The 56,109-nt window shown below is 32.3% G+C and overlaps 2 protein-coding genes across 2 annotated transcripts; one reads left to right on the forward strand and one right to left on the reverse strand.

Moving 5' to 3' along the window:
- Window positions 1-379: 379 nt before the first annotated feature.
- On the reverse strand, window positions 380-18,629 carry LOC143082225 (tRNA wybutosine-synthesizing protein 2 homolog). Its single transcript, XM_076257809.1, has 6 exons — window positions 18,491-18,629; window positions 12,551-12,963; window positions 11,575-11,725; window positions 10,984-11,093; window positions 5,040-5,197; window positions 380-834 (listed from the first exon to the last, which is right to left on the reverse strand). The coding sequence occupies exons 1-6, from the start codon at window positions 18,550-18,552 to the stop codon at window positions 415-417; spliced, it is 1,314 nt and encodes a 437-aa protein (XP_076113924.1). The 5' UTR covers window positions 18,553-18,629; the 3' UTR covers window positions 380-414.
- On the forward strand, window positions 18,617-29,110 carry LOC143082224 (guanine nucleotide-binding protein G(I)/G(S)/G(O) subunit gamma-12-like). The gene is made up of 3 exons (XM_076257808.1): window positions 18,617-18,782; window positions 27,779-27,906; window positions 28,604-29,110. Exons 1-2 carry the CDS (start codon window positions 18,688-18,690, stop codon window positions 27,882-27,884), a joined length of 201 nt encoding a protein of 66 aa, XP_076113923.1. The 5' UTR covers window positions 18,617-18,687; the 3' UTR covers window positions 27,885-27,906; window positions 28,604-29,110.
- The last annotated feature ends 26,999 nt before the right edge of the window (window positions 29,111-56,109 follow it).

A 56,109-nucleotide genomic window follows, 5' to 3' on the forward strand; every position in this document is an offset into this window, starting at 1 on the left:
TTTAACTGTATGCTTTTTTGTATTACCAAAGATTTCCTCCCACCAAAGACGATTTGTATCAAAAAGTATTTTTAGCCAAAAAAGTAAAATACAACATTTTGGAAGATCAGGGACGATATGTGATATATAGCAAGATTTTTCCAAATTAGGTTGTGATGAAGCAGAGACACCAATGGCCATTGGAAAACCCTAATATTAGTTAGTTCAAAAACTCCTCGACATGCCCAACTGAATGTGATCTCAGGTTCACTAGAATGTAATGCCGATCCTGCTCGGAATGCGTCATCCGTGATATGTAGGCACCTTTCCATTGGATTATAATTATTATTACTGAAAATGGACAGGTAATCAATTTAAAACTGCAGATTGCTATCAAAGATTCATGATTAGATAATCTTTAATTAAAACTGATATTTATATTGGACAACATTTAAAGTCAACAACGACATGATCAACATGGGGTGCGTATGATTTGACATGTTCTATATGTAAAACTGATATAGTCCACTTTCTTGCAGAATGAGCTATACACATCAGTTTATGTAATGTTTCACAAGTTTTTTCAGCCCATTCTGTCCAAACTTTCATCCTGTCTATATGTTTTGATACACTGTCACTCGTCCTAATGATTTCGTTTTCACATCCAGATCCCCTTCCTTCAAAGGAATTATTTATGTCACTGACTTCAGTCTGTTTACTCTTAGATTCTATATTGTAATGTACATGGAAAATTCCACCAGTTGTCTTCAGAGCAGCACATGCCACAGGCCACCCATCTTCTGAACTTGGTATCAAGCCTAGATTTACTCTATCAGCAACATTTTTTGGACAAATCTGAAAAAAAATTAAGTGTATGTTAATAGTAATTTTAACTATAACTGATTGATTCCCATGAAGATGATTAGATTGAAAGAAGACTTGTTTGTTTGTGGCCATCGTGGATGATGAGCATTATCACTAGTAATTTTTAAATGGATCATCGTATTTCCTTCTTCAGAGTTCTGTATTTTTATTATTTTACTTTTCTCAGTGTTATTTATAAACAATAGTATACGATTGCACCTGCCTATATAGTTTTTTTTTAAATACAGTTATCATTATATTTCTATTACTTTCTTTTAGAGGTCCTGTTAGTGCATTAAATACATATTTAGGGATTTTTAATAGAAAATTATATGAATTATTTATAATGAATCAATGTTTTCCAAAAACAGAAAACTATTTATTTTCCTATCAAGTCCATTTTGTCTTACTGTGGAAATTTCAGAGATTCAGAATGAAGTATTTGATATAATTATAAAAACAGATGTTTGAACTATATATCTCTAGTTTCCAATGTTGTGGGTTTTTTTACTGTGTTGTTTTACAATTGGGTCTTATTCTCTTTTTTGTCAATGACATTGTCAGTTTATTTTAGACTTATAAGTTGTCCCTTTGGTATCTTTTGCTTCTCTTTTATACTAGACACCATCTATGTATCCATCCATACTAGACACGGTCTATGTATCCATCTATACTAGACATCGTCTATGAACCCATCCTTACTAGACATCGTCTATGTACCCATCCAGACTAGACATCGTCTATGTACCCATCCAGAGTTGACACTGTCTATGTACCCATCCAGAGTAGACACCGTCTATGTACCCATCCAGACTAGACACCGTCTATGTACCCATCCAGAGTTGACATCGTCTATGTACCCATCCAGAGTAGACACCGTCTATGTACCCATCCAGAGTTGACACTGTCTATGTACCCATCCAGACTAGACACCGTCTATGTACCCATCCAGACTAGACACCGTCTATGTACCCATCCAGAGTTGACACTGTCTATGTACCCATCCAGAGTAGACACCGTCTATGTACCCATCCAGACTAGACACCGTCTATGTACCCATCCAGACTAGACACCGTCTATGTACCCATCCAGACTAGACACCGTCTATGTACCCATCCAGACTAGACACCGTCTATGTACCCATCCAGACTAGACACCGTCTATGTACCCATCCAGACTAGACACCGTCTATGTACCCATCCAGACTAGGCACCGTCTATGTACCCATCCAGACTAGGCACCTTCTATGTACCCATCCAGACTAGGCACCGTCTATGTACCCATCCAGACTAGGCACCGTCTATGTACCCATCCAGACTAGACACCTTCTATGTACCCATCCATACTAGACACCGTCTATGTACCCATCCAGAGTAGACACCGTCTATGTACCCATCCAGACTAGACACCGTCTATGTACCCATCCATACTAGACACCGTCTATGTACCCATCCAGAGTAGACACCGTCTATGTACCCATCCAGACTAGACACCGTCTATGTACCCATCCAGACTAGACACCGTCTATGTACCCATCCAGAGTAGACACCTTCTATGTACCCATCCAGACTAGACACCGTCTATGTACCCATCCAGACTAGACACCGTCTATGTACCCATCCAGAGTAGACACCGTCTATGTACCCATCCTTACTAGACATCGTCTATGTACCCATCCAGACTAGGCACCGTCTATGTACCCATCCAGACTAGGCACCGTCTATGTACCCATCCAGACTAGACACCGTCTATGTACCCATCCAGACTAGACACCGTCTATGTACCCATCCAGACTAGACACCGTCTATGTACCCATCCAGACTAGGCACCGTCTATGTACCCATCCAGACTAGGCACCGTCTATGTACCCATCCAGACTAGGCACCGTCTATGTACCCATCCAGACTAGATACCGTCTATGTACCCATCCAGACTAGATACCGTCTATGTACCCATCCAGAGTAGACACCGTCTATGTACCCATCCAGACTAGACACCGTCTATGTATCCATCCAGACTAGACACCGTCTATGTACCCATCCAGACTAGACACCGTCTATGTACCCATCCAGACTAGACACCGTCTATGTACCCATCCAGACTAGACACCGTCTATGTACCCATCCAGACTAGGCACCGTCTATGTATCCATCCAGACTAGATACCGTCTATGTACCCATCCATACTAGACACCATCTATGTATCCATCCAGAGATGACATTTAAAGGCTGTTAACCTTCATAAACATTTGATTACACCCACCTTTCTGTTGTCTCCATGGTGCACAGTACATCTATCATCAACTCCATTCAAATGCAAGTTTTTCTTTAAAGCTTCCACTGCATCAGGATTCCATTCACAAGCATGAAGATGTCTAGCCTTTGCATGAACTAAGTATGGGAGAGTGAAGTATCCAATACCTAAAATAGTCACATACAGGTCAGCTATGATAATAAAATAGTCATACATCAGTCACCTATACATCAGTCATCAATTAATTTCAATAATGCAATAGTCACTCATCAGTCATCCATACAATCAGAAATAGTCACATTTAACAAATGATCACATATAAGCCATCTATAATGATATACATGTACTCATTGATCAGTCTTCTATTATGATATAGTCACAAAACAGTCATCTATACTGATATATAGTCAAATATCAGTCATCTTTAAGAACATAGTCACATATCAGTCACCAATAATGATAAAGTCACATATATCAGTCTCAAAATTTAAAGTGGTTAGACTCACGCTAATGAAAAAATGGACTTTGAATACACAAAATCAAAGTCACCCCCACCGGAACCCTTTCCACTTGATTATAAGCAAGAGCCAATAACTATTTCAAACATATTGATTTTTTTTTAAATACAGTTATCATTATATTTCTATTACTTTCTTTTAGAGGTCCTGTTAGTGCATTAAATACATATTTAGGGATTTTTAATAGAAAATTATATGAATTATTTATAATGAATCAATGTTTTCCAAAAACAGAAAACTATTTATTTTCCTATCAAGTCCATTTTGTCTTACTGTGGAAATTTCAGAGATTCAGAATGAAGTATTTGATATAATTATAAAAACAGATGTTTGAACTATATATCTCTAGTTTCCAATGTTGTGGGTTTTTTTACTGTGTTGTTTTACAATTGGGTCTTATTCTCTTTTTTGTCAATGACATTGTCAGTTTATTTTAGACTTATAAGTTGTCCCTTTGGTATCTTTTGCTTCTCTTTTATACTAGACACCATCTATGTATCCATCCATACTAGACACGGTCTATGTATCCATCTATACTAGACATCGTCTATGAACCCATCCTTACTAGACATCGTCTATGTACCCATCCAGACTAGACATCGTCTATGTACCCATCCAGAGTTGACACTGTCTATGTACCCATCCAGAGTAGACACCGTCTATGTACCCATCCAGACTAGACACCGTCTATATACCCATCCAGAGTTGACATCGTCTATGTACCCATCCAGACTAGACACCGTCTATGTACCCATCCAGAGTTGACATCGTCTATGTACCCATCCAGACTAGACACCGTCTATGTACCCATCCAGAGTTGACACTGTCTATGTACCCATCCAGAGTAGACACCGTCTATGTACCCATCCAGACTAGACACCGTCTATGTACCCATCCAGACTAGACACCGTCTATGTACCCATCCAGAGTAGACACCGTCTATGTACCCATCCAGACTAGACACCGTCTATGTATCCATCCAGACTAGACACCGTCTATGTATCCATCCAGACTAGACACCGTCTATGTACCCATCCATACTAGACACGGTCTATGTATCCATCCATACTAGACATCGTCTATGTACCCATCCAGACTAGACACCGTCTATGTACCCATCCAGACTAGACACCGTCTATGTACCCATCCAGACTAGGCACCGTCTATGTACCCATCCAGACTAGACACCGTCTATGTACCCATCCAGACTAGACACCGTCTATGTACCCATCCAGACTAGACACCGTCTATGTACCCATCCAGACTAGGCACCGTCTATGTACCCATCCAGACTAGACACCGTCTATGTATCCATCCAGACTAGACACCGTCTATGTACCCATCCATACTAGACACCATCTATGTATCCATCCAGAGATGACATTTAAAGGCTGTTAACCTTCATAAACATTTGATTACACCCACCTTTCTGTTGTCTCCATGGTGCACAGTACATCTATCATCAACTCCATTCAAATGCAAGTTTTTCTTTAAAGCTTCCACTGCATCAGGATTCCATTCACAAGCATGAAGATGTCTAGCCTTTGCATGAACTAAGTATGGGAGAGTGAAGTATCCAATACCTAAAATAGTCACATACAGGTCAGCTATGATAATAAAATAGTCATACATCAGTCACCTATACATCAGTCATCAATTAATTTCAATAATGCAATAGTCACTCATCAGTCATCCATACAATCAGAAATAGTCACATTTAACAAATGATCACATATAAGCCATCTATAATGATATACATGTACTCATTGATCAGTCTTCTATTATGATATAGTCACAAAACAGTCATCTATACTGATATATAGTCAAATATCAGTCATCTTTAAGAACATAGTCACATATCAGTCACCAATAATGATAAAGTCACATATATCAGTCTCAAAATTTAAAGTGGTTAGACTCACGCTAATGAAAAAATGGACTTTGAATACACAAAATCAAAGTCACCCCCACCGGAACCCTTTCCACTTGATTATAAGCAAGAGCCAATAACTATTTCAAACATATTGATTTTTTTTTAAATCATGTTTTCTGGTATAATTAGCATTGTGAATATTTAATTTTCATAACATTTTGTCAAAGTAAATTTGAAAGGGCTTAAGATCCTCCCTGTTTTTCTTCGTGTTTGTGTTAGTCAATCTAGTTTTCTCAGAAGTATTTGTGGATTGTAGTTTGCTGTCATTGTTTTTTTCATCCTTGTGCAATCATATTTCCTTCACTTATAATTTATTTTGATTGTCACTTTAATATCTCCCACCCCCTTTTTATAAGTGTAAAAAACAACATTGCTCTCTCTGCACCCATGTGAAAAAATATTAATGTTGTGCTATTATGGTCTGAATTTTGTCTTTTAGGTATTCAAATTCAAATTCTTTATTAACTTTGGCATATTACAAACAATATAAATGTTACGGACCATATGAGTATTTGGACCATACGCGTATGGTCATGACCATATGAGTATAATACTCCTTTGGTTATTAACGGGCCAGACCATAGGAGTATTTGGACCATACGCGTATGGTCATGACCATATGAGTATAATACTTCTTTGGTTATTAACGGGCCGGACCATATGAGTATTTGACCATATAGGTATTTTTTTTAAATTACATTATGAAAGTTTTAATAATACAAAAACTTTATCTAAAAAAAAAAAAAACGATAAAAAACAATGATGGTTACATGACAATGTATTATTTTATACTTCAAATACTACCTAAAAATTAAATATTAATGCCATAGTTAGTTTTCATCGCTAATTACATTCTTGCATGTAGGCTTGGGGTGACACTTACTTCCACACGGTAGTATAGCTTTTTTTGCATTTGCAAGTCTTGGTTGTGCATGACCCTTTTCATTTACACCTTTTGTTTGCGAGTGAAAAGTGATACCGAGGTCTTGGGCCATTCTGATATGTCTACGGTGTTTTAAGAAGCTCTAGACATCAAATATCGTAACATGACTGCAATACACCATATTCACGAGACATCTTGAATAAACTTTAACAGTTACTTTCCAGTGACTTCTGTAATAGTTTATAAAGAAATTTTGGGAATTTTTTTTTTAAGTCAACATATTGCCATTCAAGCGTAAAAACAAATTGGTAATGACCATCGGTTTAAAATATGTTTATTATAGTTTTGACAAGTAAGTTAAATTAACTATGTGAAACTTCTATATTTTATTTAGCTTATCCTTATAATAATATAATAATAAAATTACCTATATGATTGCATCTTTTTAAAGAACAGTCATACCATATGAGGAGTTTAGAATTATTAAAAGTAAACTGTAACAGAGTGTTAATTACCCCGACCATACGCGTAGAGTCGGACCATATGAGTATATACCCATATGGTCATGACCATACTTGTATGGTCCAAATACTCATATGGTCCAGAACATAAACAAAATGCATAATAAACAATAGGTGACATCAGAAGTTTCATCAATACAAAATATCATTTATTACAATAAACTGTTTCTTAATTTTATTTAAGAGAAATGTACATACTTTCCTACATTACAAAGTTGTTTTGTGTTTTCACCAGACAATAATAATTTAAAAGTTGATGGCCTAGACCAGTTATATTTTTTTACATATTTTTTTCGCAAATCAGTATATCTACTACATTGAAGATTTATCCTCTATTACTCCTAAATAAAAAAAATCCAACATAGATCTTTTACTAAATATATACAAGATAAATAATTCAAGACAATCATTAGTCTTGGCGACATTTCTAAAATAGTTCTTAGATTGATGGAGAGATTTATTAGAAATACCAAGGCTTGCATATAATTGCTCAATTAATCAATGTGTCAAAAGCAGTCATATTCTGAAGTGTATCATATTTCTTGCAATAAATATTTGATGTCTTGAGTTGCCATGCAATATTTGCACTATTCCAGTAAGAACTAAATCCTGAAGATTTTATATTAGGAAAGATTAATATGTAATGATTATTTAGAAAAGAACGAGTCACTTAGATTTTTATAACATTAGTTCAATCAGGCCATCTCAGAGGAGACAAATTTCTGTCATTTTTCTATATTTTCTATATTTTCTCCTTTCAAAAATCAATTTTGAATTGGAATTCTTGAGGATGACTTTTTAATTTGATTTTGTAAATTGCAGGTTATGATAGAAATCTAATTATTGGAAGCAGAGGATGTAATTCACCAGGATAATGGGCTTTCTATGAAAGGAACAGGGTTGAGTGACATTTGTGTTTAAACTAATGGAAAGATTTCTTCTTTATAGAGATAAGAATGGAATTGGTGTAATAAAACTTCTCTTTCTTTAATTAGCTTTCTGACAAGAAAGCCACCATGATCGGTGCTTTATATTTGGTTTGTAAATAATGATATAGATAATTGAATCAAGAAGCCTATTAGTCTACCAATGTTATTGCATTAACTAATCAATTCTGAGACATTTCTTAATTAAGTACATGTAATAACCATTAAAGGATAATAAGGTTGGCGTGTGTTTTAGTCATATGACATAAAATGTTTAATTGAGGTCTGACTGAATTCTCAGCTTTTATTTACTTGTTTACATTTTGTGATTGATTGGTTGACAAACTTTCAATCCATATAAAGTAAGAACATGGGCAAGATAGACTTAGGCTTGTACTGAGGAATGCACAGCCACTATCTGACAACAGAACATTCTGTATATGCCTGTCGCAAGTCAGGAGCCTAAATCTTTATTGCATAGTTCATAAATCACACTATTAGTTTTCACATTTAAATTTCTTTTTTAAATTGTCATTTTGGACCTTTTATAGCTTACTTTGTAGTACATGTTTTGTTCATTGTTAAAGGCTGTACTGTTACACTTGAAATAAATCAGAAAAAAGTTTCTGTGACTTTTTGGTCTCTTGTGGAGAGTTGTTTTATTGGCAATCATACCACATATTCTTTTTTATATTAAAAAAACAAATTATTTCCAATAATTCAACTGAAAGAGACTGTTCTGGCAAACTTTATTAATGGTCATTATCATAGACTTTACAATTATATATATAATAAAAAGTTTCACAAAATTGTGTACAGGATTATAAATAAAATAACTGCTTGTAAGATCTCTTTAACTGTACATATTACTTTGACGGTAGTATATAATAAATTATCACCTATGGTAGATTAATCAATTCCTTTTTAGCTCACCTGGCCCAAAGGGTCAAGAGAGCTTTTCTCATCACTTGGCATCCGTCGTCTGTCGTCGTCGTTAACATTTTACATTTTGAACTTCTTCTAGAGAACCACTGAATGGAATGAAACCAAACATGGCATGAGTGTTCCTTATGAGGTGCTGACCAAATGTTATTACTTTGTAGCCGATCCATCATCCAAGATAGCCACTAGCGGGGAATTTAGTTTAACATAGGACCCTATGGATAATGCATACAAATGACTTCTTTTAGAGAACCACGGAATGGAATGAAACCAAACATAGTATGAATGTTCCCTATGAGGTGATGACCAAGTGTGGTTACTTTGTAGCCGATCCTTCATCCAAGATGGCAGCCAGTGGGGGACTTAGTTTAACATAGGACCCAATGGGAAATATATACAAATGTCTTCTTTTAGAGAACCACTGAATGGAATGAAACCAAACATAGCATGAATGTTCCTTATGAGGTGCTAACCAAGTGTTGTTAATTTGTAGCCGATCCATCATCCAAGATGGCCACCAGCGGGAGACTAAGTTTAACATAGGACCCATGGGAAATTCATACAAATGACTTCTTTGAGAGAACCACTAAATGGAATGAAACCAAACACAGTATGAATGTTCCTTATGAGGCGATGACCAAGTGTTGTTACTTTGTAGCCGATCCATCATCCAATATGGCTGCCAGTGGAGGACTAAGTTTAACATAGGACCCTTTTGGAAATGCATAGAAATGACTTCTTTTAGAGAAACACTGAATGGAATGAAACCAAACATAGTATGAATGTTACTTATGAGGTGCTGACCAAGAGTTGTTACATTGAAGCAAATCCAATATCCAAGATGGCCACCAGTGGGTTGACTTTGTTTAACATAGGATCCTAATGAGGTGGTGGCCAAGTGTTGTTATTTTGTAGCCAAATTTTATCTTTTTTTATATGATTTCAAAAACCCAAGTAGAGTCAGGTGAGCGATACAGGATCTTGAGAGCCTCTAGTTACAATTACTTTAAAAACGTTTATAAGACATTTTACAATTAATTTTTCTGTGAACTCATATTTTGCAATTTGTTTTTTTAGAATTTGATCAGTTATCACAAAACTTAATTGCCAAATTTATTTACACAGTTTCCTTTAAATAATTTCTGACAAAAAGAACCTATTATATATATTAAGTTTATCTACTTTAAACAACTATTTTATCATTGGTCAAAAAGGCTTCCCTTCTTCAGTTTCAAATGGAATATTATTAGCTCATCTTTTTGAATGAAGTTCCTTTTAAGTTTCAGTTTCAAATAGGACATTGCTTTAATTTTCAAGCTAATCTCAATCTTGATTTCAATCGCAGATACAATTTCACTTTGTCATAAAAGATCTACAAACTAGAATACACTTTATCAAAGTAAAACCTTCCTTGATTACTAACTAATGATTTCATTTGTCTTCCACTTATTCATAGTCAGACAAACTTACTTATACATTTCCTGCCACTTGACTTATTAATAAAAATATCTATCTGTGTCACACTGATCTGGATCGGTTAAAAATTATTACAGTATTCCTATATATATTTTAAATTATAACAATACTTACAATGAAAGCAAAATCAGGATGTTAATAAAACTACATTTGTATTTTAAAATCTATCTCATGTTTGGGCCAAAAAAAAAATACATGTGTTTCCGCTAACCCTACCTGCCCTTATTTTTAGTGACTACCCTAACACTTGCCATTTTGGAACAAGTACTGTTAAAGTCAGACTGATTCCATAGCAGTAACCACCTAAAAAAATTGTTTGCAAAATAAAATGATATTGCCTACCTACCTACCCTATTTTTTTCAGCACGTTAGCAGAAACACATATATTTTTAATTTTTTTTTGCCTTAGCAAAAAAGGTCTCCAAGACTAATTTCTACTATAAAAATTACTTGATCTGAGTAGAACTTAGGCCAAATAGGGTTAAGTTACATAATGATTATTTTATATAGTGATATTTGTTGAACCTGTTATACAAATACGGTAGATACACATGAAAATATCAAAGATGCAGTCAAACATTGGATAAGGAGGAATATGGATTGGATAGAGTTTTTTCTTATATTTTTTATCTTTTGGTGACAACCATTTTACTTTCATATGCATAAATTTAATGTTACATTGTCTTACCTGCATATAAATCAACAACAGTTTCATTGGAACAATCAATCGTTGCTATTCTTAGTTTCTCCGTAACATTCCCAGCACTGAACATACACTTTGTAATGTCATAGGTGTACCTGTTTCAATAAAATAAAATATTCAATCAGAATTTCCCAAAGCACTATTAATTTATAAAAGATATATATGTATCGAGAGGTTATCAATCAAGCATGTCTTATAAAAAAAATAGTTGTTTTACAATAACAGAGTGTGAAGTTTAACATGATTAAAGCTATCTCAGGGAAACAAATCACACCTGAAATACTGTAATTCACAAATTTTGGCTTTAATGTTTTTATCATTGTAAAATAGTTTTATTATTGTGAAAGTGGGGACAGAATTGGAATCACAAAATAAAATCTCACAATCTAAATTTTGATACATTTTAAGATTTAATATTTTCTAAAATCCCAATAACCAATCTCGCATTCTTCAAAAATAATAAATGAGAGCAAAACTTTGTGAATATAACAATATTCATGGCAACCAGGAGAGAATCTGTCATCTTGATTCTTTTGATTTACCCAAATTTGTATGAAACAAAGGGAGACAACTTACCTAACTCTGTTATCTTTATGTTCTACCCATCCTGTATCTCCATACAAAAGTCTGACCTGTGGTGTTCTGAAACCATCTGCTGAGATCACATCCTTTCTGGCCACTCTTAAACAATGTAAACATTTACAGACTACAGACCACAACTCTTCACCTATCAAAAAAAAAAGAGTTATCAAAGTTCTGCAATGGATAATATCATAACTGTCAGTTTACACTGATGTAAACTTTAACATATCATGACTACATATATGCAACATGTTCAAAGGGAGCTAACTCTTGATTTATTGTATGTTGAAGGTTTTCTGTGTAATTTTTACCACTAATTGTTGTTATCCCGTAGTCTCCAATCATTCCTTTATCCTATAAAAAAAGGTTTTCAAGAATTAGTAGTATAAATTGCAGGCTAAACACTCCCATTTATTGAGGAAATAAATGGGAGTCATCTTAAGCCACTAATATATACACTTCATCTTCAATGATTGTTATTTTGCCTGAAATTTGCACTTCAAACATACCATCAAGAATTATTATTAGATATTTCATTTTGAATTTGGCATGTAGGGTAAAAACACAAAATTTCATATTTCAATTTTTCAGGAAAAAATACCACTGCAAACAGAACAAACCATTTCATCTGTTGTTTTTTTTGTTCAGTATTGAGGTTGAATCTAATAAGAGAACACATGCTTTATAAGAGCTGAAAACAGAAAAGCAGTTTTTAAAGGTTATTAATCCTGTTCACCATTTTTTGATAAATGAATTAAATGTTGATGTGTCATGCACTATCTGCTTCTGATAATGTATCAATTTATGCCCAGCTCTTAAAATAAAATCATAATCATCTCAGGTCTGACATATTTAGGATGTGTACTGTGAGTAAACCACATAAACAATAATACTTAAAATAAGTTGACAAAAAGTTGTTTTAACAGGAACAATATATAATTATAGTATTTTATTTAATCCTATGTGTTACCTGCTTTTGTCCAATTATCATTACAGAAGCAGTTTGGTGGTAGTAGGACAAGATCTCCATGTTTTTCCCAGTGGTGTGGAATGTCTCTCTGTAACTCTTCAGTCATACATATATCATATTTATGAGCCAGATCAGTCAGACTCAACACAAGTTCTTCATATGGTGTTTTGGGTTTAGGTCTTTTAGTTTTAAACATCACCTGAGCTATCTGATGACCAGACATTGGTAAAGTCTTGAGTGTTACAAAGTTAATACTGTCAGTATTAATACAGTTACAAATCATATTGCTTTTCACTAATAAACTATCAACTTTATCAGATGTTCCATTGCCCAGTGGTATAGCTATTTTACCAACCCCAAAATCTTTCAGGTTACACGATATATCTGTTAGTTTACTGTCTTCTAGGATTTTTCTGAAATACAAAATGTAAACAATTAATTTGGTGGATTGATATTTTGCATATATATATATATATATATATATATATATATATATATATATATATATATATATATATATATATATATATATATTTATCTTTTTTTCACTTATTGTGTTGTATGTTGCCACCATAAATTTTATGGTTGACATCCTTAAGACAATGTCATGGGTAGTACTGTACTTCTTACATTCATATATATATCATTTTTTATAGGCATACTATATTATCTTTTCATATACGTTCTGTTAGTTCTATTACCTAGACTAATTTGAATGCATTCTTTAAATATTTTACTGCTTCTCTAAGGATGTTTGCATACATGAGGAGCATGCAACTGAGGTTAAAACATATATACATATATAAATAAACTGTGTAATGTATTACAGTGGATAGTTGTACTAAAATGTATTGAGATCTATAGAACTTTGACCTATAGTCAATGTCCAGACAATTAATTGAAAATTTATTTTTTGATGAACATAAAAAAAAAAATAGCTTGAATTTTGCTTGTTCTCCAATTTGTGCGAAACAGTCAACACAGAAAATAATAGTATTATATTGATGTCTAATAGAAAACAAAATATATATTTCCTTGAATATCTTTTGATAATTCTAACATAAAACCATGTATACTTTGTTGAAAAAGACACAAATTTGGGAAAATGAAGGACATAGATTAATGTAACTTCTGTGACACAATAAATATCAAAGAACAGAGTTCTAATGTCCCCTGTGTTGCACTTATTAGTCTATTAAAATTAGATATTTCATAGGGATTATTCTTTTTTTTTTTTAAAGTGGATCGTCCACCATTATAGAACTTGTCTGATATATTACTGTTATTAAACTATAGTAAAAATTTGGTAAGAATTGTACATGTGAGAATGCTAACTACTTAAGCCATTTTCCATTAATTTAATATTTCCAAGGTACATAACTCTTTTTAAAAAGTCGATCGTCCACCATTTTAGAACCTGTTTGAGGTATTGATGATATTTTAAAAGTAATAGTATAAGTTTTATAAAAATCTGGCAAGAATTGTACTCATGAGGGCATTAACAAGACCAGATGGACGTACAGACAGACACTCATATGTACACAATGATGATCTTCCATTATTTCCATATCCCCTGCGACATGCTACCCAGGGGACAAAAAGTGCACATGAAGGTAACAATAATTTTTTTTTTTGTTACCTGCCGTTATTGTATTCTGCAAAGTATGCAATAAAAAATGAATGATTAATGTGAGAAATCTCTTAAATAAATTCAAACTATCAAATTTTTATGTTAAATTATTCACATGATTTAACTCCCAGATATATATATATTGACATTAATCTTTGCCTTTGGTGGTTAATACACATTATTGCTATTCCCGGCTGACCTGGCCGCTTGAACTTTTAACGTCATACAACAATTACTTTTCCATTGTGGTGTCAGATATTTTGTTTTTTTTTATGCCAAAATTTATGGGGAACCTGTGTGATAAGGGGACAAAGTCCCCTATTATGGTAGAAAAATCAATAAAAAAAAAATAAAAATCGGGCAAAAATTACCGAAATTTTCAGTACTAATCATGCTAATGAACTCGAAATCATCAACTTTTTTATTTTCAGACTTTTTTATATTCCTGCATTTGCGCAGCAATCTACTTCTTTTTCCGGTCGTTTGCATGAGACTTTGAGTAAAATATATATTTATCAGTCTAGTAAAATATAGGAATGAACTCAATACTTATTAATTTCATTTTTGATAATTCCTTGATATGAAAAAAACATTACCTGATGATAGCGTTTCTTTGTTTTCATTGAATATGATGTCATAACATAAATAAGGTCACAACTAAAATCCCTAACAACAGAACCAACCAGATGCTCCTCAGGGCACAGCTTTATACAACTGCAGAGGTCGAACCCTGAACAGTTGGGGCAAGTATGGACACAACATTTAAGCTTGATACAGCTCTGAATTTGGATTGTGATTAAATAGTTGACACAACATAGGTTTCTGACACAGAATGAATGTGGTCTAAGAACTTAAACTTAAAAACTTAAAAGTTTTAAATTGGACATTTACCTATTATGGTCCAATATCCCAAATCTAAATACATGGTTAGATTCAGCATATCATAGAACCCCATGAATTCAATTTTTGATGAAATCAAATAATATTCAATTTTAGACCCTTTTTAATTAGACCTCAATGTGGACCAATTTGATAACCGGGCCCAAATATTAAAAATATAAATACATGGTTAGATTAAGCATATTGAAGAACCGCATATATTCATTTTTTGTTGAAATCAAACAAAGTTTAATTTTTGACCCTTTGGACCTTAATGTACAAAAAATGATGTAGATCAATTTAAAAACGAGACAATACTCTGCAATTGAATATTTTTTGCTATTGCGCAAAACTGTGCAATTGAAAATTTCTTGCTATTGTGAAATATTGTGCAATTAGATATTTCTTGCTATTGTGCAATACTGTGCAATTAAAGATTTCTTGCTATTGCACAATACTGTGCAATTGAAGATTTCTTGCTATTGCGCAATACTGTGCAATTGAAAATTTCTTGCTATTGCACAATACTGTGTAATTAAAAATTTCTTGCTATTGAGAAATACTGTGCAATTGAAAATTTCTTGCTATTGCACAATACTTAATATAATAATTTTGGAACCCAATTTGGACCAACTTGAAAACTTGGCCCATTATCAAAAATCTAAGTACATGTTTAGATTCAGCATATCAAAGAACCCAAGAATTCAATTTTTGTTAAAATCAAGCTAAGGTTAATAATTTTTGGCCCCTTTGGACCTTAATGGAGACCAATTTGAAAACAGTACCAAAAATTAAGAATCTGAAAACACGGTAAGATTTGGCATATATCAAAGATCCCCAATAATTCATTTTTTGATGAAATCAAACAAAGTTTAATTTTGGACCCTTTAGGCCCCTCATTCGTTGGGACCAAAACTCCCAAAATCAATCCAAACCTTTCTTTTGTGGTCATAAACCTTGTGTTAAAATTTCATAGATTTCTATTAACTTATACTAAAGTTATTGTGCAAAAACTAAGAAAAATGCTTATTTGGGACCTGTTTTTGGTCCCTAATTCCTAAACTGTTGTAACTTAAAACTTCCAAAATCAATCCCAACTTTCCTTTTGTGGTCATAGACCTTATGTTAAAATTTCATAGAATTCTGTTCACTTATACTAAAGAATTATACGAAAACCAAGAAAAATGCTTATGGACCCTTTTTGGCCCCTAATTGCTAAACTGTTGGAACCAAAACACCCAAAATCAATCCCAACCTTTCTTTTATGGTGATAAACCTTGTGTTTAACTTTCATAGATTTCTATTAGCTTTTACTAAAGTTAGAGTGCAAAAACCAAATCTCTTCGGAATATGAAGACAATGACAACGTGATACCAATATACGACCAAAAAATTTTCAATTTTTGCGGTCGTATAAAAATTTGAAACATTACGGTATTTTCATTTCTTTTTAACAGATTTTGAAGTTAAAATATGTTTGAATTAAAAACAAATGAAAAAGAAAAATTCATACAGACTTTGTCCCCTTTCACAGGTATAATGCCTGCCTCATATTATCCAGTAATAGCAGAAAAATAGCAATAAGGTGTATTAAAACAACTCACTATTCTTAAATATGAATACAAATGAGAGGGTGGTAAAGGGAGGTGCTTGCACAGAAAAAAAGTGACATGACTTAATTTCGGGTTGAACATGAAATAATTTCTGTCATGAATGTTGCACTAAAAAATAAAGACTTTGATGTAAACCTTTTGTGACTGAGTCACTGCCCTCTAGAATATATGTACTCTTTGTTTTACTTAATATTCCCGATAAAGTATACACATTTATGATATGAATGGGTTACAGCTTTTATAAAAAGTATATAACTATCTTAGCTTTTAAAATGCAAAGAAAGGAACAACATCATAGACCTTTCCGCTTTATCAAAAAAACAAAATACAATCATTGTCTTTGAAATTTATTTCTAATACAAAGCATTTGAAAATCACAATGCACGTAAAATTAAATAAGCAGAACACTTTAAACGAGGCACCTGTCTTGCATGACTGAACGTCAAATAAAAAAGTAGAAACACGTTGAACGTGAAATAAAAAACGGTGATCATGTTGCACGAAAATAACCCTTTGCCACCCTCAAATGAACAAGATGTCCATTTAATGATAGGTGAAAGCATGTTTTTAGATACAGTCAAAATAATTATGAGGTCTTAGGCTATTTTAAATTTTTGCTTTGACGCCTTCCTGCAACTTAAGGCATCAAAGAAAATAAATAATTTTTAATATGGGGACGAAGTCCCTATTTATGGTAGAAAAATCAATGGAAAAAAAAAAAATCTGGAAAATTTCCCAAATTTTTCATTATACATTGTACATGTTGTACTAATGAACTAAAAATCGTGAACTTTTTTTTCAGATCTACTTCCTATTCCGGTCTTGTTTGAATGAGACTTTAAATTAGATGTATATTAATTTATCAACATATCAACAAATATAGGACGGAATTCAACACCCAATCATTTTTAATAATTGTTTGATATGAAAAAAACGTTTCCTGACAACAGCGTTTCTTTGTTTACATTGAATATGGCGTCATAACTTAAATAATGTCACAACTAAATCCCTAACAACATAACCAATATCCGAAACGTTACGGTATTTCCGTTTCTTTTATCAACATGTTTGAATTTAAAAAAAATAATACAGACTTCGTCCCCATTTACAGGTAATGACTGCCTCATATTACACCTTATCGCTATTTGTCAGCCATGACTGGATATCACACAGGTTCCCGTAAAATTTTGACGTCATACATGGAAAGTGATTGTTGGATGCGTCAAAAGTTCAAGAGGAGGGGGCAGCGGGCATTAATGATAATGTGTATCACCTTTCAAGATTTCATAATTATTTGGACTATTCTTCTTCTCTAAGTAAATTCCTCCGCAACGGAGCACCCGTGTCACACGGTATAAAAAAATCCCTTATTTTTATTTATTGCTGTTTTAAAAACATGGAGCAGACTAGATTAGAATATATACAATCCTTAAAAGATTATTGTTGTCATAAAACCGTTTATTAATGTAAAAAAAAACACTAAAATAAAAATATTTACACCTACTATTTTATGTACATTAAGCATATAATAATGTTAGTCAAAATATCTTAAAACGCACAGATTAAAAAGGAGTGAAATAGATTTACTGTTAAAAGGTAAAAGGACATAGTTTATTTATTCATTTATTTCTTGACAGAAAAAAAAATAAAAGGATTAATAAAAATATAGATTATTTAATGGTCTGGGATTTATCATTACTATTTTTTAGGGCGAACGAACCTGACACCTTTAGGCTTTACCAATCTCCTCACCAGAGATGGTTCATGTAAACTGTATTTAAATAAAGTCATTTGTATATATTATTAAAGTTAAATTAACCTTATTGGCTGACAAAGAGTATTTGGTACTATCAATGCTTGTTTAACCATTGAAGATGTCATCGTTAAAATTTGTTTGTTTTCGCTTTTTAAAACAAGGGCGCAGACATCTTGAATCACGCGAAATCACGTTCACTGCGAGAAGAGTTAATTGATTCAGATTGAACAATCGTTTGAAGAAGCTGCAAAACAAAAATCATGTCTAGTGCAGTACAAAGATTACAAAAACAGCTAACACAGCTGAGAGAAGAAGCTAAAGTTGAAAGAATACCAGTCTCACAAGCAATTGAAGTGTAAGATAGAAAGATTTGCGATGTCAAACTGTTTATAAAAAAGGGGGAGAATGTTGTCTCAAAAATCCTGAAGCTTATGTTTCACACTTGTTAAGTATGTGTGTCCAAGGACAAGTTAATATCACATGGCATATTATACAGGAATGCATGTGTGTAAATGCTTTAACTGCTGACTCAGTCCCTACTAAAAAAAATATTGGGTTTATGATACAACTCAGAACAAAGACATAGACCTTTTTTTGGGAAATACATGTAAAGACAACACAGGTCACTTTTAAAGACAACTCTGACCACTTTAAAACATGTTTAAGTAAACTTGAACCTCAATGGAGGGGGACTAATTCTTTGACTTAATATGATCAATCTGTAGAAATCAACATACATTTTGTACATGCTATAAGGGCATTTTTGGTCATTCTAATGTTTAGGAACTTATATCTGTATCTGTTTGTTACACAGTGCAGGATCCAATTGTGGATATATGTGCACTGGAAGGAGAGCTAGTTGGTTAGTCCAACCGTTTGAGGGCAGCTGTGAAACTCTCCACTGTCTTTTGTCATGCAATATATTCTCTTCCAGATGGTTCAAATGCACTGTTGTTTTTGAAAATAAAAAAGTTCTTTCGATTATATCTGCTTTGTAGTCAATCAATTTGTATATATATGATGATAATTGAGGAGAAACTGATAAGAGTACTAGAAAAAGAAGACTCATTCAACTTAGGCCACACCAATTACTTTAATTCCTTGTTTGACAGACCCGCCCGCACATTTTTTTCAAAACAGAATTTTTTAATTTTTTTTATATTCCCGCTTCCCGCATCTGGAAATGTAATCATGTCCATTTCCCACACATTTTTTTTGGTAAATGATATACTGTTATACCACTGTCCCAGGTTGGGGGAAGGTTGGGATCCCGCTAACATGCTTAACCCCACCTCATTATTTATGTATGTGCCTGTCCCAAGTCAGGAGCCTGTAATTCAGTGGTTGTCGTTTGTTTATGTGTTACATATTTGTTTTCGTTCATATTTTTACTTAAATAAGGCAGTTAATTTTCTCGTTTGAAAATTTGTTTTACATTGTCTTATCTGGGCCTTTTATAGCTCACTATGCGGTATGGGCTTTGCTGATTGTTGAAGGCCGTACGGTGACCTATAGTTGTTAATGTCTGTGTCATTTTGGTCTTTTGTGGATAGTTGTCTCATTGGCAATCATACCACATCTTCTTTTTTATATAAAAAGATATCAACATTTGTTTAATCAGATTTTATTACCTATAAGCACCCCACCACACTGTGTAAATATCTGTGAGAATATTTGTTTCAGTATGAAACCAATTTATCCTAAGTGGGAGTGCTCCGATATAAATATATAACAGCAGTTGAATACCTGTAAAGAACAAAACATTGGTTTCTTTCCCCCTTACTCATATTCCCTATCAACAGTCAGGGGACTTACTGAAATAAGTGATTTTTAAATCACTTATTTGAGTAGCAAATTAGAAGTTTTTTTCACAAATTGTGATTTTGTAGTTTTACCAAAATTTAAAACACATAAATAAAAGTTTAAATAATATCTTTTCATTAGTAAAATTGAAAAAAAATGTAATTTTTGCCTCTTTTAAGTAGCAAGGTTTATGCCTTTGATGCTATCATTTAGCTGCAAATTCTATTTTAGTTGAAAAAATGCTGTAATAATGGCTTTACATAATGAACTAATACTTTCTTAACAGATTTTTCCCAGCAGTGGGAGTATTTTTCCTGTAAAGTTCAAGGTTTCATCTTTCAGATTATGTAATAAAATTCTACTGTTCACAATAAAAATTTTACTGTTCGGGGGGTGTTGAAAATAGTGGGGTTATTAAAATAATGATACTTAAAGAAGTGATTTTTGAGAAGGAAATTGAGGTATGATACTTAAACAAGTGATTTTATGTCATTATCCTAGATTCAGTACAAGGTCATCACCTGAAATGACCTGGTCATCCTAGACAACACAGATGTTGGTTCTGATAAGTTTAGAAACATAATTTAAATTAGTCCCTGGATCATTAGTATTCTATATTTAAAGCTACAGTAAAATTAAATCACTTCTTCTAGTGATTATTTTGTACTACTTAAATAGGTGATTATTAAAGAAAGACAACTTTTACTTCCAACCTGTATAGAAATAATGTTACTTGAATCAGTGACATCAGACTTGGACTTCTGTTGGACTGAATTTTAATGTGCGTATTGTTATGCGTTTACTTTTCTACATTGGCTAGAGGTATAGGGGGAGGGTTGAGATCTCACAAACATGTTTAACCCCGCCGCATTTTTGCGTCTGTCCCAAGTCAGGAGCCTCTGGCCTTTGTTAGTCTTGTATTATTTTAATTTTAGTTTCTTGTGTACAATTTGGAAATTAGTATGGCGTTCATTATCACTGAACTAGTATATAATTGTTAAGGGGCCAGCTGAAGGACGCCTCCGGGTGCGGGAATTTCTCGCTACATTGAAGACCTGTTGGTGACCTTCTGCTGTTGTTTTTTTTCTTTCTATGGTCGGGTTGTTGTCTCTTTGGCACATTCCCCATTTCCATTCTCAATTTTATTTAGAAAATCACTCATTTAAGTAAGTCCCCTGACTGAGCAAAAAATGTTCGTTGTGAGAATAAAGTAAAAAGAAGTTCTGAAGGATTTGCCTTCAACTGTAATTATATTGTATGCTGGCGAAACAAAACTATCCATAACTGCTGCATGTTTATGCACCTGTCCTGATTGATTCAGGGGCCTGTCGTTCAGAAGTTGTCGTTTGTTGATGCGGTTCATTGGTATTTTCCTGTTGGCCTGTTTAGATATATATAAATTAGATCGTTGGTTCTCCTGTTTGAATTATGTACACTCATAATTTTAGGGTCCTTTATAGCTTGCTGTTTGATGATGGTCTGGATCAAAGCCCTGTGTAAAAGGCCGTACTTTGACCTGTGTTTGTCATTATCAGGTTGGGAGCAACCCTCCCTCAGACAAGGGGTCATTTTACTGATGTAGAAATTAAAATAGAAATACCAAGAATGTGTATAGTGCTACTAAAAAACCTTTGAAAACTTAGAATGTTTTACTCAAAAAGAGGAGAAATACATCATATTTTAAACCACTTTTCTAAAAGAGGGTTCCACTTATTTTGAATAATATTGAACTGTTAAAGTAAATATGTTAACATGGTAAAAGTCCAGGAATTTTACAAAATTCTTGGACATGTTTTGACCATTTAATACCAGATAGATATATAGTTCTTTTGCAAAATATGAGCCCTTTTGTACTAAAAAGTGTTTTTTTTTTTACAAAAAAATATATTATAACTTATGTCAGGGACTTTCTATACTTATTTACTTAGTATAGAAAGACCCTGCTAATATTGACCCCTCATAAAAGGGATATTTATAAAATTAAGGGGTTGTTCCCAAACTGATTATGGCTTGGATGGAGAATTGTCTCATTGTCAGTCACACATACATAGACCAGATTTAATAATTCAGTTATTTCTTGGTGAACGGGAAAATTACTTCATAAAGTAAAGAAATGTCAAAGTACAAGTGATAAATCAAGTTTGTATAAATGTCAAAACCTATTATTTTATGTTTACAAAAAAAAAAATCACTCGCCTGAACTTTTCAAGCTTCGCCTCAAAAATTTGCAAATTAAATCTGTTTTTATTAAAATTTTCAAATCGCTCGCTCGCCCCAAATTTTGGAGTCCAAAAATCCGTAGAACAAGAAATTTAATTGGTGTGGCCTTATGATACAGAATTTCTGTGGAAAAGAAAAATAATGGAAATGAATAAAAATTCAAGATTCTTGAATTGTTTTGACCAGTGTTTTTAACTGGTAAATTTATTCAAACAGGTCAAACTTGTCATTCAAACTGGTCTGTAGTTGTCTACATAAAAAGAAGTTCAATTTGTGTTTAAATTGGTCAGAATTGTCGTTGTTCCAAGTCTTGTTATATATATAAATCCTCATTCCACATGAACAGTCCATTAGTACTCAACAAGTGAGATGTGAGAAATAGACCATTTATACATGAAGCTTACTATGTGGCATAGGATTTGCTCATTGTTGAAGGCCTATTCACACTTCAAAAATTTAATATTTTGAAAATTTTATTTTTCATCTTTACTTGCTACAAGTTTTCTTGTTGTCATTGGATATTTCTTCTTGTGTTGTGGCTCCTTGAATGAATTATGAAGTCATATTCAGTAAATTATTTATTACTGAATGACTATCATGAATATGCTTGACCTTAAACTCCCATATACAAATTTTAAAAAATCAATAAAAGTTATTTAGTACAAATGTATGATAATTTTGTTAATGATATTTACCACAAACATGACAAATAGAATAATGTCATATATGTCAAATGAGTTTCACAATAGACTGTAGACTGTGTATTCATGATAGAATTTAATAATATTTAAACAATGATATTTTCTGTTGGTAAATTGTATGTTATAAATGTACATAAACTAGTATACATGTACATGTATGTGCTCACAAGTCAAGCACTTATTAGTGTTTGAGTTTAAAGAGTAACACCAAAGAGAATTCCAATTACTGTTACCTTGTTATTTTATTTTAGTGTAAAGAGTAACTTCAAATTTACATATTAAAGAGCATTCAAAGAAGATGCTTAAGTTTTCTGCTTACTGTTAAATTGCTATTTTTGGTGGAAGAAGACTTCAAGTCTTCTGAAGGCCAATGGTGCCGACTTTAAAATCATTGAATTCTCCGTATGCCGCATTCGTTTCTGTGTATTACAATTTCATAACAACTTCTGATTCCTGACACCGATTTTTACACATGATTAAGCATCTGAATCATTTAATTTGTAAATTAGGATTGAAAAACAATCACTATCGTAAATATGTACCCTTTTATTTATGTAAATTATTAGATTTCATCTCATCTACATGAACATTATTTGTTTACTTGTAACCGGATGTTTTTACTTTAGATATTTGAAGTACGCATGCATGAATTTGGTATCGGGACAACTCGCCCTGTTTACATGTTCGCCCTTGAAGTTACGAATTTGCAGACAAGAAGATTTTGTTTTTAATAAATAGAAAGGATCTATTTCTTATAAAATTGTTTTCTTTATTCATTGTTTTCCTTTGTCATGTGAATAAGATGCCCTTCTACTTCAAATGGCTTGAATCTATTTATAAAATTATTCAAGACTCAGTTGACAAGAGCAGTACGTTACTGTTGGGAGAATTTTGATTAAACTCTAAATGCTCATAGAATAAGACATATAATCTAAACTGAATGTACCTCCTTCTGAATAATTATAGCAATATAAATATAAATCCCTTTTGACAAGAGAAATCTGACTTTTGTCAGAAATATTTGTTTCACATGTGCAAAGGTAATTGTAAAGCAAAATTATATCCGGGTGAAAGTTGATCCGGAGGAAAAAATGTCACAGTAGTTGTTATTTTTTTCTCTGGAGGAAAATATTTCCCTGGGATATTTTTTCCTTTGCCGTGAAATTCTATCTGGATAGTTAACTTATTGAATAGTTATTAGAAAAAACTTTTCCTTTGAAAATACTATGAAATAATCATAGTGTATTTGAAATAAAGCAAAATTGTTAAAAAAAATGTATTATAGTGGGAAATAATTTCACAAATTATCCTTGAAAAAATTTCCTGAAATATTCAATAAAATTGAGAATGGAAATGGGGAATGTGCCAAAGAGACAACAACCTCACCATAGAAAAAAACAACAGCAGAAGGTCACTAACAGGTCTTCAATGTAGCGAGAAATTCCTGCACCCGGAGGCGTCCTTCAGCTGGCCCCTAAACAATTATATACTAGTTCAGTGATAATGAACGCCATACTAATTTCCAAATTGTACACAAGAAACTAAAATTAAAATAATACAAGACTAACAAAGGCCAGAGGTTCCTGACTTGGGACAGGCGCAAAAATGTGGCGGGGTTAAACATGTTTGTGAGATCTCAACCCTCCCCCTATACCTCTAGCCAATGTAGAAAAGTAAACGCATAACAATACGCTCATTAAAATTCAGTCCAAGAGAAGTCCGAGTCTGATGTCAGAAGATGTAACCAAAGAAAATAAACAAAATGACAATAATACATAAATAACAACAGACTACTAGCAGTTAACTGACATGCCAGCTCCAAACTTCAATTAAACTGACTGAAAGATTATGATTTCATCATATGAACATCAGGCACAATCCTTCCCGTTAGGGGTTTAGTATCATACCATCATAACATATATGAGAAGAACATAACCCGTGTCATGCCAACAACTGGTTTTTTAATAAATGTGTTTAGTTCCGATGCAAAGACCCTATAAGTGAATCAATATTAACGCCAAAATATGCAATCTTTAATGACCTGACAACAGTATCGTAACTATATCCCTTCTTAATAAGTCTATTCAAAGGTTTTGTTAGTTTTTGAGGTGAATACTGACACCTTTGTGCTTTATAAAGAATATTTCCATAAAATATTGGACTTGAAATACCTGAACGTATAAGAAGTCTGCATGTTGAGCTATATTTACGAATGATGTCCTTATACCGATGATAAAATTTAGTAAATGTTTTGACTAGTTTGTGATATCGAAAACCCTGGTGTAATAATTTTTCAGTAATACATAAATTTCTCTCGTTAAAATCTAAAACATTGTTACATACACGAGTAAATCGTACAAGTTGAGATATATAAACGCCGTAAGATGGTGACAAGGGAATTCGAACATCACCATCTAAAAATGGATAATTAACGATAGGAAATGAAAAATCATCTCTTTTATCATAAATTTTAGTATTCAGCTTTCCGTTAGTGATATAGATATCAAGATCGAGGAAAGGACAGTGGTCATTGTTAGTATTAGCTTTATTTAAAGTAAGTTCAGCAGGATAAATTTCTTTAATATACATACTGAAGTTGTCATTATTGAGAGCCAAAATATCATCCAAATATCTAAAAGTATTATTAAATTTGTTTATCAGATGTTGTTTTGATGAGTCTTTGCTTACTTTTGTCAAAAATTGTAACTCATAGCAATACAAAAACAGGTACGCAATAAGTGGTGCACAGTTAGTCCCCATTGGAATTCCGATAATCTGACGATATACGGAATTCCCAAAGCGAACAAAAATGTTATCTAGTAAAAAGAAAATTATCATGAAACATAGGGAAGAAAATACATGTAAAAGTGAGTTGTTTTCAGATCTCAGTACAAATATAAATTTAAAGTAAGGTAGAAATATAGTTGCATTACCACTGTTAACAGTAATAGAAGAATTTGATTATGATGGTATTTTTAAGTATATAAATAGTTTTGTCTGGGGTCACAGATGTGGTTGTTGATTATATGGAAATCAGATAATTCATAGCATAACAATATATTGGAACAAAAGCATGTTTAACAGCTGGATAGTTTTTACCTGTAAAATGTTATCTGTCTTATTAAATCAAGTTGTAAGTCATCTTTTTATATAAATGAATATATAAAAAATAAGATTCAAGGAAAAATTTCACTATAAAATAGATTCAGAAATATATTATATTAATATTATGACTTTAAAATATAAATTGTTCATAATTACCTCCCTTTGATAAATTATGCAAATTTGGTCTACCTTTGTGAAACATTTTATAATTATAGTCAGGTATATATTGATTGTGAGTAACGAACATAGTAGTTAATGGGACTCTATTTCACACAGTTCTGTGAAATATAGTACGGCAAATATATACCGGTACATACTATCCGCATAACACAGATAGATTTTCACTCCTCTGGAAAAAATAAATCTGTGCAATACCATGCCTGGAAAAAAATTACCGGGACAAATTATCCTCAGGATAAAATATCACAGAGGAAGAAATAAACCGTTACATAATCACGTGTGGCGGCCATATTGGTTTGTTTACAAATATGTGAAGAAGCCTCTAGAACCATGACCTAAACATAAATAGTCTTCCGAAAACGTAAACTTTATGCAATACTATTTTGTCAATCATGATTATGTTCATAAATTTAAATTTGATTATTTAAAGAAATAAAATTATAACAATTACGATTTTAGATTCTACACAGACATCTATTTATAGCCAAATTAGTTTACCTGTGTGAAAATGTAAATAGTGGTCTAAATGGATGTTAATTTGTTACTAAACAAGTAAAGACAAACTATGGATGGAAGATAATAATTCACATAAATATTTCAGGACATTTGATTTATTTTAATAAATATTATGATTTAAAAAATGCAAGTGCAAACATATTAACTTCTTCTTCTCCTTCTAATTTTACACAAAATTTTGAATCATCACCAAAAAGTATACAGACGTTTAGATTAATATAACAAAGAAGTCTTCTTTGTTATATTAATCTAAACATCTGTATACTTTTTGGTGATGATTCAAAATTTTATTTTTCAGTTATTTAGTATTTTGTATAAAAGGGGGAGGGTTTTTTACATGTCGCGCCGTATCTCAAAAACAATTTATGATTACTGCTTAAAACTTTACACACTTCTTTGTTATATTAATCTTAAAATCTGTATACTTTTTGGTTTTTATTCAAAATTTTATTTTAGTGATATTTAGTTTTTTTTAAGAAAAAAAGAGGGGGGGGTTCACATGTCCCTCCGTATCTCAAAAACAATAAATGGAACAAAGCAGCCTGATTAAGTGGGGCTGCTTTTATTGTAATCCAAATTACCTTTTATTCACCTTCTTCCACCTCAGAGCTATCAGCTCTTTGATTATTTCAGTATAAATAGCTACATGAATGAGCATCCCCAAAGGTGATGCGTTAATTATCCAGTGAACCAGTCTGGTTACTGTTACCTAGCTATTTTTATTTCAGTTTGTAGAGTTACACCAAAAAAGTATTCCCATTTATCATTGTTCATGTTGTTTATAGTAGTGAACCAGTCTGGTTACTGTTACTTTATTTGATTTCAGGATGAAGAGTTACATCACAGAGCATTCCCAAGGAGATGCTTTAGTAATAGGTGTGAACCAGTCAGATAACCCATTTAGAGACCAGAAATCCTGTGCCATTTTATAATTTTATACAGTTAATAGTCTTGGTGAGTATTATGGTAATTGTATTTCTATTGTCATATTGGTGTAAAGTAAAGTAAAATCAAAAAAATACTGAACTCCTTATATAGTTGGTCCTATGAAAATTCAAAAACGGAAAGTCCCTAATCAAAAGACAAAATCAAAAGCTCAAACAAACAAATGAAAAACAACTGTCATATTCCTGACTTGGTACAGGCATTTTCTTATGAAGAAAATGGTGGATTGAACTTGGTTTTATAGCTAGCTAAACCTCTCACTTGTATGACACTCACATCAAATTCCATTATATTGACAACAATGCATGAACAAAACAAACATACATATTAGGTAAAACTGTGAAAAATACAGCAGTAAGTAATGTGTTATAACCTTAATCACTAAAAAATAAATACAAATATGTAACAAAAAAGCACAAAATGGCATATAGACCCAGCTTATTCGCAAAAATTAAAGACAAGAATACACAAATTTACCATAGTACAATAACTCAATGATGATATGTATAAGTGCAGAGTTGCATCACATATGTAACAAATAAACATAAAAAGGCAAAACTCATAGCAAAAATGAAAGAAAAGCAACAATATATCCGATACATTGCTCTTTTATATAAGGGTGTAAGTTTATTGTTACAAAAAAATGTATATTTTGCACCCTAATATTTCATATGGTTTTATTAGTAATGTTTTTTTTACTTTTCAGGGAACCGTCTTATATGGAAAGGTTTTCTGTTTTATTTCCAAAATGACAGTAGAAAGGGCACAGTGCAAATTTTTTTTTTTAGATTTTTTTTAGAATTTTATTTTGTTAAAGCGCAGCTACATTTTTTCTATGGAGTAAAATGATGTTTTTGATTGAAATCCTCTCCATTATTCGACTTGACACTCTACAACAGAAATGTGGCCAGTATGTCGCATCTAGAATTATCATATTCACAGTTGATCTCCATCGTTGTGTCAGTACCAGAATTAACATATATATGCAAATTATTGGTGTCGTTTAAATTTGATGTTTTCTTGTGCAGTTGTGATTTATAACAATTTGGCAAAAAGTAATTTTTATTAAATATCTGTGTTTGAAAAAAAATTTTGATGTACTTGTTGAAAAAACTTGCTACAAGAAAACTTTAAATTACAAGAATATGAGAAAAGCACAGAAACGATGAATGGGAAGACATTGTTATGTATTTACTACTGCTTACTGGAAAAACAGCAGGTTATTTCTTCATGGAAATTAGATTTCAATAAGACAAACAATCATAAAAAGTGCTCGGCAGACACATACAAAATGAGAAAAATTGAAGAAAACGAGCACCACAAACAGATATATTTGTGGGAAGCCTTAAGAGAACTTTCAGTGAAAATTATTTCAGTATACAAGATATTGTATTTTTCCTTTGTAATGCAAGCATTAATTGTTTAATGGATTTTTCCTGTTAGATCAATTCTAAGCATGTAATTATACAGTTACTTCAAACCTAATTAAAACCTTTCTTTACATACCATACAGCATTGTGGGAAACTTTTGTTCAATAGACTAAAATTTCTACAGACTATAATAAATACTTAATTTACACTGCCAGAACTTATTGTATTGCCGTTACAGATGGAAATTAGCAATCATTAAACTCATTATACATGTTATACAGATAAATAATTGCAATTATTGGTGTAGAGGATGTTCTAAGAATGCCAAGAACATGTTTCAAAAAATATAAATATTAGCCCTGAGAAATGTTTTGAAATATAATTTGCATTTATTTATTTAGCACCAAAACATTTATGTTTTTTTCAATAATTAGATTAAATTTTATGTATGTGTAAGTAGTCAAGTACCTATTTATTTACATAGAAACAGAATACTATTTCCTTTTAAAATTTTATTTTTTTGTGAAGTTAGTTATCAGAGCAGGAAATAAATGTAACTATTTATGATTAGAGGGAAGTTAAATGATAAGTAGTAACTTTCAAGGTAACTATTTATGATTAGAGGGAAGTTAAATAATAAGAAGTAACTTTCAAGGTACATATAACATATATATTTACGTATTCACTACTGTTCAGACAGACATTTATCAAACTTTAAAAAGTTTTCTGTTATTTTTTTTAATCCACTTTGAATTTTATTGAGTAATGAAATCAAGATTTTGGGTCAACATCAACTAAACATCAACCTAACAACGCAATAAAACAATGACAGATTTTTTTCAAAGCTACATGAGTCTTGTACTTTACACATTTTTTTTATTGAATAACAATTTGCACATGTTAAAAATTATTTTTAATTCAAATTACATAAATCATATAAAAACCATTATAGTAATTCATGTGCCTTTTTTCGTGAATTTTGTGCTTTTGTTGCATGGAATAGCTTTTATTATATATAGGTTAATCACATATGTACAGACTTATTTATTTTTAAAATGATGTTGATTATTTTAACATTAGTTTTCATAATATAATGTATTATACACTCCAGCAACTTTTGTTTGCATGTTTTACTCAAATCCTTGTCAATATTTGCTAACTGTGCACTGACTGATATTGAAAGATAACAGTTTTTTGGAAAGTATACATGTATAGTCTGATAAAAAAGAATTGTTTACATTTTCCTAACAAAAATTAAAATCAGTTTAATTAAAAAAATATTAAACTTTGTGATGGACTATTTTCATTAAGTATGATTTAAAAATCTAAACTCTCTACATTATGAAATTGTTTTAAATTACCTGATGGTTTTTAAAGGCAAAGATATAATGCTACTTTCATTCAAAATTTCCTTCAAATTTTAAACAATGAAAACTTGCAGTTCCATTGTTGACATGCAGCACAATCTAACACACTATCAGTATGTAGGCAGGGTAGATAACTGATGTTTGTATAGTATATAGAATCTCAACTTCTATTTATGTTTGTATGTATAGATATCTTAAATGCTTTTTGTAAATCTTTCATAATAAAGTATTGATGTTAATATATTTTTGTCTTCATTTTGTTGTAGCTGAACAAAAAGGCCAACTTATATAGATTACAGTTGTTCTTTCTTTAGATTTGTAAGCTCCCCTTTTGGTCATTTTCAATGTACCTGAAAAGTAGGTATAACACAACTTGAAAATTACTTTTGTACAATTACTGATTATATTTATGAAGTGCCAACTATGCAGCACAAATGGTAAGTGAATGTACCTTTAATGCAGAAATGTAACATCACTTTCTGTTACCTTGATTGTATGTTTGTGTTCAGTTATAGAGAATCATCCATACAGGGGAAATTAACCCTAACAGACCTGACATTATATTCATTTAATACAAACAGTAGTAATTGTCCTGTTCTTGATTTGCAGTTCGGATGAAACCAGCCCCAACTTTGGTGGGGTTCGTGTTGTTTATTCTTCAGTTTTCTATGTTGTGTTATGTGTACTATTGTTTGTCTGTTTGTCCTTTTCATTTTTAGCCATGGCGTTGTCAGTTTATTGTCGAGTTATGAGTTTGACTGTCCCTCTGGTTATTAAGTCCCTCTTTTTTCCACTTGTGCAAATAGGTAGTGGAGCTGGTTAATCAGACTGCTTGAGTTGGATATTTCAGTTTCTCATGGTAAACAAAATTAAAAGTTTTACATCTAAAGAGATGAACTTGGGACCTGTTTAAATGATTATATTTCCAAACTCGAGGCTAAGCCCTTGTCTGGAGTGTTAAATTTTCAATGCCCATAATCTATACACAACTGTTAATTAATAAAATCACAGATTATTTTACAACAAATTACTTTTAAAAAACCTTTACTTGGTACAAAGATTTTGCATGACTACCTTGTTAATAAAATATACCATATATTTATTTTCGTTGATGTTGTTTATGGATCATTTAGACTTGGATGGATAGTTTTCTCTTACAACATCTTATTGTTTTCTCAAGAAAAAACCAACAAAAGTCTTTGAAAGTACATAGAAACACACATCTTGAAGAGCAGCGGATGTTAATGAAGAAAATCAAATGTGAAACACCATGGTAACAAAGAGGAAATCAATTTAATAGAAAAATACATAAACAATAACAATGGCGGTGCAAAGATGTACATCAGCATCAACAACTAAAGACAAGTGTCCTTACATTGAACAATGGCATAGGGTTATATACTCAGTAGTTGCATGTTTCATAAAACTTGGGAGGGCAGAAGTGTTATTTTATGTATGCAAAGGTGGATAACTCAATGTTAAATTCAAGCTACAAAAAGTTCTTGCCTAAAAAAAATACTTATAAGTCTTTTACATCTACATCTATGTCGTTGAAATGCAAAGGGTCTAAGACCCATCATGCAAGTACTAATTTGGTCATTCAATATGGTGCTCATTAAAAACGTATTTACATGTGAAATTAAAATCAAATGTTTGTTGCGTGACTACTCTGTTAAATAAGATGTGAGGCTGTTCTTGAATGCCTCTGCATCTTCTATATTTAACAGTCTTATTGGTAGAGTATTCCAGTCTTTGATGGTACGTGGAAAGAAGCTGTATTTGTAGGTGTTTGTTGAAGTTTGAAGGTTTCTAAATTTGCTTCGGTGGTATTGCCGTGTTGTCCTGCCTTGTTTTTCTACATAATCTGGTATATTTATGGCTATCTTTTTTATGTAAAGCTTTGTGAAACAAGCAAAGCCTTTTTATTTCCGTCTTATTTCTAATGATGGTATTTTTAGCTCCTTCAGTAGACTAGTAACTGACCCCGGTTCTATGCTGTATTGATGTTTGATGAAACGTGCTGATCTTCTTTGCACCATTTCTATCTGTTTGATGTGGTTTTCTTGATATGGATCCCATGCACTGCTTGCATATTCAACGTTTGGTCTGACAATGGCTTGATATGCTCTTTTCTTAATTTCTTCTGGGAATTTGCCGACGTTTCTCCTCAGAAAGCCTAATGATTTATTTACCTTTGCCGTGATGTTATTGATGTGTATATCCCATTTCAGATTGTTGGTAAACTGAACTCCTAAATATGGGTTTTGGCTTACATTTTCTAAAACATGACCATGCATATGATAGTTATGTAATATAGGTTTTTTCTTGTTGGTTATTCTTAGAACATAACATTTTGAAGCATTAAATTTCATCTGCCATTTAGATGCCCAGTCAACCAATTTATCTAGATCTTTTTGTAGTTGGTTACAGTCATCTTTGCAGTATATTGCTAGGTATAATAGGCTGTCATCTGCAAAGAGACGCAACTTTGACTTGAAGTCATCCCCAATATCATTGATGTACAAAAGAAACATCAATGGACCTAAAACTGTATCTTGGGGTACTCCTGATTTTACAAAGGCATTTGTAGATGTTTCGCTTTCAACTGCTACACACTGCTGTCGTTGTGTGAGCCAGGCCTTTACCCACTCTATTATTTTGCCATTTATTCCATAGTGCTCTAGTTTCCACAGAAGCCATATGTGAGGCACTACATCAAATGCTTTGCTGATATTAGCATATCCACTTGCTCTTTTTTATCTAGATGTTTTGCGATATCTTCAATTGTTGTTACTAATTGAGATTCACATGATCTTTTCTGTCTGAAGCCGTGTTGGTAATCGACTAATATGTCATATTTTTCAAGATGTTGCATAATGTGTTTGAAAATGATGTGTTCTATGATTTTGCAGGTAACTGACGTCAATGAAACAGGTCTATAATTTACTGGCAAGCTTTTGTCTCCCTTTTTAAAAAGTGCTGTGATGATAGCTGTAATCCTGTAATAATGTTGTTATGTATGGGGATATACTTGTAGCACATTCCTTTAGGACTCTGTTCGGTATGTTATCTGGTCCATTTGCTTTTTTCGGATTGACATTTAACATGTTTAAAACTAAGTAGCTTTCTTACTCCTTCTACTGTTATCTCTAGATGGTCTATATCAAGCGATGGGCTGCCATTTAATTTTGGTTGACTTGATGTATTTTCATCAGTAAAAACAGATACAAATTGATGGTTAAGTGCTTCTGCTTTCCCTTTGCTGTCTTCCATAAGTTTTCCGTTTGAAATAAGTGGTGCTACTCCACATGAGCCTCTTTTCTTTGATTTAACATATTGCCAAAACTTTTTACCAACAACAGGTGTTTTTCTCTCACCCTCTTCTTCTACTTCCAATAGTTTAGATATGTAGTTTTGATGTGCTTCTTCTAATTTAGTTTTTACTGTTTTTCTTAGGAGCTTAAATTCTTCCCAGTGTTTTTCATTATTGGTACGTTTTGCCTTGTTGTAAACCCTTTGTTTTTTTTCTGATCATTGTTTTGATCTCTCGATTGATCCAAGGTACATTCCATCTGGTTGACAATATTTTAGTTGGGATATTTGATATTATTCCTTGGACAATATATCTTTAAAATCATTCCAGCATTCTTGTATGGTACTTGTATTTGCTTTTTGTATAAAATTATTCAGCTCTTTTACATTTCAGTATAAATTGCCTTCAATTTTTACTATGGATTTTTATACGCCCGTCAAAATTTTGACGAGACGTATTATGGTATACAAATGTCCGGTGTCCGTCCGTCTGTCCGTCCGTCTGTCCGTCTGTCCGGCGTAAACATGTCGCACCGTAACTTGAGAACGACTTATCCAAATTTCATGAAACTTAATACAGTTGTTTCTTATGGTGGTCAAATGATCTGTATACTTTTTGGTGAAAATAAGATTTAAACTTTTTGAGTTACGGCACTTTGTAACTAAAACAGGGGTGTGTTTTTTTTTCACATGTCGCACCGTATCTCAAAAACGTTTCTTGATTTTTGCTTAAAACTTTACACACTTCTTAGTTATATTAATCTTAATATCTGTATACTTTTTGGTGATGATTCAATATTTCATTTTTGAGTTTTTGAGTATTTTGTAAAAAAGGGGGAGGTTTTTTTTACATGTCGCGCCGTATCTCAAAAACGATTTATGATTATTGCTTAAAACTTTACACACTTCTTTGTTATATTAATCTAAAGATCTGTATACTTTTTGGTGATGATTCAAAATTTCATTTTTGAGTTATTGAGTATTTTGTAAAAAAGGGGGAGGGTTTTTTACATGTCGTGCCGTATCTCAAAAACGATTTATGATTATTGCTTAAAACTTTACACACTTCTTGGTTATATTAATCTTAAGATCTGTATACTTTTTGGTGATGACTCAAAATTTCATTTTTGAGTTATTGAGTATTTTGTAAAAAAGGGGAGGGTTTTTTTTACCTGTCGCGCCGTATCTCAAAAACAATTTATGATTATTGCTTGAAACTGTACACACTTCTTTGTTATACTAATTTAAAGATCTGTATACTTTTTGGTTTGATTCAAAATTTTATTTTAGTGGTATTTGTAAAAAAAAAAACAGGGTGGGGGGGGGGGGGGGTTCACAAGTCCCGCCTAGTCTCAAAAACAATAAATTGTTTTAGCTTAAAACTTCTTCAGAAACTATTTATGATTATTGCATAATGACTGTCTAATACTTTTTTTGGAGGCTTAATTCTCATCTTCGAAATTAAGTGCCGACGTTTGTCATAATTTTCTGTAAAAAAAATTGACGTACCCCTGTGTTCAATAACACGATATATTTTCTTACTTTCTAATTTGGAAAGATTCTTTTAATTATATGCATTTGCTTTGCAAATGAATGTTTTTCATTGTGTACTTAAACACTTGTTCCTACTTATTATATGTAATGATAAACTAGAATTCAAACTTGTGTATCGTTACTTTTGTTGATTAGTATATATCTTATTTGTGTTTCTGAGAAAGCTCTCACATACTGAAGTGTGTGGGTCTTCCAACGGAGGTGAAGGCTTTTTTTCTTTTATGCTGTATGTAAATGTAAAGGTAATTAATCACACACCTCATTTGTATAACTTTAGTTTAAAGCAACTATGTGCACAGGATTTTTAAGTGTTTTACACAGTTTGATTTGGAAGAAAGACCTACATAGATAAATAGTGCAGTTATTTGTACAATTACTAACACAATTCTATATTAATATTTTTGTAATTGTTAAAATAAACCAAATAAAATAAAAAAAAAACATCATGTCGATTGTATCCAATTTTTAGAAATTCACCTGTGACGTCACTTTTTGTGGCTTTGATACATTCGTGCCACAGACACACAGTTTGTAATTCTATTATGCTATTTTAACATGTCGAAATGTACTATCATATCATTTATTTATATATGACTTTGTCATGAGTGTTCGTTCATTTAATTGTTACTGTATTCCAGTCATTAGCGGTATATTTAACATTGCCATAAAGCGCAAGGTTCGGCTAGCCACAAAACCAGGTTCAATCCACCATTTTTATCTTAAAATTTCCTATACCAAGTCAGGAATATGGCAGTTATAAACTCATAGTTCTTTTTGTTTGTTGCTTTGTCGTTTGTTTTTTGTTGCATTTCAGTGTTCTGTAGATTCGTTGTTTCACTTTTATAGTTGATGTGTTTCCCTCGATTTGGGTGTGTAACCCGGATTTGTTTTCTCTCTATCGATTAATGACTGTTGCCGGAACAGCGGTATACCACTGTTGCCTTTATTTAAGAGATGAGGTTTCTTTTGATTAATCAATTTGTTTTATTTGCTTGTAGGCAGATGTTTCTCATGTGATTTTCTCACTTTTAAAGCTTATGTTTATGTTACTCCAAGACATTCATCAGGATTCAGTTTCATCGAATTTTCGTTCTAGAGCGCCAATTTGTCTAACTCTTCCTGGAGGGCATTTTCCTCTGGTATCAAGATACAAATATACACTTATGTCGAAAAAGGGAATAGGAAACAATTCGATGAGGAAATATACAATTAAGACTATTCTGGTACCTAATTTCAATATAAGGCCGCGAAAACATTTCTCACAGATGGGATGAAACAAAGACACATCATTTCAGTCAACCAATACTTGCAGGTGAATATAAAACTGATGAAATATGAATTTAAAGTATTTTTCTGCATTACCATGCCGGAGCAGTTTTTGTATCAGTAACACTGCCATGTATAGTGTCAACATACACACATGTATGTAATCACCATTATATGGGACAGAGGGTATGCTCCTCAGGGGCGGATCCAGCCATTTTAAAAAGGGGGGGTTCCTAACCCAGGAAAAATGGGGGGGGGGGGGTTCCAACTACATGTCCCCGTTCAAATACATTGATCGTCCAAAAAAAATGGGGGTTCCAACCCCCGGAACCACCCCCTCCTGCTAGCATTGATTTCCTTAAGACAAGTTTATAAATGTAGTTATTGGTTAAGACAAGTATAAATATGGCAAAAATCAAGTACACCTTTTAGGGTGCGCTCGACTTTAGTGACTCAGCACGAGGTGTTTTGGAATTTACAGGTTACTTAGAACTTTTTGTAAAAAATAAACACTAGCACATCATAGAAAATCAAGTGAGTAACTTATGTTTCAAATTTTATAACTAAAATCTCTGTATTAAAGGCTGTGGATTTTCTATAAAAATCTTGATTTATTTGCCACAAAGTCCTCTTTTTCTATCAAATGCAATGAAACAGTAAAAAAATAATGCTTTGCATCAAGTTTCCCCTTGTAAAATGTACTAAATGGCCTATCTCTATTATTTATTATATCTTTAGTTTTGATACAATTGAGGTTTGAAAAATTCGTACAAAAATGGCTACAGAAGGGTACATAAACCTTAAGCTGCTTCGTAGTTTTCTCAATCAGTTTATCAACATGCTTATTCCATTTACATACTCCAGCGACAAAGCTCTGGTTTGTTGATCAAAATGATCACCCTTCTTGATTGACAATTCTAATTGCACTAGGAATGTGACCCATACTGAGATAAGCTGTACCTCTATTGCTGATAACATATGTAACACAAACAATATGTTTATAGTAGCAGACGATGTTTTAATAATTACATTTTCGGTTTTAAAGTGTTACACAGAAAAATAAATCACAATACAAGTCAAATTATGATAAATACACAAAGAAGGATTATGTCCACCGCATTAATTTGTTTCTCAGTTTTAATCTGTAGTCTTCAATTTTCTGAAAATAAAAAATAACCTCTATATAGATATAAATCAAAATATTAATATTTCTAATTCAACTAATTATTGAATGGTTTCGATAATTACATTCAAATGGTAAATAGTTTAGCAAGTTTATTTAAAGTCTAAAGAAGGAGTGAAATTGTCCCTAGTTTATGGTTCCAAAATGATGAAATTTTCACATTTAACAGCTTCAATATATATATCATTTATACATGTCCATATAGCAAAAGACTAATCATCATGAATTTCCTGTTTAAAAGTTCCTTTCCGATGGATTTTACATGAAGTACATATAAAAAATCAAAAACATTTTGCCCTTATTTTTACAGTGATAAAAAGCAATATTAATTAGGCATCTACAATTCTTGTAATGTGGTTGGCAATTTTTTTAATATCTTTTTTTTTATTCAGAATTTTTGAGAAAAAAAAAATTTGCTTCATAAAACATTTTTTGCTTTCATTATAGTCCTTGAAAAAAAACCCATGCCTCCTCAAAAGACAAATGCTTAATGCCTTACTATTAACTTACATTAAATATAACTCCTAATAAATAAATGAATAAATATAATATTGTAATATTTTAGACATGAAATCAAAGTACCTTGGAGTAGATTGTGTCTGTACCCTTTTGCCACTTTTCCCTTTCTGTGGTGTGTCCAGTAACCTCCGTTTTGTTGCTCTGCTCTTTTTGTTGTCTGACTGTTGGCATTGTCTCAGTTTCTCCTTGAGTGTATTTTCTTCTATTGTGATAAGTGATTTTTGATCTTGGATAAATGTGTCCGATCCCAGTTCAATCTGAATAGATCCATCGTCGAGTTTGCTTAAACAACCTTTGGAAATAAAGTTAGGTAAAGATGCCTCATGATGTCCTATTGTTTCAAAGTAATCCAGTTGACATTGTACTAATTTCCCTAATTGCTGTAAGGCTGTCTTTGGTGGCATCCAGTTTTGGGGATGTTTAAAGTCTTTATCGGGAGGTTTTATTGTAAGTTGCCGTATTTCCTCGAGTAATAGTAACTCATTTTTTAGATTTGAGGGACAATACATTCGTTTGTATAGACAGATGTACATGTTTGTGTTGAGAAGGAATCGTTTGCTTAGATGAAGTTGATGTTCGTCTCTAGACACAGTCACTAAGTTGTTGCGCAAGTCTTCATCTTTCAAGACCTCTGATAATAAACTATCATGAGAAATCCCATGAAAGTTTGGCAAAAAGTCATTACCACCCATAGACAGGACGCATGCTATAGTTAGCCCGATATTTCTGTTGTATGTTTTTTCAAAAAGTGTCAACAGTCCAGTAATGTTAAATAACTCTGGTTTCTTCTTCTGAAGTATAAGATACACAGGATATTTAAAAGTGTTGTCTTCATTCCTTGGCCAGAACTGGCTAACTGCTAATATGTGTATGACTACAGTGTCAATGTCAGCTGATGTAACATAGTTAACTACACATTTGCCGTTACCTAAGCTTTTTTGTATGTCAGCATCCAGTAACCAGTCTGCCTGGGCCATTTCAGCCTCTCCTTTTCTTTGTTTTACTTCATCTATAAATCCTTCTTTAACGTATCCGGTCTGTTTGTTATACATCACTCGTACTGGTATTGTGTACCTTGAACAGCTTTCGTCATGTTCTTTTTGGCAGTTGCATTTTGATGTATAGGCTTCGCTATCAACATTAATCTCTAAGTCAGCTTTGATCTTTAAATGTTCCATTTGTGTTGCTAAGTATCGGCTTATTAGAATTTTTCCAGCCATTGTACCAACCACTGCTTGTTTGCTAAAATTTTCTGAACTAACAATTTCTTGGTCTTCTTTTAAGTGGGATATTGTAACCTTCTCTTTCAGCTTACGTTTCTGTCTGGTGTTGGCTTTAAAGTCATTAGGTGTAAATGCATATTTTTCCTCACATATTATTATGCGCTCCAAGTTGGGAAGATAATTCAACAACTTCTTTACAATTCCATTCGAAATATAATTTAAGTATTGTTGTCCAGATGTTGCAAACACTTTGAATTTGGTTCCAGCAAATTCGACGATAGATAATACTCCAGACTGTTGTATTGCAAGTGGAAGTGTAGTGAAATCAGTAAGTATTAAGTTGTTTAGTTCCGTGTTACTACTGTCAAGTTTCGGATTTGTTGCTGTATCACTTTGCAGACATCTTTTTATAAGATTTATTAAGGCTTTCTTAACCCCTGCTGATTTGTTTGTCATATTTTTGGACCCATCTGGTTTCAAAACAGCTTGGCATGTGTTCTTGCTTGAGGACATGCAGTCAATTACTTTAGATAGTTTTTTTACTTTTGCTGTTCGCTGCTTTTCTTCCCGATCTCTGTCTGTTTTTGGTTTGTTTTTCGGTTTACATGTTGTTCTTTTGATAGTTACACTCTGATTCCTTTTTACACGGCTTATCAGCTCTTTAGGTCCATTCATATCCTCCAAGGAAGGATAATCTTCCTGTGTCAAATCCAGATATTTTTTGTCACATGCAAACCTTTTTATTAGGTATCTTCCTACATCATATGTGTTTTTATCCAGTATTACAGTTGATACTTCTGGGAGATTTGAATGGTAGATATTTCTTGGAATTAAGTCTTTTTCAGTATGAAATGCATTTTGTCTTAGCATAAGCTTAATAGTCCTTTCAATGTGTTCTTTGTCAGATGCAGACAGTTTCTTTCCTAAATATTTTGAAGCGGAAGACTTTACTGCCTTGTTATCAACTTTATCGATGTCATCATCTCCGACTGTTTGGCCACATACAATAGATTTCCTGACTGCATGAAGTTGTTTTTGTTTATCAACAGTTGACATTTTTGGCAGTAGGGTTTCAAGTGTTGATCCAGGTCGGATACACTTCTTTGCAGATCTGTGATCAATTTCCCTCAAGGTGTCCAAACCAAAATTTACGTTGCTATCATCGTAGGGCAAAGTGTACATTGATTGCTTAAAATTCTTATGAAACAATCCAGCTTGATAGTGCTCCAGTAACAATCTTGAACAAAAGCCAGCATAGCTCGATGCACCATTCAAAAATGAAAATGGTAGCGATGACTTAACACTTGCTAACAACAAATTATGGCCATCTGTCCCTCCTATTCTCTCAGAGATGCCTATTGCAACTATCTCATCACAATGTATCATAATCTCATGATGCAGGCAAAATGTTGCATTCTGTTCGCATGACACCTTTATAAAATCTTCAATTTTATTTCCAAACTGGTCATTAAATGTCTGTGTGGAAGATGAACTTTCAAACAATCTCAGCAAGGTTTGAGCTTCATTGTTTGGTAAACTCTTCAAAAAAGCAATACAAAGTGTTACATGGATTGCAGTTGAAAGTCTCCATATGTTTCTTGTTGCTGTCTCAATATTTGCAATTGTTAACAGTTTAGCCCAGTCTTTTCATTTTCGTCATCTTTCATATACTGGAGTATATGAATTAGTCCTGAATCTTTGTAAGCGGATATTAGATTTGTAATTTTTGACTTTCGTAAATGTAGAACAGGAAATTCTGGTAAAAAGGCTTGATATTTTGGGTTGCTGTCCATTAGTTTAAAGAGATTGTTAGCTATTTTGAAATCTGGTGCAAAAAGAACTCTCTCATTTGTCTTTGAAATTTCAAGTTTTAATAGAATGTCATCTAATACACTTCTTAAGACATTAATATCATCATCACGACCTGATGCAGGTGGTGGATGTCGGGTTAATATTGGCCTTGGCAAAAATATTCTAAATGGGCTGTTCCCATCACCATCACCAACAGATGTGGTCTCTACACTTTCATGGTTGTTTTCAGATTCCTCTAATTGGTTATTTTCACCACTAGATGCTTTTTCAGGACGTTGTGTATCATCACTCTCTGTTCCTTTCTGACTATCTGAGTTGTTTACAGCTCTGAGTAACATTTCAATTTCTAGGATATTTTCAGTATCATCTTCAAGTTGTAACTCATAATCTTCCAAACTAATGGTATCCGAATCACTTTCTATCATTGACAAATTTGGAGATGGCATTTCAGGTAGGCTTAACTCCCCATCACTGTCGCTTTCTCCTGTCTCATGTATGATATTTACAAGCTCTTCCTCGTCTTCTTTTAAGGATAACGATTCCATACTTTTATCTACAAGCTCTTCCTCATCTTCATTTAAGGATAACGATTCCATACTTTTATCTACATCTGTCAATGGGTCAGCCTCAGCCATGTCAATACTTGTCTCTAAGGTCAGTGATTCAAATGTCTTATTCAATTCTTCCCCAGCTGCATTGGCACTGGTTATGTTTCCAGGTTTAGTTGGATCCTTGTCTATAAGATTGATAATTTCCATTTTATTCCAAATATGTCCTATTGTCCATAGCGATTCCCTTTTAAAAGTTTTGTAAATTTTCTTCTCATCATCATTAAGATCCAAAAACACAGTGTTGATATCGGTCTTTGATAATTTATCTTGGTTTTTGCATATGCAGTGTTCAGAACCATCGCAGTCCTCACCATGCCAGCTTTCTACTAAGCATGAGTCTTTAGGGATTCCTTTTATAGTCAGAGGCAAGGTACATATCTGGTTTGTCCTTGACTCCCCAGGTAGCGGATCAGTTTTAATTGTTAGATGAACTAAGTTATCCATTAACAAGGCTAAATGACATTGCTGTAATGAAACATCATGTTTGCATTCAACTGAGTCATGAACTGCTTTGTAACTAAGGGAATATTGTCTTAAGTATGTTTGGTAATAACAAAGTTCTGGATCTGCATTATACTTCAGACGTCTGTCACCTGTCCTTTGTGACTGTGTTAAGCCAACATGTGATGTAACTTCGAAAACTGATGACACATTGTGATAGTGAATAAGCAATTCATCAGTGTTAACATCTTGTGTGATACCATGGTAATGTTTATTCCTGATGTTAAACAGTGCCTCAGTTAGACAATACAATGAAGATAATTTCGAAACTTTTGTCTCATGTGTTGTATCCTTTTTTACGAAAATATTTTCAAAGAACAATCGTAACGGCAAAGGCATAAAAATTGTCCATTCCTTAGTAATGTCAAATGAATATACATTCAAAGGGTAATTTAAATGTTTCTCATACTCATTAAAACAAGCTGTGCAAAAAGTGCCATGCAAACAACTTTCTTGTGAACCTAAGCTGTCATCATTTTCATTGCCTTTTGACAGAATAGAGTGTACAATTTTGTCGTTTATTTTTCTGTTCTGAATCAAATCTCTTGTACAAAATCTTGGTGGGAAACCATCTGCTTTTGTTTCTATACTTCCTTCCTTTAGAAAATGCATTTCTCTGACAAATTCAAAATGTGTGCGTTGGATGTAATTTGAAAGCAAAGTCGATATGTCATTTATTATAGAAAGGTCCACATTTGCAGAAAGCTCAAGTATCAAATGAACCCCAGCTTTATGAGAGCAATTCTTGCTACAACCAATGCATAAAACATTTCTAATCAACTCAATACCGAAAGAAGTCTTTACAACATTTCTTACTTCGATTTCTATTAACTCAGGTCTGTGCTTTGAATTTGCAGTTACTAATATTCCATTTAAAGTTACATCAGAGACTGCCTTTCTAGCTAAATTTGTACGTATTGCTTTTTCACACACAGGTTGTAAAGCAACAGCGCTTGCTACAGTTGTCCTACACAACTCATAAAACTTGAACTTCTTTTCTAATAAAGTTTCATATCTTGTTCCATCCCTTACTGAAGTATAGTTCTGAAAATTCCATTCAAACAATTTAATTTGATTCCACTCACTATCTGTGAATAAATCTTTATGGTTAAGTTGGATATATTCTAGCTCGGAATCTTGTATTTTAGCACTTTGCTCATTGTGATATATGATACAACTGGAAATGAGTTCTTGATAGAGGCTTAAGTTGGTTTTAGAGTCTTGTTTTTCCTTTGTCTGATTTCCTGTTGAATGACAGATAATGTCCTGACAAAGTTCCTGACAAATTTCATAATCATCGAAATGTGAAAAAAGGTATCGAAATACAGATGTTACACGAAGTTTCTTAACTCCATCATCTTCAAACAAGCCATTTTTAAATGTTGAAATTTCCCGTAGTATATTTTGTTTCTTTATTATTTTGGAATCTTGATTTGTGCGATTTTGTTTCAAAAATTGAAAGAACTTTTCAGCATCTATATTCAATCCATAGGCATCTACTTCAAATCCCAACTTATTCAAGGCAAGTACAGAAAAGTGAACCTAAGAATAGAAAAAAAAAGGAGTGAAAACAATAAATTTTGCTTGAGTTTTTCCTAATCAGGATCAACTTGGAAGAACAAATAGTAAAGGATAAAAAATTATTCCCTATTTTTGCGAACATCAAGGAAAAGTGTGTTTGCTTGTAAAAGCCCCCCCCCCCCCCTTAAAAAAAAATCTATTGCAAATGTATAATCATTAAGTGCCCATAGGTTTTATATTGGTTTGTCTTTGGTAAAAGTGTAAATTGCATTTTGGCCTTGATGCACTTATAAGGCACTCACACGGTCGGTTTTAATACATGATGGAAACTTTTCTGTAAGTAATTGCAGTGGGTCAGGTCTTTATTTAAGCAAGTTGAAGCTACAAGTTGCATCAACTATTCTTTGACATAACATGCAGCTATATAATACATGCAAAATTCTTTAGATTGGTATATATAACAGCATAGTAATTCTTTGAAATTGAATTTTATTATGTATTGTAGAAATCCATGTCTTTAAAAGATGGAATTGTTTTCTATTTGAAAGGGTTACAATTCTGTGTTGTTTCAGTTATGATTTACAGTATTGTAATTACACTAGAATATTATGGAAGTAGCTCTAAACTATTTTCCAAGCAATATTGAACCTTGACTTTGATAAACATTTAATTTAAAAGTAAAAAAAATTAAACCTACCATAGTTGCTGTTTCCCATTGAATTCTTCTTCTTCTCCTTCTTGTTTTTTCATTAATAATCAATCATGACTTATAGACTGTATCACTCTATATAAACTTTCTACATATTATTTGAAATTTTCTATTGTCTTTTATAAATTGCATATTTATATATTGATAAACTCAAACAAAGGAATACATGAAAAACTAGATGACTCATTAACATTGTTGTGAATTGAAAGATTTATTTGAAATATTTAGTGTATACAGATAGTAAAAATACCAACAGTAGCAGAATCTCAAGTTATCAGATTATGTTGACAGATTTATTGTTTTAGTTAATTTGTGAAATGAGAGATGCTACATAGGTAACGCCTACAGTTTAAAAACAAGGCAGTTTGTCGCTGGAGTATACAATCATTACTAAATATGACACCTAGGTGTTTGTGCGCACGATTCGGTTTCAATGTAGCACCTCCAAAATCAAAAGTAATATCACTCACTGTATATATTTTTCAAACTAAATATCATAATATCAGTTTTATTAGGGTTAAACTTCACTAGCCATTTTTCTGACCACTTACTTAAATAATCAAGATCTCTACTGATTGAATTTTTCAAAGTGGATTCATCAGGTGCAGTATGACCTATTGAAGTATCATCTGCAAAAAGCCTTCCGAATCCAGACATACCATCAGCTATATCATTTATGTATACTAAAAACAACAAGGGTTCTAATAATGACCCCTGAGGCACACCAGCGTTAAGTTTTCCAATGTTTGATAACGAATCTTTTATGACAACTCTCTGAGATCGTCTAGACAAGTAACTTTTCAACCAACATAGCAAGTCTCCTTTTATACCATATTTTTCAAGTTTATGTAATAAAGCCTTAATCCAAACAGTATCAAATGCTTTGCTTATATCAGCAAATGTAATGCTTGTTAAAAGCTTTTCATTTAGTGCACTCAAAATTTTGTTATACAATTCTATCAACTGATGCGAAGTTGAGTATCCTGGAATAAATCCGGATTGATACTTGTATAATAATTTTTTTCCATGTAAATGGTTAAAAATATTTTTGAAAACAATCTTTTCTTAAACTTTACTCACACATGACAATAAGCAGTGATAAGGAGACTGGCCTGTAGTTAGACGGTAATGACTTGTCACCACTTTTGAATAAGGGAATAACATGTGCAATCTTCCATTGGTCTGGAAATATTTTATCATTTAAAGATTTGTTAAAAAGTAGACATAATGGTTTGGAAATTTCATTTCTAACGGCAAGTAAGATGAGTTTATTTACAACCACTGGGTCAATGTCACTGCTTGTGGAGTTTTATTTCCCCCGAGGGTATCAGCCCAGTAGTCAGGACATCTGTGCTGACATGAATTCTTATATATAAATTAACTGTATACAAAACTTTTGAATTTTTGAAATACTAAGGCTTTTCCACCTCAGGAATAGATTACCGTAGTTGTATTTGGCAAAATGTTTAGGAAATTTGGTTCTCAATGCTCGAAATTCAACTTCGTACTCTATTTGGCCTTTTTAAATTTTTTGGATTCGAGCGTCAATGATGAGTCTTTTGTAGACGAAACGCGCGTCTGACGTAAATATAAAATTTTATCCTGGTATCTCTGATGAGTTTATCTAAAGTTGGAAAAGCTGAAATCATCACTCTTGTTGATAAATTATGGAACGCCACGACTGCCTTATGTTAATAATAAGCATTATACGCAGTGTTGACAGCATTATATGAAGTGATCACAGCATTATATGTAGTGATCACAGCATTATATGTAGTGATCACAACATTATATGCAGTGCTCACAGCATTATATGCAGTGTTCACAACATTATATGAAGTGCTCACAACATTATATTAAGTGCTCACAACATTATATTAAGTGTTCACAACATTATACGTTTTTTGTTGTATGATGAGATTGATGTATGATGAGATTTATGAATGATGAGATCATTCGGTAAACTTCGTTTTTTAGCGGAAATTACCGAATCCATAATTGGTAAATTACGGTAAATTAATGCCCAGCAAACAAATTTAAACAGTTATTATTATATATGTGATCATTAAGGCAGTTTATTCCACACCAGGGCATTTTAAATTTATTTTGAGGATTAGTTTCACCATATTCACAACTTAAGAGCAATTCTCTGTAATCACCAAAATATTTCGGCACGCACTAAAATGTATTTGTTTTAAACTTTATTAGTTCAATAGAGCAACATGAGCTTAACAAAAAATATTACTTCACGTAGCCTCTTATGTTTACCGTTTCCATGGTAACAGGACTTAAAGTGGCAAAAAAGGGGGGAAATGAGGTGTTTACAAATTATGATCAATTATGACCTATAAAAAGAAAATAATATAAATATTCAGACATTTATCACTTTTTTTCAGTTAAAATAAAACAAATGAAAATTTCATTCAGCAGTAAACTTTCTTTTAAAAAAATCTATTTAGCTTTAAAATATGTATATATATTTACTAGAACACATCCGTGATATCGCGGGTCTGTGACTGAATTAAAGAATATAACTATGCGTAAGCCTTATTTTAGTATTGGTATTGTCATCTGATAAAGTCATGCCGATTATAAGATGAAGTTTTCTCTGCTTTTAACATCTTTCTGTTTGAACCCGTCGACCTGGAACTTGTCAATTTAATATTGGTATTATTGATTTTGTTTGGAAAACAAAAGTCTCTGGAAAGGAGTATTTTTTAATCAACAGTTTTGTCCTTAATGAGTTATGAATAAAATTGAATCTTTGATTCGCTGTTTTACGTCTAACAAATTGAAAACTGTACATGCTGTACCTATACGCCTTATTATAAGTCCAGATTTTTATTATTCGTATTGTCATCTTAGAAAGTCATACTGATTAAAGTACTACAATCGGGAACAATGTGACAATGATTGAATTAAGTAAATTCAACCCTGTGATTACGACCCGTGTATATAGCAAAATCTTAAATACAGCGTTTCGTGGTACTCCTGTCAGATGCGGAACGTACAGATAATGTAATAGTTAACAGGTGAATATATTATTGGTATCGATTCGACCCGGAACTTCTTAATTATTGGCAATATTAATTATGTGGAAAACAAAAGGGTCTGGAGTGATGTTATTTTTAATCAACAGCATGGTACTATATTAGTGATATATATACTCTCAGATCAGTACTTATAGTGTCTTTTTATTGTTGGGATATACAAGTACCCGCCCACATGCACGTTCACTCTATTTTCTTGTTAGATCATATGTATTTATATTTGTACCCATCTAATGAGTTAATATAAAAAAGAAGATGTGGTATGATTGCCAATGAGACAACTATCCACAAAATACCAAAATGACACAAACATTAACAACTATAGGTCACTGTACGGCCTTCAACAATGAGCAAAGCCCATACCGCATAGTCAGCTATAAAAGGCCCCGATACGACCATGTAAAACAATTCAAACGAGAAAACTAACAAGCCTTTTACAACTGATTTTGATAGTTCGTTCTTATGTTGTTCTGTTACGCCACTGTCCCAGGTTAGAGGGAGGATACCAACATCCCGCTAACATGTTAAAACCCGCCACATTTTGCATATATGTGGCCGTCCCAAGTCAGGAGGAGCCTTTATTTCAGTGGTTGTCGTTTGTTAATTAATGTGTTATAAACATGTTAGTTTTTCGATCGTTTGTTTGTACATAAATTAGGAATATTTTTCGTTTATCATTTCGGGGCCTTCTATAGCTGACTATCCGGTATGGGCTTTCCTCATTGTTGAAGGTCGTACTGTGGCCGTTTAGCTGTTTAAAATTTCTGTGATGTCATTTTGTCTCTTGTGGAAAGTTGTTTCATTGGCAAGCATACCACTTTTATATATATACATGTATGTACCGTGCAAACTGACAAACAAACGTAGTAAACGTTTTATTCATCCCCACAAACTCAATTTTCATAAGAGATGATAACTTTAAATGAAAATGTTAAACAGGGTCTTGAAAGGGTAAATTTTTTTTTGAAAGTTTAAATTTCTATATAAGACTGCTGATCATATTTAGAAGACAATCTTAGTACTTGCCGTGCTAAAAAGCTTGTAAAAAAATGGAATAATTGATGTAAAGTTAGCTTTAACACCTACAGTGAAATGCTTTAAACTGCATTTTTCATATCTGTTAGATACTTATTCATGTAAAAATGCCAAATTCTGAAAATCGATGCCAAAAATGACCCTATCATAACATATAAAAGCTAGCGTAATATGGCACCTATGTGTTATAGAAAGCTGACTGTTTTATTTAAAAGGTAATTAAGCTTTTTAAAACTGAGTACGGACTATAAAGTGGCACCTTGCTAAATTTCTTCAGTAGGAAATGAACTCGAGAATATATCATACAAATTTTCCTACGTTATTTCATTAAATAAACTTTTTATTATTTAACTTACATTTTGCCATTCGTATTTCTTACGACGAACAGAACTACTTCAATCATTCACCTCTCAGTTTCATCTTTTCCTTACCTTTTTTAATCAGTTTTAAATATTGTATGCTACCTTATGATAACATGATTTTAATAACTTTTTAAATTTGTTTGCTGGGCATTACCGTAATTTACCAATTATGGATTCGGTAATTTCCGCTAAAAAACGAAGTTTACCGAATGATCTCATCATTCATAAATCTCATCATACATCAATCTCATCATACAACAAAAAACGTATAATGTTGTGAACACTTAATATAATGTTGTGAGCACTTAATATAATGTTGTGAGCACTTAATATAATGTTGTGAGCACTTCATATAATGTTGTGAACACTGCATATAATGCTGTGAGCACTGCATATAATGCTGTGATCACTTCATATAATGTTGTGAGCACTACATATAATGCTGTGATCACTTCATATAATGCTGTGAACACTGCGTATAATGCTGATTATTAACATAAGGCAGTCGTGGCGTTCCATAATAAATCCTAGTTTAAAGTTTGTCATCCATGTCAATATGAATTAAAATATCAAATATAAATAAAGGCAACAGTAGTATACCGGTGTTCAAAAGTCATAAATCACATGAGAGAAAGCAAATCCGGATTACAAACGAGAATCGAGGGAAACACATCAACTATAAGAATAAAAACGAAAGAATATCAGGAACAGTAGAGTACAACAACATCAAAAACGCAAACATTCATAGAACGAACTATGACAACTGCCAATTTCCTGACTAGGTACAGAACACATTAAGAAAACATGGTAGGTTGAAATAAACCTTAGTATTCGATGTGTCCTTAATGTAGAGTTCAATGGGATACACGACATGTAAGCGATCACTACGATATAAATTATTGGGTGACACAACATTATGAACATATCTTAAAGTTAAAAGAAAGAAATTGGGAAGAAAAGATATAGACATTGTTTCAAACTAAATGTCTGGGTTTTGTCGTCAACTATAAGTTCTTCATGACCGATGTCTAAACTGTATTATAATGATAGTACACTAAGCTTACCTTGTAAAATACCAAATTATCAAGCATATTAAGTGTGCACACATAAATAGTACCCATGCTTTACGGATCATGGTGGAATTCATGATGAAAGTTTTTGAAGGAAGGTTCTACTACAAATATTACATAAACTAAACATTATTAAAAGAAGTCAAATGAAACAAAATGCCGAACTCCAAAGAAAATTCAAAACGAAAAATCCCCTAAAAATGGCAAAAATCAAAAGCTCAATAACATTTAACGAATGGAAAGAAAACAACTGTCATATTCCTGACTTGGTACAGGCATTTCCTTATGTAGGATATGGTGGCTTAAACTTGGTTTTATAGCTAGCTAAACCTCTCAGTTGTATGATCAATATAAATAAGGTTAAGGTCAAGTGTAGATTGAAAAACAGACATACAATATTATTTACCTTCAACATGTAATCGAAAGAAAAATAGTCCAAACCACGAAAACCAATATAATGTTATTCGATGAACCATGAAGTTGAGGTCAAGATCAGAAGAACCTTGTAAGACAGATATGTATATCTTCCGTCATTCTATGCACTAGATATATTTGACCTATTGCTTAAAGTGTCCGAGAACCAGACTGTATCTAGAACACTTAACATTGGTTACCGAACCATAAAATGGGATCAGGTAAATAAATGCAACAGTAGTATACCAATGTTCGAAAATCAAAAATCGATTGAGGGAAAACAAATCCGGGTAACAAACTAAAACCGAGGGAAACACATCAACTATTGTTTTACTTAGAGTCGATATTCAATAAACTACAAAAACACAAGGTGTATCAAGCTTTTCAAATCGACAGTGTGCATCGTTTTATTCAACATTACGTCCAAGGTATGGGTTGTTTTATTAACACCCTCCCGACATATTTTTTCTTCCTACACAGAAATTCTGTTATATAGTCACCTATGTTTTAATAATGTATTTATATTGTGTCATATATCAAACTTATTTGTTCATGGAATGTTTACTTGCTTTTGTTTAAATCTCTTTTTGGTCGAGTTAAGACATTTCAATTGATATTTGATAGTGTACCTTTTAAAGTTGTAATGTTACACAACTGTCTCGGTTAAGGGTGAAGCTAGGCGCCTGTAAAAGTGTTTAAACCCGCTTCATTTTTATGCATGTGTCGTTAGTCAGGACCAAGTTTTTTCAGTGGTTGTTTGTTGGTATGGTTCATAGGTGTTACTTTTTTCTTGTTTTTGGATATAATTTGACCTTTGGTTTCCATTAATGAATTCAACTTTATACTTGTTTGGTTGGCTTTCTAACTAAATTGATCTGAGCGTCACTGATGAGTCTTTTGAAGACCAAACACTTGTCTGGCATATCAAATTATAAGCCTCCACCTTTGATTACTATTTACACTGTTCATTTTGGGGCCCTTTACAGCTTGTTGTTTGGTGTGAGCCAAGGATCCGTATTGTACAATGGCCAATAATTGTACTCTTTATACATTGTGACTTAGATGGTGGGATGTCTCATTTGCACTCATACTACACCTTTTTATCTATACCTATATATAACACAACAAAGAAAATTGAATGAGACTGAGATAACAAACCCATAAAAAATATGGTGATCTCAGGTGCTCCCAAAGGATATGCAGATCCTGCTCCACATGTGCCACCCATCATGTTACCCAAGTAAGTTAAAATCTATTGATAAGTTTATTCAGTTGGTCATATTCAAGGAAAAAAATCAGTATTGTGGTACAATTGGAACATATCCATCTTCATCTGTGAAACAGATATTGCAATATTGTCAACCAACTTGTGTTTGTCTGTAAAATTTACAAAAAGATGATTTCGACCTTAGCTTTTGTAACTATTTGCTTAAAAGCTTCCTTGTGAGCAGAATGATACAAATTCCACATATAGGTTCTCCATCTATGTTTCCCTCTGTAATATTCAAATTTTAATATGGCTAATGCTGTAAAATTAGCATTCAAAAGTCTTGGATTCTGCTATGAAAACTTCCATGATAGTGCCAGTTTATATGTTCTAAACATTGTTTTACCTAAAGGTCAGTCATTCTCTCTAGGTTCCTCCACCAAAAAGCCTAGTTGTACAGAAAGCTTCATTAAACACCAATCAATTAATAAATATTGTTTAACTGGTAATTAAGATATTATGTGTTTTGATACGAAAATAGAAAGAAACTTGTTTTGAACCAGTTCAATTTGTGTATCAAAACCTTGAAAACATTTGAAAGGGAGATAATTTAAGTTGCCACACTTAAACACATCATTGTTTATGCTGTAGAACTATCTCCCTTCTATGTCAGAACAATTCTCAAACCATTTTCTTTTAAAAGATAATGCTCAAAACTTTTGGCAAATGTCATTATGATAGAAGTTTTTATATCCATTTTTTTAAGTAGTGTGTCTGATAACATGGTCCTCAATATTATTCCATTTTTCTCATGAAACAGAAAGTCAATCAATGGAATATGAATAGTATGACTATTTTGATAAAACTGATATTTCTTCATACTTAAAATCTTTCTCAAGCAACTGGACTTTTTTAAAAACAAGTCTGCTCGATATGATACAATCATTGTAATTGGTAATTGTGTGTAAATTGGTATACAATAAATCCACCAGGGAAACTATTTGCAATATTACCCCATCATTTTCATGTAAACATATCATTGGCATAAAATAGAAAACAAGTCCATGTTTGGTTTTGTATCATGTTATACTTATTTAATAACATTTGCATACTTTCATTATACACGGTTTTACCAGAATTCAAGTGTTTTACTGAATATAACAAGATTTGTCTCCCCTTTATGGAAACTGACTATATAACAATAAAAACAAAATAAATGCACAGTAAAAATATTAGGCTATTGGTCACCATATAAAACTACACACAGTTTAAATTTCACATGTTTTTGAATACTTCCATTAGGATACAAAATGTGCATTTTGACTTTTCAAACTTTTATCAGAAATATTTTCTTTCAATTACTTTATCTCTGTTTTTCACTAAACATTATCAAAAGTTTTATTACTTCGTTCCATAACTTTTGAAAAAAAAAATCAACATTTTTCTGACAAAGATTCAAAGTGTTTCACCTCAAGTATAAATTACAATTCATTCCTATCAAAAAACATCACTAGAGGTGGTTGAATGAGAAACTGATCTGTAATTATCATCTCTTTATATCAATATTTTTTTATAAATGAAGTATGCAAAATAAATAAACTAAAACTGAGTAGATATTGCAAAAATTTAAAAATTAAAAACAAAATTACCAGATATATATTTTCCCCTAAATATATGTCTTAATAAATAATTGTTTATCAACTTTAAGTAATCTAAAGGCATTTAAATATAAATAATAAATGAAAGTGCTTTACATAATTTCTCTTGAGAATGGAAGTATTTTGAAGCAAATCATTCATTTAAAACATTCACATTAATCAACAGATTCAATATAAGCAAATAAGCTTTCATTCAATATAAATTGTCAATGAATTAATGTTAAAACTTTTCATACATCAAGCTAAAAGGTAATTCTACTTATCTCTTATATTATGTTACTATATTTGATCAAACTCAATGTTTTTATTAATCATGATTATAACATTAATAAGATATGTTTTACTGTTCCTAAAATTTCATAATTTTCAACAAGAAACCAGTCAAATAAAGAAGTCGGAAGTGAAATAATCTGGTTTATTTCTTAAGAGTAAACAATAACACTATCTTAAAACACCAGTTAAATACAATTGTTAGTCCAATAAGTCTTTGTACGTTTTTTTTTATACTGATATTGACTCTGATTATCCTATTTACTCAAAAGTTACGTTAAATATATAAAAAAAATTTGTTCTTTTAAATTCTAACCAGATGCTCCGCAGGGCGTAGCTTTATACGACCGCAGAGGTTGAACCCTGAACGGTTAGGGCAAGTATGGACACAACATTCAAGCTGGATTCAGCTCTAAATTTGGATTGTGATTAAATAGTTGACACAGCATAGGTTTCTGACACAGAATGAATGTGTTCTAATGAACTTAAAATTTTTGTTTCTCTTAGAGCAATTCACTATGCTGTTGAATATTAATCCTCTCAAAAAAATGTTTGAAGAAATTTTCTTTTTTATTTATGAAATTTCAAATGAGAAAAATTGAACCCAATTTTTTTAATCACATCCCCCTTTCCCTTATTCCAAAACTAATCTCAATTAAAATTTCTAATGGAGTTTGCAACAATAACTACTCATTTAAATACATCATAAAATATTAAGATGTAAAAAAACTGCTTGTTATCACTGAATGGTAAAGATTATTTTAATTTATCAGTTGGTAGTAAAAAGTGAATATACATTGTATATTGTATATAACAAAGATTTAAGTTGATTCTGGACAAAGAAAGATAACTCCAATTAAAAAAAAATCTTGCTATTGCACAATATTTTGCAATTAGATATTTCTTGCTTACTATTCTGGACAAAGAAAGATAACTCTAATTAAAAAAAAATTTGATATTTCACAATATTGTGCAATTAGATATTTCTTGCCATTGCGCAATACTGTGCAATTGAAAAGACTTGCTATTGCACAATACTTAATATAATAATTTTAGATCCTGATTTGGACCAACTTGAAAACTGGGCCCATAATAAAAAATCTAAGTACATTTTTGGATTCAGCATATCAAAGAACTTCAAGATTTCAATTTTTGTTAAAATCAGACTAAGTTTAATTTTGGACCCTTTGGACTTTAGTGTAGACCAATTTGAAAACAGGACCAAAAATGAAGAATCTACATACACAGTTAGATTTGGTATATCAAAGAACCCCATTTATTCAATTTTTGATGAAATCAAACAAAGTTTAATTTTGGACCCCGATTTGGACCAACTTGAAAACTGGGCCAATTATCAAGAATCTAAGTACATTTTTAGATTCAGCATATCAAAGAACCTAACTGATTCATTTTTTGTCAAAATCAAACTAAGTTTAATTTTGGACCCTTTGGACCTTAATGTAGACCAATTTGAAAACGGGACCAAAAGTTAAGAATCTACATACACAGTCATGACAGTTAGATTCAGCATATCAAAGAACCCCAATTATTCAATTTTGATGAAATCAAACAAAAGTTTAATTTTGGACCCTTTGGGCCCCTTATTATGTTGGGACCAAAACTCCCAAAATCAAACCCAACCTTTTTTTTATGGTCATAAACCTTGTGTTTAAATTTCATAGATTTCTATTTACTTATACTAACGTTATGGTGCGAAAACCAAGAAAAATGCTTATTTGGGTCCCTTTTTGGCCCCTAATTCCTAAACTGTTGGGACCTAAACTCCCAAAATCAATACCAACCTTCCTTTTTGTAGTCATTAACATTGTGTTTAAATTTCATTGATTTCTATTTACTTAAACTAATGTTATTGAGCGAAAACCAAGAATAATGCTTATTTGGGCCCTTTTTTGGCCCCTAATTCCTAAACTGTTGAGACCAAAACTCCCAAAATCAATCCCAACCGTTCTTTTGTGGTCATAAACCTTGAGTCAAAATTTCATAGATTTCTATTAACTTAAACTAAAGTTATAGTGCGAAAACCAAGAAAATGCTTATTTGGGCCCTTTTTGGCCCCTAATTCCTAAAATGTTGGGACCAAAACTCCCAAAATCAATACCAACCTTCCTTTTGTGGTCATAAACCTTGTGTAAAAATTTCATAGATTTCCATTCACTTTTACTAAAGTTAGAGTGCG

Source organism: Mytilus galloprovincialis, chromosome 7 (genome assembly GCF_965363235.1).
Source record: "Mytilus galloprovincialis chromosome 7, xbMytGall1.hap1.1, whole genome shotgun sequence".
NCBI classification, from domain to species: domain Eukaryota; kingdom Metazoa; phylum Mollusca; class Bivalvia; order Mytilida; family Mytilidae; genus Mytilus; species Mytilus galloprovincialis.

Coding starts and splice junctions, on each gene's coding strand:
- LOC143082224 (XM_076257808.1), top strand. CDS start 18,688: ATGTCTAGTGCAGTACAAAGATTACAAAAACAGCTAACACAGCTGAGA. Junction 18,783..27,778: donor GTCTCACAAGCAATTGAAGT/GTAAGATAGAAA, acceptor ATTTGATTTCAG/GATGAAGAGTTACATCACAG.
- LOC143082225 (XM_076257809.1), bottom strand. CDS start 18,552: ATGACATCTTCAATGGTTAAACAAGCATTGATAGTACCAAATACTCTT. Junction 5,198..10,983: donor TGTTGTTGATTTATATGCAG/GTAAGACAATGT, acceptor TGACTATTTTAG/GTATTGGATACTTCACTCTC. Junction 835..5,039: donor ACCATGGAGACAACAGAAAG/GTGGGTGTAATC, acceptor ATTTTTTTTCAG/ATTTGTCCAAAAAATGTTGC.